The sequence below is a fragment of the Chaetodon auriga genome, chromosome 3, assembly GCF_051107435.1.
Source record: "Chaetodon auriga isolate fChaAug3 chromosome 3, fChaAug3.hap1, whole genome shotgun sequence".
Taxonomy (NCBI): domain Eukaryota; kingdom Metazoa; phylum Chordata; class Actinopteri; order Chaetodontiformes; family Chaetodontidae; genus Chaetodon; species Chaetodon auriga.
In genome coordinates this window covers 21,978,170-22,042,898 of record NC_135076.1, presented here as the reverse complement: position 1 = coordinate 22,042,898, position 64,729 = coordinate 21,978,170, and the positions used below count along the sequence as shown (strand labels likewise).

General features: G+C 43.5%; 4 protein-coding genes across 6 annotated transcripts; 1 reads left to right on the top strand and 3 right to left on the bottom strand.

Moving 5' to 3' along the window:
• Positions 1-4,026: 4,026 nt before the first annotated feature.
• zbtb7a (zinc finger and BTB domain containing 7a) lies at positions 4,027-21,979 on the bottom strand. 2 transcript variants are annotated; one of them, XM_076726146.1, is made up of 4 exons: positions 21,840-21,979; positions 11,049-11,612; positions 9,386-10,287; positions 4,027-6,930 (listed from the first exon to the last, which is right to left on the bottom strand). In XM_076726146.1, the coding sequence occupies exons 2-4, from the start codon at positions 11,532-11,534 to the stop codon at positions 6,495-6,497; spliced, it is 1,824 nt and encodes a 607-aa protein (XP_076582261.1). In that variant the 5' UTR covers positions 11,535-11,612; positions 21,840-21,979; the 3' UTR covers positions 4,027-6,494. The 2 variants fall into 2 exon arrangements, with proteins under 2 accessions (XP_076582261.1, XP_076582262.1); XM_076726147.1 differs by lacking the exon at positions 21,840-21,979 and adding an exon at positions 20,643-20,815.
• A 2,746-nt stretch (positions 21,980-24,725) lies between these two features.
• On the bottom strand, positions 24,726-35,006 carry map2k2a (mitogen-activated protein kinase kinase 2a). The gene is made up of 11 exons (XM_076726126.1): positions 34,106-35,006; positions 33,692-33,902; positions 32,289-32,435; positions 31,178-31,255; positions 30,665-30,716; positions 28,173-28,297; positions 27,326-27,539; positions 27,162-27,226; positions 26,976-27,037; positions 26,612-26,657; positions 24,726-26,496 (listed from the first exon to the last, which is right to left on the bottom strand). Exons 1-11 carry the CDS (start codon positions 34,192-34,194, stop codon positions 26,386-26,388), a joined length of 1,200 nt encoding a protein of 399 aa, XP_076582241.1. The 5' UTR covers positions 34,195-35,006; the 3' UTR covers positions 24,726-26,385.
• A 1,423-nt stretch (positions 35,007-36,429) lies between these two features.
• pias4a (protein inhibitor of activated STAT, 4a) lies at positions 36,430-47,906 on the bottom strand. 2 transcript variants are annotated; one of them, XM_076726125.1, is made up of 11 exons: positions 47,860-47,906; positions 45,405-45,786; positions 45,186-45,270; positions 45,038-45,079; positions 44,660-44,750; positions 43,638-43,766; positions 42,537-42,642; positions 41,779-41,852; positions 41,444-41,604; positions 40,099-40,250; positions 36,430-39,988 (listed from the first exon to the last, which is right to left on the bottom strand). In XM_076726125.1, exons 1-11 carry the CDS (start codon positions 47,884-47,886, stop codon positions 39,714-39,716), a joined length of 1,524 nt encoding a protein of 507 aa, XP_076582240.1. In that variant the 5' UTR covers positions 47,887-47,906; the 3' UTR covers positions 36,430-39,713. The 2 variants fall into 2 exon arrangements, with proteins under 2 accessions (XP_076582240.1, XP_076582239.1); XM_076726124.1 differs by lacking the exon at positions 47,860-47,906 and adding an exon at positions 47,566-47,685.
• A 3,121-nt stretch (positions 47,907-51,027) lies between these two features.
• foxq2 (forkhead box Q2) lies at positions 51,028-52,807 on the top strand. Its single transcript, XM_076727268.1, has 2 exons — positions 51,028-51,554; positions 52,259-52,807. Exons 1-2 carry the CDS (start codon positions 51,054-51,056, stop codon positions 52,631-52,633), a joined length of 876 nt encoding a protein of 291 aa, XP_076583383.1. The 5' UTR covers positions 51,028-51,053; the 3' UTR covers positions 52,634-52,807.
• Positions 52,808-64,729: the final 11,922 nt, after the last annotated feature.

Genomic DNA, 64,729 nt, shown 5'->3' with positions numbered 1-64,729 from the left:
TTCATCATATCGGTTTTTTTTTTGCATTTAAATAATCATCTGCACTGAGAAGACCAAAAAAAAAAAAAAAAAAAAAAAAAAACATCAACAGGAACAACAAAATAATAACAATAGTGATAACCATAAAATAAAAGCACACAAAATTCGGGATGGCCTTTCGCAAAGTGCTTTTGTTACAATCGCAGAAGCTGAAAAAAGGCAGTTGGATAGCGGTACGCCGGGGGCCTTTTGAACTGTCTGTCTGTCACACAGTAGAGGGATCGTGAGGCTAGACGGACTGACTGAAAGAGCCAGCTGAAAAACGTTGACCACTTCCTCCAGCCGTCTCCAGCTCACATCCTTTACACCTGCCAAAAACTTTAAAGTGGGAATCACAGTATGAAGTTATGGAATGTATCCTAAATTGGTTTAGGTGGCTGAAAACTGTCTCTTCCTCCACACCTCAGCCCATCCCCTCTCCCTCCTTTCTCTCCTGTCGATTCCCCTGCTGAGGGTGTGTGATCTTTGATCAAAGGCCAGTCGGCAGCAAAGATGTAGACTCTGAGTCCGGAGAGAGGGAGAGCGATGGGAGAACAAAGTCAGAGAACATACACCCACCCAATGCTTTTCCAACCCCATCTCCTTTCAGAAGTGTTACAGTCTGACTACTGAGACTGAATCTCCAGTGGCTTCCTTCCCTCCAACAAACAATTCACTGGATCAATATTAAATGGAGAAATAAGCTGGTCACAGCCACTTTACAATGGGGGAGCTGTTCCTGCTTTTATCTTTCTGGGAGCTAGTACGTTTAAATCTTGGTATGAACAAGAGCGGCAATGACGGAGAAGTAACTTGGAGGGTGATTAGACATACCATGGACTTAGCAGACACGGAAACCCAATGCATAGCAGTGTATTTTCCACCTGAGTAGTACTTACATAGAGACAAAAGAGATCGGCAACATTCTGCTTGTTGCAGTTCCCCAATGTGAAATCTGTGGTGACCTCCTTTGTATTACAATTCATTTCATATTGTGACCACGCAGTTCCTACCAGCTTCGAGGACCAACACTGAACCATTGCTCAGCAAATAAGTCTGTCACTTTATTTCTAACCTCATCCCTGAAAACAACATCCAGCCTTCCCCTACCACCCATATTTAATCCTCCTCCCCGTATGCCAACCTTTGTATCCCCAGAGACTGAGAAAGACTCCAAGTGCAAACTGTCCCCACTTGGCTGAGAGCAGCCAACAGACAGCAGCCTGCCTCTCTGAAGGACCCAGGGCTGTCTGTGTAAGTGCCAGAGCCACGCTGCGCATAGTGCCGTACTGCATATGCTGCGCTCAGCTTGCTGTGCATCAAGAGCCTGATGGAAAACACAAAAAAAAAAAAAAAAAAAAATCAGGTGTGCAGGAAAATGACGAAGCAAAGCAAACAGCCCCCCTTCGAATCTCCACAATCTCAGTATTAACAGTCACCCCGTCCTGCTTCGTTTCATTATTTACAGTTACAACTGTTATCAGAGTTGTTGGTCGTCTTTGTTTTATGGCCTTCTCAGATAGATTCACCAAAAAAAAAAATCTTTGATAACAGCACAGGAAACAAGAAAACATATCAAGGTCAATTTGGAAAAACACTTGGAAGTGTTCTGAGACGGTCTCAGTGTAGCCTGTGTCAGAGTAACCTTGGTCTGGGGCTGAGGCCGGGACACCAGTGGTGGATCCACAGAGGCTGAGACAGCTCTGAAGAAGTGTCTTATAAATTCATTCAAGTAAAGCTTAAACAACTCAATGATCAATTTCAGGACCACGCCAATCAGCTTTTACAGCTTGGTTTTAAAATGTGGGAAGAAAACTGTTTATGGTAAAAAGAACGAGAGAGAGAAGTAGTGACTTTTGTCAGTCCCAGTCCACATAAGGCACACTGTGGCCCTTTATGTTTGCAACGTCCACTTGGTGGAGGTGAGCCTCAGCCCCACACCGCACAATACGACTGTCTGGAAACATTAAAAAAAAAAAAAAAAACAAGCTTAGTGCTGCTCAGACAAGGCCACAAAGTCCCAGTCTGCTTCAACTAACAACATTTCAATCCAACTCAACCTTTTCACCAAGTAAACTGAAATCATCCAATTTAGCAAATCAGTGACAAACGTTTTTCATTATCATTTGATTATGTCGTCAGCTGACTGAACACGAGACAGATGTTGATAAAATCCCGTCTCTGAAATTTAAGAAGCGGGTTCAGTATCTCTGGCACCTGCAGTACATCTCAGCCATCAGATCGGGACAAACTCATATGTTTCGAATGATTTTGGAGTCTTTGCTGCTTACTGAGTGCCTAAACGTCGTGCATTTGGAATATTTCTTAATGTAAAGAGCAAATCTGATTTGCTGATATCGCACCACTTGTAGTTTCCACCCAGTTACATCCAGAATCTCTTTTCAAGAGCCTTCAGATTCAACCATAAACCTCTATGAATCCAACGTTGGATTGGTAGCTTAAAATGTCCAACAGCCTGAATGCAAGCCATTTTTTCTCCTTTGGTATTTTGTTGTTGTTGGATGTCTGTATATTTCTTAATACACTGTACATGATTATTTCTATGGAGGGGTTGGATGGACTCTTTATGAGACCATTGAGTATTAACCACACTGCTCTGTGCTCATGGAAACTCGCAGGCCTTTCTGAGGTCTCCTGCCCTTCTCCCATAAGCAGGACAAGGACATTTAACATTAGTGCAAACTTTTGCTCTCTCAGCTAAAGCACCATTTCCAGTGCTATCAGGCTTTATATCCATAACCCCACCCAAGCACCTATTTACCCCACCCTCCTGGCACAGCCACCCAAAACCATGACCCCAACCCACATACACACACACACACACACACACACGCACACATACACACACACATGCACAGCCATGTAAAATTGTTAGAAAAAAATAGCTGTAGCACAAAACGTTACTTTAAGAAAAACGAGTGTAGACGGACAGAAAAAAACAAAACATCCTTAAACCTCTGATTCTACTGTCCACGAGGATACAAAGAGCGAGAGAAAGAGAACTCAAGTAAATATCTGTATGATTCCACACACGTTTCTGCATATGTATTAAAGAGGAGGGCGTCTGCGTGTGGCTTAGTCAGGGAGGCCCAGTCTGGATAAATTATAGACACACTTTCAACATCTCTAGTCTACAGCAGACTACGATTGAGGGCAAAAAGCTTTGGTTAATCAACAAACAACATAAGACTTTTGGGGAAATATTAAGGTCCAAAGAAACAAGACGGCTCACTTCTGCCACATGGAGACAAAGAGGGTTTAAGCAGTCCATACCAAGTACCACTGCATAAAGATCACAAACCAGGCAGACATACCAAGCTTCCATTGGTCTGCCGTGGGAGTCAAACTGTGCATTGATAAATCCCATCTTTATCATAACAGAGAAGCAAAAATAGAAACGAAAACTCTCAAGACCTAGCCAACCCCTGACAATGACCAACAAGGGTAAACGAAGAGTTATGCAAATGTGCACCAAGAGAGCCGTGAAGTAAACAAGCAACTGTCCGATGAGTTGTTTTACAATATGGTATTTTTGCTTCTGTGGTACCGTGGACCGATTATGACTGCGGTTCCTCAGAGAACACGTGCAGTGAGAGTAGCTGGTGAGCAGATGGGGTACACGCAAAGTTTATTTATCCGAGCTTGTCCTGAGACCCTTCAGTCTGCCAGCCAGCAAAACATGTTTGTGCACATGCGTGACAAAAATATGCACGCACGCACTCGCACACAAACACACACACACACATACACACACACAGTGCCCTTTCTTCTTCGTCTGCCACCTCCTTTTATCCCCTTGCTCTACATTAAGACATAAAGACAACTCACTAGATTTCTTTTAACAACTAACTTCAAGTGCAATCAGTTTCATGGATTAATTTAGTCTTTTTTTTTAAGGTCACAAAACCCAACACGTTGGTATCCGAACCCACCCGGCATCTCTTTTAGAGATCTGAACTCACATATTTCTTCTATTTTTTTTTTTTTGGCAGCTTGTCGTCAAAACCTGAACAAAACCAGTGAAGGAGCTCAACTTCACCACCGTGGACAGACAAAAAGGAATGATCTCATTTGCAACTGGTTTGTTTCAAAGTACCCGTTTCGTTGACAAAAGTGCCCTCCTCAGTAACAAAGTGCATTCATAAACTGCCTCTTTCCAATTAAGGTGCAAAGGACTGATAGCGAACTACAGCATTACTGCAGAAATTATGGGATGGGGGGTGAGGGGGTGGGGGGGCTCTAAATCAGACGCATGTTCTGTTCTTGACTCAAAGGCTCAATGTGCTAGTTTGGAAAATAACATTGGATTTGCGCTACAATAGCACGACTTGGATATTGTAAGACTAACAAATCCAGAAGTATGGAGTCATTGACAATATTCAAACAGATATGTCAGCTCTGGTGTTTTCCCCTTCAGGATACCTGGACCCAGTGAGTGTGTGAGAGTGTGTGTGTGTGTGTCTCTGTGACAGAGAAAGTGCACTGGAGCTGGCAGCTCAGGGTGCATGTTTGAACAGGCTGTGGCTGACTCACACAGTGATGATGTGGCCACAGCGACCCTGGCTGCCACGCACACACATGTACACAAACACACGTACATGTAAACACACTCACACACTAAACTGCCAGCACCAAGCGTCCTACCCACAGTAACACCAGGCTCTAATATAATAATATCCCCTCCAGGCTGGTTCGGGGGAATTAGAGGACTACAGAGGGAGAGAGAGGGAGAGAAAAGGCCTGATTTGATCCCCTCCTGCCTGGAAACGTGGCTGAGCTGGGGGAGATTATTTTTTGGAATGCAACAGACATTGTGAGATCCCCCTCCCCTTCCCTTGTTCCCCTCCCCCACCAACCAGCTGCAGCTGCACTCCTATTTGGCCTCCCAACTTGGACAGGTATTTATTGCTCTCTTCATCATACAGGTTGCCTCACGGTTGTGTGGTCCCTCGGGCAAAAAGATTGGAATAAGCATGATACATAAACCTTCCCTCGCTCCCCTCCAAACACCAGCCCACTTCCTTTAAATACACCTCTCTCTCACTCTGTTGGATATCTTTAGTAAAGCTGTGCAAACATAGAAAAAAAGGTGCTCATCTATCTCTTCTTCGTACTCTTTGTCACTCTCTCACTCGGGCTCCCTGCCATTCCTTTAACCTGCGGTTGGTTAAATACTACCCGCGCCTTGTCACACAAGGACAGATTCCGAAAAACTGCACAAAGTTAAGCACATTCATTCATTCGATCTCCTCATCCTTTGGGCAGGAACTATACATGTCAAGTGTTAAGTTTAGGACAAATGGGTGACTCAATGTTTTTTTTTTCTTTTTCGTCAAACATTCATACAGTTTGTTTCGTTCACCCACAAGCTTCACTCTGTGAGAAATATGACATCAAGCCTAAGAGGAAAAACCCGATAAGTACACCTCAGCATTAAGAGGGGACCAATGTCATATCACCACCTGCTGTATATACATGTATACAATTATAAAGTGTCAAGTACCCGAAGCAGTCAACAAAAAGGAACGACAAAAAAAAAATTTAAGACAAAATCAAAAGGGAAAACAGAAATGCTGAAATTGCAGGGTTATGAGGGATAAGAGGCAACGTAGTCAAGCCAACAGATACATTGATGATGGTAGTGCTTTAAAAACACAGACCCTCCACCCCTCATTTTCCCTAGTCCTGCAACTGACGAGCCCCCATTAGAGTGGATTTGACTCAACCTCAGTTTGTTTTTCAATAAGACAAACCATAAATTCTTAAAATGCATTTTATAGAGAAAGCAACACTTCAATCAAACCCTTATCTGATTCTTTCTGGAACATTTAGAGAGAAAAAAAACTGTTGCATCAAAATTGTGGTGACTTTTCCTTGCATATGCCATATTGTGGCAATGTTGTTTCTATGGTAACTGTACATTTCAGACCTGCAAAAGAATAGAAAAAGACTTGTTTTTACTGGGAGGATTTGTCCTCGCTTCACCCGTACAGCAGCCAGAAGGTGCTTGACAGACACCTTGCTTAGAGCTTGAAGGCTGTGAGGACAAAACCAATAAAAATCTAAATCAACTGCATAGTTGCTCAGAGTTTCTTTCTATCATACATTTGCCTAAGCACATATGCCAATGTATAAAACCCCTAACATTATAAAGAAAGAAATGGCCCAGAAAGTGGACGTCATGGGTGCGTGATTTGAAGCGTTCTTTGCTCTTTAACAGATAAATTGACTCAAGTGCTTGCAAGTCTACTCCATTTCCTAAAGTAAAAGGAGAAAGAAATATAAAGATTAGACTTTTGTGACACCCTGATTTGGTTTATAGAGGAATAGTTAGTTGTTTTGTTTTTTTAAAGTTTGCCTTTGCATGTTTTTTCTCCTCTCTGTTCACTGGCCTGTCTCACAGGCGGTGCAGAGTGACTATGGTGTCCAGCAGTGTCCTTGTCGCCCCTGCAGTCTCAGGGCCCTGTCTCCCCTGCCAACTCCTGCAGCTGAGGACTGTGTGCATGGGCTCCAACAGCCCCATCCACCTCTGCCGCTGAGGATGCCTCCGAGCGCCGCCGTCCCCTGATGGTACGAGGCCCAGGGCCCGTGTCGGCGCCGGGGCTCAGCAGGCCCAGGGGGGCATCGAGGAGCCCTGGCTCTCGCACCCGGGGCTTTCGGCCTCGACGAGAGGGGATGCCGTTGCAGCCATCCTTCTTGAGGTGGCGGTGCAGGTGATCCGAGCGCACAAAAGTCTTAAAGCAGCTTGAGCACTGATAGGGGCGCAGGCCGGTGTGTACGCGCATGTGGTTCTTCAGGTCGTAGTTGTGAGCAAAGGCAGCTCCACATTGTGTACACAGGTAAGGCTTCTCTCCTGTATGCTTCCGCATATGAACCTTGAGCTTGTCCTGCCTGTGAGGGAGAAGAATGAACAAGATCACATCAGAATACACAGACGAACAATTTGAATGTGCAAGAGGACCTGCTCACAGCCATTTGAAGTGCACACAACCAGCTTAAGGTCTTCTTTTCAGCCTCAGCTACTAATCAGGCTATGCAGTATAATGTACAAAAACATAATGAACATATTATTCATTCTCACATGTACAGTGGTCAGCTTAATATGCTTTGGATGGTTTTATTCCCTATTAAACAGCCATCTTTTGGATGTCTTCCAATGCGATTATTCTGTGAGGGAAGCTGGGTCAGCTGAGGAGAAGCCATAAACCTTACATCTTTATCTGTGCACTTACACACAAGAGCATAACTACGGACTGACGAGAAGGCTCAATGTTCAGCTGTGTCAGTTGGCATTTTTACAATTTCTGTTAACTTTCATTCGAGGATGACACCATAACAATAGACAGATTTGAGACATGAATAGAAAATGAAGATTTCGACGTCCCCTGCAGCTGAACAATTCCAAAATCATTTTTGAAAACTTGACGTTTATCGTTGAATGTAGTGAATTATAGATGAGTCTGTAAAACACCATTATTTTGAAGACTACTTCTATCCCCACGAGCTGTAATTTGATTGAATTTTGTTTTGTTACTTCTAAGCAAATCAAATATCTGATTCTGACTAGGATTGCAGCAGCATACCGGTTTCATCGTAATTTGTGTCATGTAAATGGATGGTTATCATACCATAACATGTACATTTGCTTCTGTACAGAACTGAATTTTATCCTATTAGTTTTACTAAATAAAAAACATTGAATTGTACAACGTTAGTGTTATAAAAAATGTAGAACATAATATGTTGTGAAATTATAATCAAGCTTTTGTCGTACAAAAACCTTGTTTTCATTCCTTTAAGGGTAATAATAATAATAATAATAATAATAATAATAATAACAATAATAATAATAATAATAATAATACCTAGACATTTTCTGAGACACTACTCATCTCTAATCTCATCCCGTTGCGAAAACAATTACACGTTGGTCAAAACAAGACCATTCTATGACTTTACTTCATCTCAATACATCCTGGAACAGTTTTTACTCTGCGATAATGCACCGCCAACTAAACTTTATCAGGCTGCCTTGGCCTTCATCTGACTCTTGTCCCTCCCTCCCTCCCCCCTTTGGCCCTTACTATCTCCCCAGCTCCAGAGCTCTTTAATCGTCTAACCCTTCTGCATCGAGGGCAGAGGGCTCCTAAACAAACAAGCGTAGTTAAGACAACTCTATTTGAACACATACACACACGCACACACATGCCATGTAAGTGGATTAGCTGTCATACGAGCAAACAAATAAACCCACTGCAACTCTTAGAAGTCTGTGCAAACTTTGCCCCAAATAGAAAAAGTGAACGGTAACATGACATAATACAAATAAGTAAAGAAGCATGTACATAGGTGAAGAGAAACACACACATGCGCACACACCCATGCACACAGGCCGAAGCCTTAGAACAAAGTGGCACACTGACAGAGGTGAATTATTTAAAGGACAGAGTGATTTATTACCGTGCGAGGCACACTCTTAACCCTGATCAAACAGGATTAAGATTACAATACCCCCTTCCCACTGCCAGTCGAATTTAGCTAGAAGGCAAATTCAGATTGGTCTTCCCTACCTGCCATGCCAGCAGAGGTTCTGGGTATTTCTAGCCTACTGCATCTATTTCCAGCACAAGTCCACTGATTAATTAATTAAAGGAATGATTTCAAGGAAAAGGCAGGACTCCTAAATACAGGGAAACCATGTGCACTCAAGTCCCTTGCTGTAGACTGGCTACATTTATCTGAGCGGCACATGGCAGATTTCATTAGAGAGGTAAAGGAGTGACAGAGAGAGGAGGGGGGTGGTGTAACTACTCTGCCGTGGGCAATAATCAACATAACCAGAGATCAAAAGTTCAAATTACTGCATTGGAGCACATAGAGCACCATCCAGGGCCTGTAATCCCCCTCTGTATCAGAACACAGCACTTTATAGCAGGCCTCCGCTAGATAACACTACCATGGTGCAGCCTTCTTTTATAGGACCCCTATGTTAAAATTCCAGGACTTTGCTATGAAGGCTGTCACAATAAAACAGACCTTTACAACCCTCTGAACCCCCCTCTCAGAGCTGGAATACTCTACATGCCATTTTGATTACCATTTGGCTACAATGTGACATTGGAAAAAAAAAACCTGGTAAGAGATACTCAGTCAGTCCATGATCAAGGTAAACATTTAGATTCACAAACTGAGCTGCCTCCTTAATGCAAAGCTAAGTTGGTTAGTGCTAATGCTTCTACTCTTGGCTTTGTGGTGTTTCCCACTGCTGGGCAGTTTGTCTACAGTGCCAAGTCCAAGACTATTAGTACATGTGACATGGGGTAGTCACTTCATTAATTGGGCTTACCTGGTAAAGCGCACTTTGCAGATGGCGCATTCATAGGGTTTCTCTCCCGTGTGTGTTCGGATGTGGCGGGGTAGCTTGCCTGCTCCTTGAATGACCTTGGAGCATATGGGGCATTTCTGAAAGGCCTTAGAGCGCATCTTCCTCTCCCCTCCACCTCCTCCGCCTCCACCCCCGCTGCCTCTCTCTCCAAGCCCCCTCTCTCCTCCTCCTCCTACTCTCTCTTGGCCTGTTCTGCCCCGTGATAGCCAGAGCGGCGGCACTCCCTGTGTCACAGCAGCAGAAGCTGTATCCTCAGGCTGCGAGCTGTTAAAATAATTCAAGTAAAATTCCATGTCGGGGTCATCCCCGTCTCCCTGTTCCTCACCGGTTGTTGCACGCTCCTTCTGCCTCTCGATGGAGTCCATCATCTGCTGCAGGAGGGCACTCGCAGAACCCCTCTCCCTCGCCATCACCTCCCTACCTCCATCCTCCACCTCTGTCTCCTGCCCCAGCCTAGACTCAGGGGGGAGGTAGAAGTGGCCATTTTGGGATGGAGGGTAGTAAGATGACCCTAGGCTTGCTCCATTCCCCTGCACCGCCTCCCCATCCTCATCTTCCTCTTCATCATCATCCTCTTCCTCTGGCTCCTGTGTGGGGGCCTGGGCCAAGGCGAGGGCCAGGGGGGAGTAGTACTCACCGGGGCCAGCAGGAGCCCCATTGCTGGGGGCCCCGCCATTACCGTGGTTAAAGTGCAGGTGTGTGGGCAGGTCCCTGAGCTCTGGCGTGCTGCAGCTGCTGCTCCAATGCGCCCCTCTCTGGAAATACTCCAGGTACTCCCGGGCCCGCATCCGGTTCCCCTGCTCCCTGCCTCCTCTGCCCTTCCCCTCCTCGTCTTCGTCTTCATCTCTTCGCTCACTGCCCGCCTAGTAAAACATAACAGGGAACAAAGAGTGAGTGAAAAATAAACATTTTACATGTTTTGGTATATTCTGAATTTCTGAGAAAGCGTCTGTGTTGTGGGTTTTTATGGGTTGTGGAGAGAAAAAAAATTATATTTCATATTTTCCACAAACTGCAATGTTACAGGTTAGGGCCCTTTGAAATGAAACACCTAGGAGCCCATCTTTGACATGCCCCGCATGATGTGATAATCACAGTGGAGTGTAGCTGTGATTATCACATGATGTAGAGCATTATGTATTCAGACACAGCATATCACAGCTACACTTCATTGTATTGAAGTGTAGCTGTGATATGCTGTGTCTGTAGTCTGCGAAAGAGCATGTTGTCCTTCCACACACGCTATTGGCTCAGAGTGAGTAAGTGTTGAACTAACCCCAAGGCTGTGGGTGTGTGTTTGGCATAGTGAGAGAGACTGATAAAGGCCATGATGTAAGCTTGACTATGCTGACTATTTATTGAAGGGGACGGAATGATGACCGGACATCTCATTCCCAAAGAGAACTAGATTTTAAATGAGTTATTTCAGTTCCACAACACATCTACCCAGCATGAGCTGAACTGTGTTTTAGATGGTCTTTACTTTGCTGTAAATTCAGTCAACACTTACAATGGGTTGCTTATGGCGTTACTAACTGATTAAGGCAGAGCAGATCAAACCTCATCTCAAAGTTTAAATTTGACTTCAACACGTGTCACTTCTAGTTCTATAATGGTCTTGTACCGGCGGGGAGAGCACTTTGGTGTCCAGCAGGTGTGTACAGACGTCCTGGACAGGTGGGATTTCCAGGAGGCGTGCAGCGGCAAGGATGTCAGCCACACTGCTGTGACTGACTGTCAACGTGGCTGTGTAAGCAAAGTCCAGCAATGCTCCCAGAGCCTCCGCCGCCACAAAGTCGATGTTGTAGACGTTCTGTTGGTCAGCGGCGGCCCCTGAAGTGAAGAGCTTGTGGAAGTAGGAGCTGCAGGACGCCAGGACGGAGCGGTGAGCTGGGAACTCCCGGTCCTGGGTAACCAGGAGCACGTCACACAGCAGGCCGCTGAGCCGCTGCTTGTTCAGGCTGCCAAGGATGTCTGCGCTGTGCTCAGGGAAAGGGATCCCCACGGGGCCTTCTTCTGCCTCTCCTGCCCCTCCTCTCCCTCCTCCACCACCGCTGCTCACTGTCCCCCTGAGCCGCCTTCCTCCCCTCCCACCGGCTCCTGACGACATCTTCCACCAGCCTGCCGCCGAGCCGCCTAGCACAGCCCCCACCCGTGTATCCGTCCTGCCGTCTGTCCGTCTGCCTGTCTGAGGGTCGAATAGATAGAGGGATGGGATGGAGGGGAATCACAAAGAGAAAAATAATTGATCAGTTCATGACATTCATTATGTGGATAAAGAGAAAGGAATATTGATTAACTGATTCACCACAGTAAGAAATATACACCAGAATGCTTACGAATATAAGCCAGTACACACAAAATGTTCCTGGAGGTCACAGTTTTATCATTTTAAATCTTAAATGCAAGGGAGCAGTACACAGTTCACAACACAAAGGGGTAGTCAAAATACACATATACAGACTCAGAGGCATCTTAGCAAAATCTACAAAGTTGGGTCATATCAGGCTGTGTGCCAATTAGCATTATCCCAATAAAACAGGTTTGGTAACCAGCATTTTGATTTATGAGCTTTGAAAGAAAGAGGTGACAACTCTGACAACTGCAAAATGATTTCATGTTTCAAAAATCATCCAGTAAACGCAGACAAACTGCAACAAGGATGAGAAACTGCTGTGGAACTGTATACAATACATAGGTGGTTGATAATGCTAACTGGGAATTGATAACTGGTCTGCAACCAAATATGAACGAAGAAACAACAGCTGAAGGGTTAATATTATTTTTCTCTGTCCGATCCTCATTAAAGCAAACTGTGTGTTAACTATTTCATCTTTATTCATTAAAATCTTGGCAAAGCAATAATTCTTCACACCAACACACAGATAATTCCATTTAAATGCACGCTTTTATACCCAAGCCATCCATGTAAAAACCCTTCACAATAATGTTCAATATATGCAAAAGTGACTAAAGTTACGAAGTGCTCTGTGAGTGCTGAAAATGAACTTCACCGTGAATGCTTTACGTTTACAGCATATGCTGAATGCTGTACTTAATCTTCTTTCTCAGGTCATATACAGAGCTCCAAAAATACAGCAGCAAGCCAATCCAAATATTTAAGTCCTTTTCACTGAACTCAAGTAACTGGAAAGTGACCATAAAGGAACACCACAGTGATGTGTGGCACTGTGGTATTTTTAAAACAAAGCTACTGGCACAACAGGTGTATTTACAGCTTTACTACAAAACCGCAGTGTGGCAATGTGCAATAAATGAGTTTCTGATGATACTGAATAAAAAGAGGTTCACACCCATTTTGAATGCATTGTGCCTGCGAAAGCACTACCAGTGTAACAATGACTAACTGAAGATGTTTAAATACTATATATGCGTGTGTAGGTGGCTGGGTGTCCGTTTCCTTGTACACATGCCTCCATCTATGGGTGTGTGTACACGTACTTGTACAAGAAACCACACGCAAGAGGTCATGGAGGACAGATAGGCAGAGGGCAGTGGGGATCATAGTGCATGCTGGGAGCTGGGCTGTGCAGCTCATGCACTCTGTGTCAGTTGAGAGCTGGGGAGGAGAGCTAGAGGTGGAGGAGGAAAAGGGGGGAGGGAGGGGGGCTGCCAGAGCAGACCCTGTGGAAAAACTCCACAGGAGGAGGAAGAGGACACGCAACAAGCTGCGAGGGAACAGTATTAAAAAGGGAGGTTGTCAATCCGGTCTGAGCTGGTTACCCCACCCTGTACTGTGTGCCAAGTTTCAGGAAAGGCTGTCCCCTCGCTCACGTGTGGGGGGAGATTAAAATGATCGACTGAAGCCTGCGCAGTGGGAGGGGGGTTTCAGCAGAACAAGCCATCCTCGATTTCTCTATTAACACACTCACACATACACACACAAGCAAATACCGGAACATCACAGAGACATCAATAACGCACAAAACACACACGCACATAAACACACATATAGGGCATCCACCCCCTCCAACCCCCCCCCCCCCCTTCTCCATCTGCCAGGGAGACCCAGCAGGGGGTTAGGCTGGGGGGGGTTTGGAGGATGCGTTGAGTGTGTTGCTCTCTACAGAAGCGAGGCATTCAAATGACATTCCTTCAGATCAACCCTCATGGTATGTTTGTACACTACACCCCACTACCAAACCTGCCTAACCTGGCTGCCTCTCCTCTTTCCTACCTGTGTTTGCCTCTCCTTTTCTCTCCACTGTCACTATATGTGCTGCTCTTCCCTGTAAAAAGTTAGCTCTATCTGTCTCCACACCTTCAGATCTGGCAACATGTTAGTCTGCCCACAGGTCAGAGCTAGGTGAAGCCTTTAAAAAAGACCTCCCTGGAGAGGCAGGGGGAGGAGAGCACATGTTTGTTCAGACTTATCACGATCCTCTAAATGGGTCAATAATTGTTTTCATTTTGGTAAAACATTGTGTTAAAGAGAACGTTCAAATAAAAGTTTGTACATTCATATAACACAGGTCATATATTAGAGTATCAGTTGTTTGATTAATTAAATTGCCTAATCGTTCCATCATTTCTTGCTCCTTACTTAACTCAAATCAGTTTGATAGGCACCTGACCACAAAGCCTCTGCAAACACTGCCAACTTCTTTTGCAAAGTTCTGTTGAAAATGGACCGTCAGATATGGTCTCAGGAAATTTTTAGGACTGTATCGAATGTTTGAAGCTTCGAAGTGCCATTCATAACATTGACATTGAAATTCTAAATCAACAGTCGATAGATCATAAGATTGTGGTGTTTTTGCTACTTCAGCTATATCTGCTGCCCTGCCTTGAAAACACAGCTCAGCTCGCTCCAGCAGCAGCTCCAGTCTGTGCATGCATTCTGTGGCACAGTGGCGTTCAGTGTTGATAGGCTGTTACTCAGAACTTATAACAAATCAGGGATACTGAGCGAGAGTACAGAGTGGACTACAGACGGAGAGACGGCTGTGTCAGAGTTCTAAATACATACATACGTACAAGTATATTTATATGTATTTGTGTTGATGAAACTAATGACAAAAAGTTGTATCCATTAAAAAAAATTTACTAACAAAACAGACTAAATGATTTTTTTTTAGGGTCATGACATTTTAAAATATGACATTCGGGCATTGGAAGCAAAAGAAGCTCTGAAAATATAAAAAAAAATGACATTCGTTACAGCTCTACAAATTTTATTATCTAACCCCTCATCTGAATGTGCTGAGTGAGGGGAGGGCGCTGAGGCCAAAGACAAAGAGACAAGGCACAGGAGGGAGGGAGGAAGAGAGAGTGAGATGGAGATGGAAGAAAGAACAAGAGAAAGGGCAACCACATGGCTACCGGTCACGTCCTTCACAGGTGGAAAAATGATCTCTGTGAGCCCATCCAGACCCCAGACAACCTCCCTTTCTCTCACAGACACACAGCACCTGCACTGGACCTGGCTTTGCTGCAGGCTTGCGTAGCGCGTTATCCCCTGTACATACACAGCTGACCCTGGGTCACGGCTTTGTGGGGTAAAGACGCTGAGCTGAGAGGAGATAAAAAAACACACACACACACAAACACGCATGCACGCACGCACACACACGCTCACTCAATTCAGTACCAAAGGAGGGAGGGACTACTCTGCATGCAGGAGCCACCTGTCCCTGAATAACCTGTAAGGAGCACTACGAAAGAGGAAACACAGTGCAACAAACCTGATCCTGACACCTCCTCATGGCTTGAAACATTCCTTATCACTAATTCATGCCTGTGGGTGACAAGGCCTGCAGCCCAGCACAAAGCAGTGCAGCAATTGTCCGTGTCCCTGGTTTTCCACTTCCAGGGAAGGGCCTTCTCTCAATGCCCAGTTAGTGAGCACCCAGGCCTGCTTTGCAAGTCAAACAACTGCTTTAACAGAGGACCCACCCATCCCGTCCCGCCCTCATCACCTCCATCGCATCTGTAACGTCTCTTCACTGCTTCCCTTCTATCTACTCACAGCAAGGACAGATATCAAAATTACGCTTCAAGGATGAAACAACCAACCAGTGTCTCAGTTTCCGTTTTGCTTTACTTCAGTTGACTGTGCCGTTTGTCTGGGTGTGTGTGTGTGTGTGTGTGTGTGTGTGTAATATCTATGCCAAGGTCACACCCAATTTGCTTGTCATACTCTGACAAACACGTTGACATCAGGCTGTGGTTGCAGTTAGTAAAGTGGCTTTATTTTGCCTGATATGCATCATCTATGGAAGGACTGCAGAATTTCCACTCTCTAAGTATCTCTGTCTTTGCCTGACACATACCAGTCATTCCTAAATACAAAAGAACAAACTGTTAACCCTGTGCAACCTCAGATGTTTCTTAGATGGACAAGGAAATAAATAGCGTACTGGTACTTTCTGAAAACAATACACAATATTTTTAAGGTTTTACTGAACTCGAGAAAAGGATATTGTAAAGACTGTTACTACCAGGCTATCCACATAGTAACACATTAAACACATTACAGTGGGCAATGAAGTTAATATTTCCATTTTAGTGAACCTTTTGGTTTGACTCTGAATATCAAAGCAAATATGTCCCCTTTGGTTTCTTTTTAGTCAAAACTTTCAGTTAGTAGTTTCTTAAACTTGAAAAAAGTGATTGGCTCATAAAAATACTACACAATTGAAAACTACTTAGCAACTCAACTTTAGGAGGGAGCAATCAGAGCAAACACAACTGAATCATTGATCCCTCAAACCATAAATGTTAATGGAGCACAGCTGGGCCACCTTTTAGTACTGAAATACAGAGCAGTTGTTAATTTTGTAACAAACACCTTGTGAAGTGTTATTAGCTTGTTGCTTTTACAAGAAAACAATTCTACCAGGTTACTCCCAGTTTACTCCGGTGAAGACTTCATAGATTCATAGCTCACTTGATACCAGAATAATTCATGTACTTTGCGATAGAAATACAGCAGCCAGGAATGAAAACAACTGTAAAATCTGGACATTAAACAAGTCAAAGAAGTTGGTTGGCCATTTGCCCTTGTCTACGCTTCCCTAACCATATCTTTATCATTTCTCTTTCCTCCCCTGTCCTCATTTCACCGACTATCTCAACTACCCGCTGTAGCAACAACCCTGCCTAGCCAGCCCTGCTGCAGAGGAATCACTTCACTCAGGTCAAGAAGATTCAAGGTTGGAACAAGATAATGCAAGATAAGAGGAATGGGGAGGGGGTTGCAGTTCCTAGGAAAAGGGAATTTAAGCAAATGCCACAGCCAAGTGACTCAATGCTGCCTGTAGTGGAAGGAAACCTGATTGGCCATATTGGGAGCGAAGCAGGAAGAGGGCAAGTGACTGATAAAACTGAAGTTGCGAGGGCTGGTCTAGGCCTGGCAGCGTTTGCTAGAAACTAACCAGGAAGCGCTGCCAAAACACTGACACAAAGCCAGTGAAAAGGTAGTGGGCGAGGCAGGGCGTTAAAACTCACAAGCTCACTCATAACTCCTGAGTGTATGGTGGCCTAGGAATCCGGCTCAGATGTCAATGATAAACTCAGATCTCTTTCAGTCACCCGGTGTAACCTGCTTCATTAAGAGGAAAGGTAACCACCCACAAGTTGGGCAAAGTTTAATGTGAGGAATCTAGCAGGGGATTTTTTGATAACCTTGTAAAGGTCTATGTTTGTGCTACCAGATAGCAAAGGACCTGGAAAAGTGAAATCTGCTTTGTCTTACTACTTGTATAATCTCTCACACTGTTCTAAATTTGTCTATATTTTGTTCTCTTGCTTGTTTGTATCAGACCCACTGTATAGCCACAGGCTAGCAAATACAAAGAATGCCAACAAAAGAATAAAAAACCACATTGTAATTCAACCCTGTATGACAGCTGTGAATTACTACTTTTGCAAAACTTCCATTTTTTAAATTGTTTTGATACAGTAACAGAAGGATGGTGATTAAATTCTAAGGTATTTTTTGAATCTGTAGTTTGTGGTGTTGGATTGCATTACACAGTGAAACTTTCTCATGCTTGCTCCTCCCTATGTAAGTGAAGAAGACAAAATATTACAAACATTAGAAATAGAATAATACAATTCAGTTCAATGCCACTTCACCAAAAAGTACAGCATCAAAAAGTTCAACAGAGTTGAGACAAAAATACGAACAACTGAAGTGGTATTCTCAGCAAAATGAGGTAGTATGTTATGCGTGGTTTTTACAATGCTATGTAAAAAGCACCTCGATTTTTGTGGTGACATTATCAAATGAATACAATCACTCATTTAATAGTTTTTTGTTTTTGTTAAGATTATTCTATCATTATTAACTATAAACTACACCACTCTTTATTTTCATGCCAATTAATATTTCATTTGATATTTTGACATTTCATTCTGAAGCCATGGATCCCACAACACATGTCTTGGGACAGTTGCCTTTCAAAAGCTGCACCGTAATAAAACCACATCCACAGTCTGAGTTCCTTTCAGGCTGAGTAACATGCTCTGACACTGCCATGCTGCCAACCAGGAAGTGTAACAAAATCTAACACATGGCTTCAGAAGCGCACTACACCCCAACACAGCGTTGTCCAGTTGAACTCAGCTGGCCAGTCGGTCAGTCCGCAGGCCCAACGTGCCCTGGCTGCGCCACTTTGTGCATGCGCAGCCCAACAGGCAAAGAGGACTTCCTGTGAGTCTGTGGCAGGCGTGTAACAGAACCCGCTCTGTTATCAGATGACCAGCTCTCTGCTTGCTCGCTCTCTCTGTCCCTACTGTCTGACCCTCTCTCTCTCTTCCTCTCATCTGTCGCCCTCATCTCATCATTGCTCCATCTTCGTCTCAGACTCTGCACTGCACAGTACCCACCGCATCACCCACTTCCCCTTTCCACTGCTGAGGAGGCAAAGCAGTGCGGACCCACCCACCCTCCTGTATCTCACTGTCCTTAAATGCAACCCACCCATCTTCTCTCCTGTTTCATCCCAAACCAATTCACTAAATCGACATGCAGACAGTGTCAGATTGGTCCCATATCCCCTTCCTGATCAGTTGGCCTTTCTGCTTAATTAAAAGGAGGTTCTACTGCATCTGTACTGGTATATCTCTGTACAACAGTGTTGAATATCAATATAACAATACATTATATAGTGTTGACAAAAGCCGAACACCTTCAAATAATTCACTTCTTTTACAGTCTAGTGAAAATGTTAAAACCTGTAATTAACATATCATCAAAGGACATCATCTAACTCCAAAAGTGTGAAAATTGAAGACTTGATTTACCCCCACCCTGAAAAACATCCCAGCCTCTTCCTCTCCCGCTCTAATTTGATCAGGTTGTGTTGGCCTCTCCATAATAAATGTCCCAGAAGAGAACAGAAGAAGCCCCTTTACTCCCCCTAGACTTCAGCACAACAACAGAAAAACAACAGAGAGGGGTCTGTCTATCTGCCTAGCCAGGCTGGAAGCTGTGGTATACTGAGCAGCTGACCAGGGGAACCAAACATTAGGGGGAAGTGAAGCTGTATTCACCAAGGAAGAGGCAGATGAAAGTATTCAAACCGTAGACAAATGTTTCAACTAATGCAAACAAACATATATAGAGACAGAATAGCAGCACAGAAATAAACAAAATGATAATCGGATTTTGATTCCACCACATGGGCCATGATCCATCTTTCGACCACATGTACAAAACTTTTAACAAACATAATGACTGTTACATGTAGTGCACTGTATACAGCCAACATTTCACTCTAAAATAAAGCCTCAAACTGCCACGGCGACATCACGCAACCTGTCTTCTCAGTCTGTCTGAACCTGCTAGTTTCAGGCCATAGTGGTGTAGGCACAAACATACAGGAATATCAAACTGTATTCAGCCTCACCGCCAAATTGATGGGTGGTGTCTTGGACCTGCCCACAGCCACTGAAGTCCCCTGCAATTCCCCTGGAGTCTATTGTTGGTAACACAGACACACGCATGCACACAAGCACACACACAAACACATATGGCGTCCTAGTTTAACCTCTTGCTGGAATTTACTTGAACTAACTATACCTTTCTTCTGTAGTAGCACCCAGGAAGTGGTATAGAGGGTATTGCATCAGTACAATATTTACTTGAACTATTTTTTCTGTGGCATTGAATGAAATAAGAAATGTCGCCAACCTTGCTTGCTGCCGCCTTCTTAGAGGCATTCCAAACACTTTCCCAGCATTTGGGCGTCTTCATTTACTGTGCGTCTCGTACCCTCTCGTGCCCACACGTTTAAAAAACGGGTTCAACAAGTATGCAAAGCCAAAAAATATGCATCTGGGTATCGAGAACGGCAGTCAGGGTTCCTGTGAAGTCTTCAAACCAAGAGCCACAGGCAAGCAGGACATGACAAGCCAGATTAGAATCTGCTTTTAACAAGATGCTGGTAAGGAAGGGTGGGTGAGTGGACTGGGAGAAAAAAATGTCATGACATTGACCATGGTGTGAGTAGCTGAGAAAAACTGAAATCAATCAGACAGTACACAAAGTTTTCCAGCACAGTGCACAAACTTTGCAGGTTTTACTTTAATGCTGCATTAACACAGCTTACCCTGCCACAAAAATCAAGTTGTCACAAGATGTGTCACATATTCTCCCCTTCAGCAAGAATGGATGTCACTTACTGAGGTTTCTCTAACAAACTATTACTCAACACCCCACCTGTGCTCAGTCAGCTATCAACATGGTCGCTCTGCCACAGTCTAGCAAACATTTGATGCAGTGGAAATACTTTAACACCCCTAAAGAAGCAGCAGTGCAGGATGTGCGACTGTCTTCATCTTTTCACTCTACTAAGAATAGCAGCAGTGCCATTTAATCACAGCAGCAGATGAAAACATTAAAAGAATATTATGCCATAATAAGATAAAAACACTGCTGCACAGTGAGCTTGCACGCAGGCAAAAAAGTTAGCCTGATGTGAATGAAAACTTTAGGAAAAAAACGATTTCTCTCAGCAGTGCTCTGTGCAGCACCTTACACTCAGCACTGACCTATTTGCCATTCCTTTCTTTATCTGCAAGTGGGTCAAGAACTCTGAACTCTATCAAGCCCCATCTCTCTCACTCTCCTTCACACACAACACGCTATGGTATTTATTTCCTCTGCGCGCCTCTCTTCTCCTCTCAGTCACAGTCTAAAGACACAGTGTGTGTGTGTGTGAGAGTGTGCGTGTGTCTTTGGAGTGCTTACCAAATAGGCAGAAAATGTTTCCCGGGCCCTATCTGCCTCCCCTGCCTGCTGGCCAGCTCTGCTGCCTCCGTCTCTGGGCAGGGCTAGAGCTTTACCAGACAGGAAACTTGCGAGTGGCCCTAGTCATACAGGCAAGCCCTTGCCTGATCCCACACAAACAGACACCTACCCCCCCAACCACCACCACCACCCCACCCCCCTCTGTTTTCAGCCCACAACTCGGCTCCGCATCCCCTGCTCTCATTGGCTTGACAGCTGCTCACTCACCACACCTCCTTGTCGGGATAGGCTGGCGGCTGTTCCCTTTCCTGGATGGCCAAGGGCAAGGCACTCTGGGATGTAGAGTTCTGAAACCCCATTCGACCTGCTTTACAGCCCCTGCTGTGGACTACGAGGACCAGCTCCCTCTGCCCTCACCACCCCCACTATCTCCAAGCCTGCTCTAACGTAAGCACTCAGGGCTGAATTATACACTACAGTATGTTGCTAGCAGGCTGCCAGGTATTAAAGTACAGACCAGCCATCAAACAGGGCCGAGCTTCGTATGAAAAAAATAAAATCATTTCAGCCCCAACTGTCAGAGCAGTAACCAAACATCAGAGGTGGATTCTTTCATCAGCTCACACTCGAGTGACATTTCAGACACACTTAAAACTCCTGACCTAAATTATGACTTATTCCTATTCCAAACAGTCTACTGCCACTACAACATGCCCTGCGCACACAGCACACAACTTGCCCCACACTGAGCGTTTCAATCGCGACTGTCCCGAAAAGTTGTTGCTATTGCTTATACCTAGTCCAATAGAATTATTTTTGGTTCCTCCTTCCCCTCGTTCAGTACCCCCCACCCTCTCTCGAGAGCCCCCATCCCCCTCCCCCTCCTCCTTCTCTAAGTGCTTCCACCTGCCTGAAAAGTTAATGCCTTGAACACATCCTATAAACTTTATCTCAAGATTCCCCAGAGGTAAATAGCAGTACAGAGGAAGTACTTTAGGAGGATTAAAAAAAGAGGAACCTTGACTAGGGACTACTGCTGCGACCCACCTCTCCTCTCCGGCCAACCCCCCCACCCTGCTCTCCTTTCTGTCCCCCTCCCTCATTCCTCCCTCTCTCCTCTCCTCCTCTGCCCTGCTCCCCTCTGGTCGACAGGCCCAGGGCAGAAAGCGGGGGGATGGCAGGGTGCCTTTAGCTCACCTGCGATGGCCGTGGTGAAGCTTGTTGTGGGTTAGCTCAGCCCTCTCCTCTCCTCCTCTCCCTCTCACTGTTGTGCAGCTTAAAGCCCCGTATGCGCTAACCAAGCAGCAGCAGATCAACTCAATTCCCTTCCTGGTTTCTGGAGGGCAAAGAGGTCCCTCCCTTTCTCTCTCTCTCTCTCTCACTCACTCTCTCTCCCTCTCTCTTAAAGAAACAGCATTCCCCCTCCGTCTCCTCGCCCTCCTCCCTCCGCGAAGCAAAAGTAAAGTGGAAATTTCTTTGCGCTCAAAAGTGGACAGTCGTCAGAGTCATAAACTCAATCAGAGATGACACAAATTATTAACCCATGCCTTCCCACTCCGTGGTTGCACACTGAATGTCAGCCAATGTGTCCCTCTACGGACATTCAAATATTTGGTTTAAGGGTAAATGAATTGTAACTCTTGTCAATTCTCACCCGCCTCATCTCTCAATACTGCTTTCCTTTTCTATGTGAGCTGAGTCGCACCCACCCATCCTATTGCCTGAGGTCATGGTGTCCCACCCCAAAAGCAAGCCTTGGCACATTCCAGCACATACAGTAGGGGCTGCCAGCAACCCCCTTGATACACTTTCTGGCTCTCTACATAATACCTGCCAAGCTCTAACAGGTGAGGCATCAGAGAAGGCATTACTAAGTCAAAAAGTGTCTTATCCACTGCGAGGAATGGCAAGTTCCCATGTGTAAATTTACAGCTATTGCACTTGATGTTGCGCCACTTCCAACCACCCACCCGCACGCCCCCTCAGTGACTGCAAGCCAGCCATTGTGCCACGGAGTGGGATGGAGCACAAGATGTATTCGATGATTCTGTTGCACCATAAACCATCCCAACACACCTCTGAAAGCACTATTAAGTCATAGATTTCATACACACACTTGACAGGACGTACTTTTCACAGAGCTACCGCCTGTAAACAGTTGGCCTTTGGCTCCAGTCTTACAGGAGTCGTGTCCCACAGTGCAGCAGGGCTTGTCACAGGCTTGGCACTGCACAGATAACCATGCAGGGGAATCAAGGGGCTATTTGGGAGGGAGAGGTAGTGACACACCCTCTGTCTAGAGGGCACTGTTCAGCACTGTCTCTTCATAAGCACAGGGGAGTCACAGTTTTCCAACTTCAGAAACACACATGAATTGCAGTATTTGGATGGTTGGTATCATCACTTGCTATAATTTGCAATGCTAAGTGAAGAGGATGCAGGTGGATAAGTTGCAGCCTAAGTGAAATTAAACCAGCAGGATATACACTTTCATATAAATACATAATATTTACACAAGTTGCCTACTATTCAGTTTTGCCCTGATTATCCACAGTTAAAATTAGTTGTTCTCAGCCCATGGCAGTCTGAGATGATGTCAGGCACTTTTATGGCTATGTCGCCTTACAGTCCAATATAAACTGGTCTTCTCCAACTCCAGACACCCCACGTCAGATCTGTCTTTGCCATTACCGTCTGAATGATGGTTTTGATTAAATCTAGCCAAAAAAGGAGGGAGTTCACAAAAATCCCCGGAAACAAATCGCCACTTGGCGGACCAACCGGAGCCGCAACAGTTCAAGTTTGTACATGTACGTGCCTGAAGCTGCTGGCCAGACTTCAGTCCTGGGGTCAGTGGGAAAAAGTTTAGCTAATACTCACTTCATAAGTCGACTTTAAGGCTCAGAGTTACCTGGAAGTTTAACTTATTTTATAGGTGAGGGACAAACTGTGTCACCCCGCTGTGTCTGCAGTGCTCTCACAAGTTGGTTAGATATTTTTTTGAACTTTAAGACTCTTTCCTCATTAACCGATAAGAAGAAAGCTAAAGTTACCAGTATTGCTGCTCAATGCCGAACTGAGATCAAGTAAAAACCGATATTTTTTTTTAAACGTGAGATGAAAATAAATATTAAAAAGACAACTTACCACTTTAAAGTTAGAAATAGTCTGCATTCACGTCGTCATCCATCTCTCAACCTTTGCGCTGTCAGTTCATTGAAAATTAGCGCAAGCTAACGTTAGCTTGACTGGTGGCTAAATTGAAAGCACAGGTTCTGTTACTATGGCGAGGTCCACCTGCACGTTCGCACTGACGCCTGCAGCGGTTAAGAGTTTAACAGCCAATCAGAAACGGGTATCTCCGCGTCTATGCCACAAGGTTGAGAAGGCCAGTTGGAAGAAATCAGTCATCCAGGTTGTTCCGAGTAAAAGGCAGTCTCAAGATTGAAACGTCCGGACAAGACAATAAACACACATTAGTACCGAGGCCGGAGCAAGGATTTGATAAATGCTGAGCAAGCAAAAGCGAAGTCCCGAAAAAGGTCTAATTACTTCGACTGTTCATAATTCATCTGTTCGGTTTCCTCTTCAGTTATAGTTTGTGATTCACGAAATACTACTTTGTAAATTGATTTGCCCACATGGTCTAAATGCTATTAAAGCCTCTCTCTAGAATGAAGTTTTGTTTGGGGAAAAAGCTCTTATTTTTATTACATTTGTCCAAAAGTAACCCAATTTAAATGACTCAAAAATCACTGGAATCACTGTGTAAAATACCCGCCAGGTACTCTCCACTGTGCTGCTAAAAAACCCAAATTCCCTGGAAAAATACCAAGGACATGTACTCAGTGGTAGCTAAGGCCCTGACAACAAACAGATCAATGTATCATAATGAATTTGGTATTAATGGTATTTAAAAAAGAGAAAATGTTATTTGTACAGTTAATATTGTTTTGTTAAAAGGTGATATATAAACTTACTAGTGTGGTACCATTACTGGTAAATGTGCTTTCCCAGATTTGGTAACATGCATTGTACTGACATAGTGGATATCAATGGCTGTCAAAAATGAGTAACTCACAGTACATTCACAAATAAGTTTTATTTTAATCTTTTTATACATTATAACCATATCCAACACATTTTTATATTATAATAAAATGACTCTTCTCCCTTGTCTTTTACATAAATCAAAAATTTGTATATTAAGACTGCAAAATAGTACTCCTGTAATTTTTGTATATAGCTTTGTACACATACAAGTGACAATGCATTCATTTTGCTCTGGACGAATGCACATTCTTGGGGCAAGAAAGGGCAGCCATAAGCAGAGAGAATACAAGAGCTCTAGCAAGACGGCAGGCTAGCAAGTAACACCACCACCACCATGTGACCAACACTGACCTGGGTTAAAATGTTCAGTCAAACCCTTTGTACTAAGTACTTTTACCACAACTAATTGGGTAAAATCAAAGGGAAAATTTTTCAATTGTATTTCAACCCAAATATTTTCCAAAAGCACACCTCTAGGCTGGTTGTGTCCCAAGAGAAAGCTTGGAGCGCCACACTTAACAGTAAAGTGAAAACATAACCAAATACACTTCAGGGGAAAGTACAGACCAACAACAGAGAGAAAAAATAAAGGTCAAATTCGTCAACGTGATTGAGATTTCATAGACATTTCAGAGATTCAGGCTTCTGATAAAAACACCAGCTAATCAACCCCATCATGATCTTGGGAAATAAAATACACATACAGTATTAGAAAGATAATAAACCATGCTATATCATCCCATGAATACATTTAGATCATTGTTTTCTCAATGTCCATAAAGACATTCTGGCATATATCAGGTCTCCACAGCATATGCCTCCTCCCATGTGAGGGAGACCGTGTGGGATGTAAATTGATGTATGATGAGGAAACAACGTCAATACAATCGGAGTGTAGATCACTGAATGAAAGAAATCAAAACATTCAAAGTACACTGATATACTGAATGTGCATACAAAACAAAAAAAAACTGATTAGGCATTGAAAAACCTTAGTCATGAGTACCCTCTTTGGTTTGTGACATTGTTCACAAAGTGATCTTTAGAGTGATCGCTCATTTACCAAAAAGTGAAAATGACTCCATATACACCCATTTGTCCTGCGCTCTCTACTCACAAATCTGAATATCATATTGGAGGTAATTGCAAGGTCTTTGCAGTTAACGTTTGGATAAGTTTGACGTGGGGATTTTAAATCAAAATACCTGCATTCACCTTCAATAAAAGCAATTTAGAATCTGCAAGTGGATAATAGGTTTGGATTTCTCTCAGTGTGGAAATCTAGACAGCAGGTAAATTATTAAAATACAGTACCACAAGCTTTTAACCGTTGCCATAGAAAAGATTAACGGAGAATATTCAACAATACAAAAGAAGTTTGTCAATAAATGCAAATTCAGCTGACACACTGGCAGCCCTTCAGTGCTTTACATCCTCTGTAGACCTGTGGAAATGTGAGCTGTGGCTACTCTTGACACTGGCATGGTGAAGCTGTGGCCTTACAGTACAATGACTCAACGGGCCCTGCTGCTGGTGAAGAAATAAATGACGGGGGAGGCCAAAACGTTTTTACCCAAGAGCAGGATGAAAAAAGTGCCAATGTGTGTGATGGCTTGTGTACGTGTGTGTGCGGTAAATTTATGTGTATGCAAGCAAGACCCACAGGTGTGTCAGGGCAGTGGGGGCCTGTTCACTCGGTGCCGCGGGTGGGGGTACTGGGCTGGTTGAGGCCCATGGTTTTGCACAACCAGCCGGCAAAGTCCACTTCCTCCACTTCTGATCGTTTGATGAACGTGTGACTCTGAAAGGAAACCAAAGGGAAAACCATCGTTTGTGCTGCTGGCATCACTGACGCAAAAATAAATCACCCAGTAATCAAACCATCAGATGAATGAAGATGAGGTTCAGGTTCCTACCATCAGCATCTTCAGGTCTGCTCTCTCAGCTGGGTTTTTGATCAAACTGCACGCACAAATGACACCAGATAGATTACTGACATGAGAATCTGTAGAACTGCTTCTGTCATTGAAGGATTACGTTGGGTTTTTCCAATCTTAGATCTCGCTAGACAAGTTTCTGCAACCACTTCAAACAAAGCTCAACATATGCCTTTCAGTCACCACCAACCGCTGTCTTCACATCACATGACATTAAATGCACAAGAAGTGTAGAAATGTAAGCTCTGTGTTCTACATCATCTACTTCTCGCAATCCGTTTTTGCATAAAAGCAGAAAAAACCGCAAGCGGCTTTGGTAGATCGCTGTGAAAGTGCTGCTCACCATTTTGTCACAAAGTCTTGGAAGTCATTGGTGAAGACCCCGAGTGGCAGTTTAGGGGGCGGCTGAGGAGGAACAAAGAATCAAAGGTCAAAAGGAGAATAATAATAATAATGTATAATAATAAACATACACTGTACGCTTGTGTGTCGAGGGACAGAAATGTGTTTGTGTTGCGCTTTCTCAGACCTCGTTCACAATGTAGTCCAAAAGTTCAAAGATGGCCATGGCAGGTCTACTGTCCATCCCATGTCCTGTGGAGACACGGACACATTTAGAAGTTTATTTCTCCAGACCAAATGAATTTAAATCATAAACATGCATGTGTTTTTAAATGTTTTCGTGTTTCTTACCGCTCACAGGCCTGCCCGGTGGTCTGGGCCTTTGCATGTTGGTGTGAGGCTCTCCCTCAGCCCCGTCCATAACGGCCCGTCCGAAGATGCCTTCCAGCTCTTTGGCATCTGGTGGGGGGATGGGGTAGCGGCCAATCGCCAGCTCCACCAGGGACAGACCCATGCTCCACACGTCAGACTGAACAGAGTAGTGAGTGCCCTGCAGTCTCTCCGGCTGTTGAGAAACACACGATCTACGTCAGAGGGAGCAGGTAGAGCCAAGACGCCAGGCAGGAGAGAGGGTTGGGCAGAGGGCTGGGTGGGGAAGGCACAGGAAGTGGAGAAGAGGATAATGGCAGAGGAAGAGGAGGAGGGGGGTGTTATGGCAAAGAGAGTTGGGGTGTGGTGCAGGCAAGAGGACAGAGGATGGGTGGGAGGGTTTGGCAGGAGGTGAAGAGTAGCTTTGGACTGTTTTAGTTAGAAGGGCGAGCAAGGACAGGTGTGTGTGTGTGTGTGTTGGGAAGTATGATAAAAGGGTAAGTGTCTCTACACCACCAGTGCTTTGTGGGTAAGAGATGGGAATAGGAGGGGACAGACAAGCAGATTTCAGCAGTGCACTCACCAGGTGTCTAAGAGTGAGGGGAAAGAAGGACGAGAAAGAGCGAGCACATTTGCGTCGCTCTTTGCCAAAGAGCCCTTTCCTGGGCACAGCCCTTGGTTCTTGGCAGGGGAGTGAGGGAGGGCCAGGGGAAGGGAAGGCCGAGGGCGGGGCCAATGAACAAGAGCAATGTGAGAAAAGAGGAGAAGGAAAGTGGGGATAGGGCCAGAGGAAAAGGGGTGGGGGCGCAGGCGTGCAGAGCTGACTCACCGACATGTAGGAGCGCGTTCCAACGAAGGAGTTGGCCATGGAATCTATGAGCTGGCCGCTCACACCGAAGTCACACAGCTTGATCTCCCCGCGAGAGTTGACCAAGATGTTGGAGGGCTTGACATCTACGTGTTAGAGGCGACACGGACAAACAAATACATAATGCTCCAATGCAACTCGTCTTCTTACTCAACACCTTACTGTTCATAAATTGAGCTATACAATTTTGTAGACATGAGGATGTGAGGGGGCTGCTTACAAGGGAATCCTGGCTAAACAAACAGCAAATAAGCACAACTATATAAATGTGGGCTTGTGTATGTAAGTATATGTATGACTGTCCACCGTATGTACTGCATGTATCTATGTTTTTCATGTGGGGCAATAACACGTGCAGGCTTTGAAAAAAAAAAAATTCCCTCCCACCAGTATTTTGAAGGGAAAATTTGTCCAGTCATAATGTCTGGTGAAAATAATTCCCTCTAAAAACATTTTGAATTGTACAAAAATAAGCTAAAATGAAATTCCCTCACATCCTTCTATTAAAAAAAGCTTCTTCGTTTGTTCTTATGACTGTGTAGGCTACAGGTTAGCCTCTGCGATGAACGAAACACTACATTTGCCTCACCGTTGTTTCACTCTGATACAGGGCGTGCTCGGATTGAATGCCGAAGTCTGCCTCACCAACCATAACGGCAAACAGCGGCGAGCAAGACAGAGATCAGACGTGGCCAAACAAGCAAATCTTAAGCATTTTCTGAAACCATGATGTCACTTTTAAATTGCCTGCCTATCAACTGTTATTAAGCTGAATAAAACATATAATATTTAACTTCTCCAATTTGTCCAGGACCCGGAGATCCTCCAAGACACATTGCCTGTGAAAATTATTTTCTAACAGACCCCCCCAGGTTTCTCTGTGGTGCTGCATTCATCAAGCAAGGGAGAAAACAGCTACAGCTCAAGCTGAGCCCCGGTTATAAACAATCTCGATCCTCCACATTTCCCGCTCATCACTGAACAACATCCTGCAAAAATAATGGGGTATGGCTGAGCCCTGCAATCTGTCCTCTGTGGTGTGTGACCCCCTCCCACCAACCAAGGACACGCGAGGAGTGACTGAGAAAGAGGCTGCATGAAAGAGCGGGAGAAAGATGGAAGGAGACACAGAGGGAGGGGTCAACAAGGCGCGGCTGCTGTATAATCACATCTGAGAGGCTGTAATTACCGCCTGAGCTCTCAGACAACTGTCCTCGAGTACCACCGACCCTGCAACACTGTGAGACCTAACTGCACTGTACGGGTCTGACTGCTGCCTTCACAGCTTTCAGAACAACGCACCTATGGTTCCTCACTGGTGTGCTGCAGAAAATCTTAGACTCTGCTACAGTGTGACTTGTGATTTTGTCCGAATGCAAAGATAAAGGCTTTTACTGAGCGCTTCTTCCCGCCATGCACCAAACTTTGATGATCAGGAACTCGTGATGTTCCCAAATAACAGCTTGCCTTGTGGTGAGCGTGCTAAAGCACTTAAGATGTTGATGCAGTGCATATGGAGGAAAAAGCATGAAGACAATTGATAAACAATCTGAATTTGTACTGGAGCCGATCTTGTTAATGTGGGCTCATTTAAAGTGGTTTCACTGTCAAAAAAGTTCATAGGCATTTTGAAATAGCAATCATACCTAAATGCTTTTTGTTAGTGTTTCAGAGCAGAAAGGATAATGTCAGTGGAAAATTCAAGGATAATCCTGCTTTTTTTTAATTTTTTTTTTATGTGATGTTTAGACTGTAACATGTGCATGGTCTGAATCTTCACTGCCTCAAAAGCATCAGCAAAATTTAGCCACCGCTAATACTGAAGGGATGGGAATCATTATATTACCCACAACAGACGTCCATTTAAAAACATCTACACTGTATTTCTAAATGAGGATGACTGTCCTGTAATCGCTCTAATGTGTTACTCGTTTGGCATTGGTACACATGCTATACTGCTTAACTTCTGCAGCGAGGTTATAAGAAGTTGATGTGCTTACTTTTTAGCAAGAAAAGTCCCATCTTTGAGAATTGGACTTACTGAAATTACAAACAATTGTGACCCTGTAGTGAAAATCTGTACTTCAAAGTATGGCTATGAAAATTCCTGAACTCATCTTGCTCATCATGCGATACCTGCTGTTCAGGTTTAAGGCAGCACTCTGGTGTTCGTGTTACTCATTCTGAAAGCAATTTACAGGAAATAACCAGAAAGTAACTGTGTAATAAACACTGCATTGGATGATGTGCACATTAATTAGCAGCGCTACTACAACACTACACTCCACCTTTCTGCAAACATACACCCTGATCATCATCATAAGTCCAATAATTCTGTTAGTCAATCACCAACCATTTTGTAAACTACACAGTATCTCTTGTACTGCAGTGATTTGAAAATGTTGCAGAAGGGATTTTGAGAGCAATTTATTGCAACTAGACAACACCCTTACCTCTGTGCATGATCTGGTGTTTCTCCCGCAGGTAGGCTAATCCCCTCAATACCTGTAAACAAGAGAGGAAAACATTTAACAGAACACGCAAATACGCAACGGGCCGAGTCTCTGTAGACACATATAAAAATAAGCTTTCCCTGTGTAGAATCAATCAAAAAATAAGCACATTATTTCGGTGAATCCATTATTAAACTTGGTTATTTGGACTTGATACAAGAGTTTAAGTCAAGTTAAAAAAAAAGAAAAAGAAAAAGAAAAAAGCAGTAGGCCCTATTGTTTGTGACTCATGCATGACACCTTATTAAGCAACACCACAAGAGACACACACCCACCATCAGCAGTGCATATGCAAATACATTTCTGGTTACAAGCTCTAAGAATCTTCACACCACTGCCAAACTCAAACTGCAACCACTTTTAAAACCGGACGAGCTGCTGTCTGTCTTCTCTGGTCTGAAGAAAGGCAGAAAACTACTTTAGTAAATGGAGCAGAAATAGTCAACTACATACAGCTATGCTAACTTTGCCCAGGATTTCTTCTGGGATTCTTCTGGCTTCCTTCAGGACCTGGTCCAAGGATCCACCATCCTGCAGAGACAAGTTGCGCTATTAAAATCTGGTATTTCATTTTTAAAAACACAGCAGGGGAAATAAGAATTCAACACATCAACATTTTTCCCATTAAACGCATTTCCGACGCAGCTGTTCGCGTGGAATTGAGACCAGACATCGGTATTAACTCCATGAAACGACACAGATAAAGAAATTGTAACATTCTCATCCATAAAAAAAGTTATGTGCAATAAAGTGGAAAGGAAAAAAAATATTGAAAAAGCTCATTTAATACTTGGTGGAGAAGCCTTTGTTGTTGCAGTAACAGCTTCAAGACGTTTCCTGTATGAAGAAACTCATGTCACAGTGTTCAGGAGGGATTTTTCGTTAAATCTAGAAGGTTCCAGCGGGGCCTGCTCATCCATCTTGACCTTCAGTTCCTTCCACAAATGTTCTATTGGGTTTAAGTTTGGTGACTGATTGCAGCAACACTTTCATGTCCTTTCTCTGGAACCAGCAGCCAGCCTCCTTTGCAGCACGTTTTGGATCGCTGTCCTGCTGGACGGTCCACTGGTGTCTCATCCTCATCGTCCTGGTGAATCGCAACAGATTTTCTTCCAGAATGAGTTTGCATTGCCTGTTGTTCTTCATGGCGACTGTACCTGCTGCTTCAAGGTCGTCAAGTGGTCTTTGGCTAGGAGCCGTGTTCCTTCCACTTGCAGATAATGCCCCCAGTGGTGCTTATAGGACTGTTGAGAAATCCATTGGTAACCAGTGCCATTGCTAATTTGCTTACCTGAGTTGTTGTGAAGGCCCTGGGAAAGCTCTTTGTCTACATCATGAGGTATTTACTTTTTCATGTATATAAATGATATGATTTCTGTATCTGTGTGGTTTTACTGACTTAATACCAACGTCTCACGTTTCATGTGAATGGCTGCATTGGAAATATGTTTAATGAAAAAAATGCTGATGTGTTAAATACGTATTTCCCCAAAACAAATTACTGAAAAGACATCAATCCTGAGCTCATTGGTAGTAGACCCTGCCAGCAGTCTTTGTCTCTCACCATGTGCTCCATACAGATGCTGATCTCCCCATCGCTGTAAAAGGCCCCATAGAAGCCCACAATGTAGGGGGAGTTGCATTCATGCAGCACCTGCAGCTCTCTGATAATCTGGTTTCTGATGGCAGGCTTGATTTCCAGGTGGATCAACTGAGGGGGGAAAGAATGAGACCATAAACTGCTGTTCTGACAAACAACAGACGTAGTTACAGCATACACTGACCTCCTTACATCTCAAGATAACACATTTCAGAGGTGGTGGTTGGCATAACTATAATACTTGCCAGTTTTGTCTGTCTGTGTTCTGTCAGCAATTTTAACACGTACCATTTAGGATTCACACTTAAAATGGTTTCCATCACCGACACCAACCAGGTGAGTCTACACACACACAGAATGTGTAAGAATTCTCACCTACTTCTTAAAATAGTGATAACAACAATAACAAAGATTTCCAAACTGTTTCTCATCATGAGAGAGAATTTCTAGGGGAAATTCAACTGGCGGGTAAACACACACTTAGTAGCTCGGTGGCCTACAAGCTTGTGCTTGTTTGGGTTGTTGCTGCAGTGTCTGTGTGGAGTCCCGATAACTTTCTGTCTCACAAACTGTACACCCTGCGTTATGGTCAAAACAGTGGTAAAGCAGGCCAACCAGCTTACTATGAGCACACAGCACTAGACAAGAATAGCTGTAAGTGTCAAACCAATATTTCTTTAGGACACACATACTTATATTTGAGATATATTTTTTTAAATATATATGGGTGAATATTTGTTTTTTAAAATAAATGCATACAAAGGGGAGACACTAGAAATAAGGATCCACTTAGGTTTTGTTTAAAACCCTGACCCAGATACGTCTTGACATTTAACAGTATAAACATAAACTTGTCAGTGCTCTCTTTGACCATATCTTTGGCAATACCTCATCACAGTGTATTCTTACTTGATGACAAAGGTTTTTCTTTTTCCATTTAGTGTTAGACTCACCGAACACGATGCAGTTTACATTTGAGGGTCTTAACTCTCCAAACTGTACGCTGCTGCCACCAGTCCATAATGAAGACATACTCTTGTCCAAATATAGATGAGATATATCCCAGCTTAAAGGCTGTGCTTCAAACTTCTTATTTATGTTAAGGATAGCTGCCTTTGTATATTTACAAATACTTCTTCTGAGTAATGATGTGTTTGCTATTGTTGCATGCAAATCATGGTGCATGCCCCGGTGTGCTTATCTACACACAGCGCAGCTCCAAGCAGAAGAGGGTGCAAAAAACCAAACCAACCAAAACAGTGCTGTGGTGCGATGATTAAATCTAAACTGCACTTGAGTTCCTAAAAATCATCAAATTGCACCTGCAACAACAACGACAATAATATTCTTCAAATGTTGATTTTCACCTTCCGAGCCATGACCAAACCCGAGGGTTTGTGGCGGACCTTGTTGACCACTCCTCCGTTTCCAGCGCCCAGCTCACATATGGGGTCAAAATCCTCATCCTTCAGCTCCCCAACCTGAGCTTTCTGGGTAAGAAAGGCTTCCAGTCGTTTCTTCTGTTGTTCGTCCAGGTCCAGCTCACCCAGCTTCTTCTGTAAGGCCTCGAGGTTGGCTCTGCGAGGGGGACACAGGTGGTTCAGCAGGGATTAATACAGACACACAGACAGATGATTAGACAGTAACATTTAACAATTACATGTAAGTGGAAATGACTTTTGTTATACAGTGCTTCCAAATGATGACAACTTATTCAGATCACCTACAGACACTCATTAACACGGGTGCATTCAATGTGAACTCATACTAGGGCTACTCACTCGGATGCAGCATCAATGGTGTTGGAGATGGTCTGTCCTTCCCCAATGGGCGTTATGTTCAAGGGAACGGGTCTTCTTTTGGGAGCCATTTCATTAACTAGCCTAAACGACTCTCTCAAATAATGCACGAACCGACAGTGAGCTGGGAAGCTGCTAATCTAGCCTTTAACTTACTCGAAAGTCACTCTGAAAAAGCAACAGGATCAGCTCTAGATGGCTAGTAACTTGGCTAGCTAGCGTTAGCAAAGTTAGTACACTTTCGGTAGCATGTCAGTCAGCTATTTCGGTAAATAGTTTCATGCCGAGGTGCTCTTTAAAACTCAGGTCGCTTTCCGGTGCATCTATAGCTTTTGGAGTGAACACATTTCTATTTTTCTGCTTCTTCTAGGCTATCTACCTGCTGCTACTAGCCACTAGCCGCCTAGCTGCTCCTAGCTAGCACCAGCGCCTGGAAAAATCGTGCCCTGCGTCTCTCAGTCCGACTGTGCTGCCCCTCGCTTCTCGGCTTTCACAAGATAACGGGCCGCCACACTTTTACCGGCAGCTACAGACCGACTTCTTCCCTCCGCAGGACAGTCGCGTCCGAGGAAGAAATTCCTCCGTGTTTCAGTTCGGGGTGTGGGGCTCTGAAGCGAAAAGGGCTTTGGCTTTGGCTCCGGCTGCTGGTGCCTCAATACAGGAAGCAGCAGCTGCAGCATCAGACCTGTGTGACACCCACAGGGAGAGCCCCTCATAAATAGCGCGAGACTGAAGGCCGCCTGTCAAGTTCATACGAGAGGTGCAGAAATCTCAAGGGAGATGCAGTTTGTGGTAAGAGCCCCGGTATACTGATTTTAATGGGGTAAAAGTCCAGTTTAACCATATCTTATTGCGCCCCTTTCTGCTTTCTTATGTGTTTAATGGCGGTCAGCGAACAAGCTGCGAAGTGCATTACTGCCACCCAGTGGTAAGAAGAAGGAACTGAAGGGTTACTATTGATTATAGTTGATCGTTATTTAACATTATAAAAAAATAATCCCAGTACATTTTCAGTGTAGGAATACAAAAGGACGCTACTTCAGGATTTATTTAACTCTTGTTTGATGTCATAGGTCTGTTTTCCTTCTAAAATAATGAGCTTGTTATGATCAAAGTCTCCAATAATGCTTTTGAACCTCAAGAGATGATTATTTTTTCATAACATACTGTGTACTCCTTGATAATTCTGTCAAGAGTGTGAATGTACAATGTTATGGCTGTGTGTGTGTGTGTGTGAGTTCCCTGTTCTGTGTGTCCCTGTTCCTCTCCCGTCCTCTCTCTCTGTGCCCAGGTGTGCTCCACCTGATGGCTGAAGGAGGTGCACCTGACCTGGGGATGAATGCTTCAAAGCTCCTGTGCCAGCTTCAGAAGAGGCTTCTGGAGTGAGCACTGCAGGTCTGGATGCCTCTCAGCCTGGGCTTTTGTGTTGTGTTTTGACTTTGTGTCTTGTGTTAGCTTTGATATAGCGTCTCATAAAAGCCATGGATTTGGGTGTTTTTTTTTATGTCTTTTTGGAGATGAGTTGGGTCAGCGATGGGAGTGTTGTTCGCCCCATAGAGCCGCAGGGCAGCAAATTAATCAACGCTAATCCATTTCCAAAATTTCTAGCTCCAGGACAGCTGCAAACACCTGTATTTTCAAATTTAAACCACACAGCCTCACAGAACATCCATGGATCTGTGATGCACAGCACCTTAACTGAGCACACGCTCCTCGCTCTCTGGGACATTTCAGACGTTTTGAAAGCAAAAATCTTTGCTGAAGTCACAGTCTCCTGCACCAGTTCAAACTACTTTATGCTTTAGGTCTACAGGCAAAACTCAAAATAAAAATTGGCACCATTCAAGACATTTGAATGAATACTGAGGACCAATTGCATGCAGCTTTGTGCAGTCATCATCCAGACTGACTGGCGTGACAGCACAACTATCTTCGTATTAACCACCCATTAAAAAACAGAATTCACTTTTGGTTCGAGACATTTTTATTTTCAAGGTGCTGATGAAGTAGCAGTCACAGTGTCCCTGGACTGAGTAGTCAGGGATCTTTCTTGCATGTTACTCATCTGTCTCTCCCCTCATTTCCTGTCACCTGTCCACCGTCTCTTCTCTGATAACGGCAAAAATCCCCCAAAACTACTGAAATATAAGTATCCCAAGAAGACTCCTAAGAATGTTTTTAGGAGCACCTGCAGACGTCAATGCTGGAAATAAGATGTGATGCATTCGTCCCCGTGGTTCGTGTCATTGACAGTGTCCGTCCGGCTGAATACATACAGTTTTCAAAATAAAACGATGGCAGACATGTTTTTAAGAACCGATTTTAATTAATTCCACACGTCAATAACAGCTGTTAGAATATGATCATTTTAAATTTTACAGTTTTATCCTCAACAGGCATCAAATGTGTCCCCAGATCTGAATTTGGTACAGGACATAACAATCTCCACCTTAACCAGTCCTCCCAGTCCTCTGTGGCATCAGTTTCCGGTGCTGCTGCCCTCAACAGCTTCTTATTGTCTGTTTGCCTATAGGAACAACTGGAGGCGATTCAAGGCTTAATAAAATATTATTTAAATTTTATTGTCTTTTAATATGAACATATAAAAAACACAACAAACAAAACATTTACATCATGGATTGTAAGCCTCTGCCCATGCTACCTTATGCATGATTATAAGAAGAAGAGATGCCACTACAAAAAGACCAGACCCTCAGCTCTCTCCAGCTCCCAAACAACCTGCAAACTCATCTGGCTCAGTTCCACAGACGCAAACCTGCACCACCTCTCATCTTTAACCATAAGGCAAAGAAAAGTTTCAGACGTCCGTTCAAATGACCTTCTGTACCTATCGACAAATGAACAAAGTCATTTTTATATGTATAGCAGTTACATACAAATACAAATTGCCTATTTCAAGACAGGTATTAGAGTTCTTTACATTATTTTGCTTCAGAACACCTCACACAGAAGATCCGCTTCAGGGACACGCTCTGATGTATTACAGGCAAACTGCCATCAATCAATTTTGTGTGGATTATCAGAGATTTTTCATCAGTATATCGATTTTGTTACGTCAAAGTGTCAAAAGGAGAAAAAAATGGAAGACCAGATTTGACTCGACCTACTTTTTCCAATCATCAACCTTATCAGGATACGCTTGCAACAGCGAGGCCCCGGATCAATGAGTAAATGTCATTTCTCTGTGCACTTGAGCGAACCGGATTCTGTGCTGATCAAACTGCAACAAAGGGATGGTGAGAGAGGGAAACACACAATGCAGAACTAATCTGAGTCACTACTTTTTCTCCCCCTCCAAGCGTTTCACAGTGGAGTAGGACCGCCGCTTACCTAGTTTCACATTTTCTGATTCCCGTACATGTGAAGAAGGAGAAGGGATCACACAACTGTCGGGGATCCTTAATTAATACTCACTACGTGATGGCTTCAAAATAAATAAGCCACAAACTTGGGATGAAGTATCAGATGAAAGTGCAAACAGCTCTAGCCACACAGCAACAACCTTTTCTCAACTTCAAGCAAACGCTGACGGCCTTTCAGCAGTCAAACCTAAAAGCCTGCAAATGCAGCCTGAGGATCCTTATCTGAGGAGCAGCCATCACACACTGACAATACTCGTGCAGGTGCAGAGGAATATTAGTTGTAAGCCTACAGCATGTAGCAATTAAAGTCCAATTCTATTCCAGCAAATAGATGTGACCTTATCTACATTGAAAGGAGGCCGAGGGGGATTGTTGGTTGGAGCAGCTCCACTTGTTCCAGACAGGACCATTTGTAATCCAATCAATGACTCTAAGGCTCGGTGAGGTTGCACTTATTGACACTTCATTAAGTTTCGTTGTGTCAGACATGTTGAACCCACTGCAGCAAAGTACTCTGAATGGTGCTTTGACCCAGGTTGGATTCATTCACAGGGAAAGAAAAGGAGTGTTCATCAACAGCACAGCCACGAGCCCGGACCAATTATAACTCAACGCTCAAACCACAGCAGAGGTGTCCTGCTTTCTGCAACTCCCATCTGTACAAAACTACGGCCAGATATCATGGAGACTCGTTACAAACAACTGTTAAGAGAATGTGAAGCCATTAAATAAATATACTGCCAGAAGAAGACAAAATGTGGGGGGAAAGGACGACAGGACTTCTACTCTGTAACTGTCCTTTACCACAGATTTGTTTCTGCTTCTCATTTCTCCTACTGGGAAAAAAAAAAAAAAAAAAAAAATCCTAAATGAAATAAAACACCTTCTCTCAGACAGGGGTCTCATCTGCTGGTCAGCTCAGCTCGCGTTAAAACAACAGGCTCCAATCTTCACCACTCAAACAAAGAAAAAAAAAGAAAAGAAAAGTAAAAGGCACCAAAATCTTGAAATCTTATCCTGTCAGTGATAAAACACACCTGCTTTGGCACAGCTGCCATACAGTCGTTCTGTTGAGTTATTTCCATATGCAATGCTGCTATAACACCCCGGGAACAAAAATCCGGTTACAGCGAGATAACTGCAGTGATGTTTAGTGGCACAGTTCCACCCACAACTTTTTTTGCATCGCTGACACCTCCAGTTAGCCTGGTCACCCACAAACTGACTCGCCCTTCGACAAAAAAATGAGTCGCTGCAGAGGGAACAGAGCTGCGTGGAACGATGGAATTAAAAAAAAAAGATGCAGGAAAACAAAATCTCCAGTGTAAAATTGGCGTCAGAAAGACTCGATTCTTCTGTCCTCCGCTTCTCGCTAAGCTAGTCTCTGGTCAGTCTGCTAAGTTTTTATGACTGAGGTAGGTTCTCTTTATCTAAGGACAAAATAAAAATGGAACGCATCACACATCGAGGCCAGTACTGTGCTCTGCCCTTTCATAACTAAAAGGATAAAAGGATAAATTCCTGAAAAAACTCTTTCAAGCTTTGAAGTCATTCTCTGAACAAAGAAATTAGAACACAATAAGAGAGGTTTAAATTTGCATCACACTCCAGATATCTCTGCCTTGCCCTCCCCCGAATGATCCACGCTCTTTTTTTGACCTTAAACCTAAAAAAACCACTGAGGATTTTCAACTCGCCTGTTCGTCACAAATGTGACAAAAAAATCTGAGACGCAAACATTGAACGCCCACGGCTAAAAGAGCCTGTAATTCCAAGTCAAATACAAAGAGATGTGGTGGAAGGGAGGGAATAATCTGGAGAGAGAGGAGGAAGGATGGTGGTGGTGGTGGTGGTGGTGGTTGTGGTGGTGGTGGGGTGCTCGATCCATTCAGTCTCTTTAGCAGAGGCAGGACGGTACAGATATTCACTGCAAGGTGACAGTTGGCCAAAAAGAGTTAGAGTTGCTTCCAGTGGTGTACAGTACAAAGAGGAATCCTAATCACCCTAGATTGAAGATTCATTACAGTGCATGTTTGAGTGTGTGTTTGTTTCGTCTGGATATAAACCAGAGCTGCTGAAATGCTCTGACGCTCGGTCATAAGGGAGGGTTGTTGCATCTAGTGGATTACTGTGTTCCTGTCCTCGAGTTTTAGCCCCCTGCCTGTCGGTGTGTGTGTGTCAGTCTATGAGGGGACAGAGCTGTGGGGTCAGTAGGCAGTGACCAGGTCCTTGTCATAATTGTATCGGCCCCTCTTCGGTGCAGGACTGTCAGTGCTGTCCTCAGTGTCCTCACTGTCTCCTCCTGCCCCGCCCCCTTCCTCCTCAGAGGAGGAGTCAAGAGTCAGATCTACCACTGCACCTCCTCCCGGTGCCACAGCAGGTCCTCCCGTGACTCCTGCCATGCCCACGGAACCGCTTCCAGATTTGCCCGTCAGGCTGGTGCTGCTGTGGGCGGGTGAATATCCGTTTGCTTCAGGAATGCCTGCAGACACAAAGGCCATTTTTGAAATTGACTGGTTGATAACATCAGCAAACTAATGCACGGAAAAGAGACTCCACACATGGAGATCAAGCGCCTCAACTGACACTTACATATATCAACAACAGGATACTCTGGTGTGTTGCTGCGTTCCCTTTCTCTGTCCCTCTCCTTATCATCTCTGATGGATCGCCAGGAGCCGTCGGTTAAGTACTCAATCTCCTCGATGTCTTCACTCGTCTCTTTCAGAATCTCAGATAGGAGCCTGAAATACACACTGCTGGTTAGAGTCGCCACACAAAACACAGTTCACACAAGAAAAGGAACAGAATACTCAACTAAAACTCAACTGCAGGAGCCTCGCAGAGGTCTGCATGGGTTGGATTTCTTAAGTTTTGTCCTTTTAATAATAATAAACTTGATTCGTATGGCAGCTCTCACAAAAGAAATGCAGCTCAATGTGTTTTTATGTGTTTTCTTAATGACTTTGCCACCATTTTGACCATATCTCTATAATATTGAGCATTTCCATTAATTCAAGTTACGCTCCATGAAGAACATAAACAAAATAAGATGGAATCCTTGGCTTTTCCTTATTATCAACTGAAAATTGAATTTATTCTGTCAATTCCACTGCCTCAAAACACCACTCCATAAATTTGACAACATTTAGCAAATAGGCTGTTGAAAGCTGAGACCCTGAGTCATCAGTTAAAGACGGGACTTTCACACAAGCTTAATTTAAGGAATGCGAATATACCTCAAAGCCAAACTGTAACACAATGCTTTCAGTCTTTGTGAAAGTAAGGGGAGTACCGGAGAGCGTTTGTTAGGATGTGCAGGAAACAACATGCCCAAATGGTTGAGGATGCAAATATTTTAGCATGAGTTCGTTTGATAAAATGGACTGCAGGCTGGTCTGCGTTTATCCTTCAACATGACAAATTCACTTTTCTGTCGGTGATGAAATACCAGGCAGAAAAGAGATGTCAAACGCAGCCGTCATCATATTTTGCACCTCCAGCCTGACACAGTCTGACTGTAGGTGTCTTGAGAGCTACCTGCAGCAATGAGTACTGTAAAAATTACAGACAATTACATGGTTCTTGAAATTATAGCTGCGTTACATCAAGCAGAACAAAGAGCCAAAAAAATAGGGCAATTTTACTGGGTCAGACATTTTGAAATACAACCTGAGAGCAGGTGTAGAAATACAAAACATACCAGACAAAAACCCTCTTACGCCAACCAAACATTCAAGGCTTTTACAAGGAAAAGGCAGCAGGCTGGTGCATGGTTCAACTTGTATCAAGAGTATCAACAACTGCAGCTTTAATACTTTCCCCAAGCTGGCTTCAACACAGACAGTTACAATTGCACAAAGTGTAAATTTTCTGAATTTATTGAATATGGTGCTGCAGAGGTGGGACGAGTCAGAGCATGCTTCTGTCTCCTTACCCATCAATGGTGAGCAGCTCAAAGGGAGCAGGCTTATCACAGACAGGGCAAGTCCATGTGGGCTTCTTCTCATTCATCTGCAGGAAAAAGACTGCGTCGAAACACTGAAGATGGGCGCAGGTTAAAACTCGACATGGCACACCGAGCCGCATCTTCACCAACTGGGAAGTGGGAGAGGAAGAAGCATGTTAAAGTGATCGAGCTTCGCTGGGGGACAAACATTTAAGAGACCTGCCTTTGATGCTGCAGAACAACGGAAGCAGAAAACATGCAGGTCGGTAAAGAACGACCACTCCACCTCGAAGCGTGTCATTACATCATGAAGGTGTACTCACTGGACAGATGAGAGAAACTCGTAGGCCTGTGGTCGCAATTTCACTCTCTGGATCAAATCGTAGTTTGTCTTGGACTAGATCAAACATGGACAAAGTATTAGGCCTGCAGAGAATGTGTTGTATTTTGTTTTAACATTCGAAGCCTCAAATGAAGTGTTCGAATGAAGCTCCGTCATATTTTATGACGTCACCCTAAAACAAGTCAAATCCTTGAATAAAATCCTCAATTTGAATAAAGTGATTAATCAGATTAAACAAGTTAGCCTTTTTTTTATTGAAATCAACTTTCTTTCTGATCAGTTTCATCAACAAAAATAGTTAAATATACTTGTATGTATGTATATATTTACAGCTCTGATACAGCCTCTCTGCCTGCAGTCACCTCTATGCCTGGCCCACAGCACTATCTGATTGGTTACACGTCACAAGTAATAGCCTATCAACACTCAAGGCTACTGAAGAACACAAGCGCAGACTGGAGCTGCAAAAACACCACAGTTTTATCATCTATTGAGTTAGAATTTGAATGTTAACATTATGAATGGAGCTCTGAACTATTCCCCGCAGCCCTACAAAACATCATGATGTATGCTAACAGTCAATCAGACAATATGTTGGAATATCTGTCATTAAACACACAATCCAGTCCTACTAAAACAGCATTAGCAAAAAGTTTAAGTCAATGACTTCTTGATGCAAAATTGAAGTGATAGTGCATCAAACAAAAAAAATTGCCAGTGTGTATCAGTAACACTTACTGCGTTCGCGACAGCGTTCTGCGCTCTCAACGGAGCAGAGTTTGAGTTGGCTGAAGAGGTCTGCTGCAGTGAAAACCCTCACTAAATACACTGCCACAGAGTACCGCTGAAAAACACAAACATTCACAGGTTGTGAGCACTTATTTCAAAAGGCTACCAATCGAAAACAGGGCATATACACAAAGGGAACCTCAAAGCCACAGAGAAATCAACTTGGACCCACAATTCTCAGCTTATGTATGTTAGAAGAGGAAATAAAGGCCCTCCTGATTGTATAACTCATGTAAGATATCCTGTTAGATTATGTGGGCCGATTACAAAAGTCACTCATCCTAACAAAACTAATTATTTCAATTAAATCTTTGTTATAATTCCCTCAGCACAGACAGTACATTAAAATAGTTTTAGGCTTTAGTGCAAACATGCCTCTAAAATGAACAAAATCTTAAGACTTGGATGGACTGAAAGACCCACAAGCTCGACTTGTGTGCCAACCACGAGGCTCTGGACTTGCCTTGTTTCAGTATGCTGAGCAATCAATTCTTTATTCCCATGTTCCTCATCAATCAGCAACATGTATCGGGTGTATACTTAAGTTAAAACGGCAGTATTACGTTTAATGTAGGCTGTCGCAATCAGGAAATCCCCAGAAATTTTGGGATAAACACTATTTACGCACTTAGAAAACAGCGTACGAAAAGCTGTTTCTTATCATGTTTCCTTTCACCTTTCATGGTGCTCCCACCTAATTGGTTTACACAAGAGCTCTAAAGAAGAGGGTGGCGACAGGACTAAGAGTGTTTTCATCAGCCCTCCAGCTGCTTATCTGGATCACAACTGTGGAGACAACAGTATAGAAGCTAATTAAAGCAGTTCAGCTCTTGGCCCTCGGGAGCTTTCTTTTTTGGTTATACCGCACACTAGTGAGTGGGACCCATGACACACTCAAAGAAATGCATGTCCCAGCTTGCACTGATGCACTTTGGAATCTCCCAGGAGCAGCTGGACAGATTTTGAGTAGAAGACATCTGCGCTGCCACGCTTGCCCTGTTGTCACCACAGCCTTCAGCCAAAATACGAGCTTCAGCATCAGTCTCTGACCTTGCCAAAGTTTCCCCAGGTGACGGTGACTCTGTTGGTGGCGTTTGAGAGATGCAACCAGGGTGTGATGTTTACAGGACGACAAGGACGACGGGGTTCAACACCAGGTTTATTCGAGGGGTAATAACCCTGTAAAACACACAGACAGACACAAATGGCAAAGAATTACAGACATTACCCAGTAGATTACATAATCTGGCTATTTGATGCCACTAAGGTGGTCTTTGTAGTTTCCAATTTTAATACATTTGGCACTGGCCAGTTTTGGTGGTATATTACAAAAACACTTTAGTATCAAAACCACAATTAATCTTGGATCTGTGTATCTTTTACTAAGTAATATGTCTGAACTGTAGAACTTTATAAAAATAAATGAGAAAGATCAGATAGTAAATTATCAGACAATCTCAGGCAGTTTTGTTGTCACTGTTACTACATTTGTTTTGAAGCTCAAACATCCAAGACCTGAGTCAGGTTGTCAACAGAAACCTTCTCAAAAGCAAAAGCTACCAAATCCCATTCTCGGTTTCACAACACAGATTTTTGACTGCTGTCTTTCCAGTTTGACTTTGTGACTATGCACCTCGTGAATGCAACAATGCAGCAGACAGAAGTTTCCCACCAGCACATGAACACATGACACCACATCAGTTTGTGAGCCACTCAGAGACTGCAAGCTGGCTTGTTTCCTACTGAAGTCTTGCCAGTGAGTTGATGCCTTGAGGCTGGCTAACAACACTGTATCTGTACCTGGATATGATTTATTCTTGCCTCATTTAACACCCACCTGCATTAGATTGGATAATCCATCACTACCAAATATTACGACAGTGGTTTGGCTGTGACCAGTCAGTAAGTCTGCCCAAACTCAAACCACCAACCCACTGACTGTATTTGAAAACAAATGGCTTACGATTGATACGACTGAGGAAATTATTTGACCAAAAGGGAAGAGCAGCTCAGCTTTAGGCATGTTTGTATTCTGACGGTGTGGCTTGTCTCAAACAAGGGAAGCAACTCACCGGCACATGACAGTAGGACTGGTTGACTTTAACAGCGATGTTGGGAGGATACTGGTCCTCCTGAACGCCAATGGAGTCTGTGTAACAGATTCTGCAACAGAAAGTGGGGAGTTCAGCATCATAGGAAAGCCTGACAGTTGAATCTGTATGACTCAATGTGTATCTGTCACGTCTCTGAGATGTCATGTCTGCTTCAATCTGACTGTTCAGATAAATGAATCAGATACTCCGTTTTAAAGGCAGATTATGGGGGGGAATTAAAATACTATTTGCAGATGCATGGGAAAACTATTTTCCATTTTTCCTTCAAAATCAACAGCAGTGGAAAAAGACTGTGACATATGTATGAAATTTCAACAAGAATTAGGGGAAACTTACCTGAGAACCACCTGGATTGATCTCATTCCTGGACGAAGCTCACTAAAAAAGCAAAAGGTCACAATTAAAATGTACATTAGTTACAGAGTTTATAAATTAAACTAATGCTAACTGTACAGATCCGGGGAGAAATTTTGGATTTCATTACCTTGCATTCCTGATCTGATCTGCTTGGTTCGGTGTTAACTCAAATATGCATTGACTGTCCTGCAGTTTCTCATTGTTGTGGGCAACTGTAAACATGTGTAGATGAAATCCGTCACAAAAACAACACAGGATGTGGTGGAATTGTTAGATCAGGGCATAAACTTTCGATGAAACAAATGATTTAAATGGGATACAGAAACCTTAAACTATATGCACTCACTTAGCTCTGTTGGTGGCAACAGTGTCTCCAAAGTTTGGTAGAAGGGCAGAGGCACCAGCTTGACCTCTGGTGCAGGTGTGGGGATTGGTTTGGAAATGCCGTTGAGGTAGTCTGCGCCCTGAGAGGTGGCAGTGGGGGAGGAGCTGAGGGATGAGTAGGCAACTGAGATGCCCTCTGGACGCCGTGCCGCAAGCCAGCCAGATGTTTTGGGGAAGCGCGATTCATAGAGCTGTCTGACGTTCTTCAGAAGCTCTGGGCTGTATTCAGTCTGCACTAGCCTCAATGCACGCCCCACCAGGTCCTGTTTCAGCCCACTTTTGCTGCGACCCATTGAGGCCAGCAGCGTCTGCAGGTCTGAGACCCGGAAACTTTTGACCATGTTCTAAAGGGACAACAAGACAAAAAGATTAAAACACAACACAGGGACAATGAAGTCTTCAAACAGGGAAGGTTTGTGTGACAATGCCGTGAATTTACAAGTCGCGACTCATTTTGAGGGACAAGTCCCAATCAAAGGCGTACTGATACTTGATTGAAATGCAAAGTCATTGACTTCCACAGTGCCAATGGCTTTGGATTTCTTCTACTTCTTTTTCAAGCAGTTCAGAGCTTAGAATATTTCATTCATTCCTCAATTGCTTTTTAAAAAAGTTATTCACATTCTGATTTTCTAAGGCATCACCTGCTGTAAGGAAAAATACCTGTGTGACCCAAGGAGGAAAACACATTCAAGTATACTATGTTTAAATCCTAAAAAAGCTGTTTGGAAAGAAAAAACAAAAATTGCCAAAATGAATCTAACAATTCAGTTCCTTGCCAAAATTGTTGCCTAAACACACCTCCTAAGTTTGCCTGTAACAGGATACACTCAATTATCTGCAATTTATATGCAGCATTTAACATGACATTGCAGATTGCAGTGCATTAAACTCTTTGATTCCTGCTAAAATTAGCTTCTGTCCTTAGTCACTTTAATCCCACAGAGGCGTGAACCTTCCTCGTAATTAGCCGGGTATGGTAAGAAGTCAAACTGTTCTTCATTCTGACCGCTTGCATTCTGGTCTAATCATTTTCCTCATTCCATTTTTAAACAAACTGTGGTACCATTAAACTGACTTTACAAACCTAATTTGTTACGTGCACACTACGCGGTCATGTAAGGTACACTAACTAAACACAGTCAAAGCTGTCAGCGTTGTTGTTTGTGATTTAGTGTTTTTTTTTTTTTTTTAAACACAAAACTAAACAAAGATGTGGTAAAAGCTACAGTACAATTTTGGATCTTTATTCAAAAAAGGGTCCAGTATAGTTGCCTTGTGTCGTGTTTACATGTATACCAAAACCGGTTTACAGTCCCATGAGGTTAAAACACCTAAAATGTCCCTTTACCGACAGACAGCACGATCATAAATCAGTTCCCGAGGTTTCACTGTTAAATAAAAGTGACATTCACATTTCGAGCGGAAGACAAACCATAACAACCACATTTGTTTACTCTCTGAATACACTGAATTCAAGTGTGGTCAGTGCAATCGAATGATAAGTTAGCATTTAATGTCCACGGGTCTAACGAACTACATAATAAGTTCACTTTCCGATTGGCTGGACTAATCTTGTACACAACACAAGAAGAATACTGTCAGTGGAATCGGTCCTGGCACGACATAAGACAAAACATGCAGCCTGCATGAGGATGTTTACTTAACATACCGCAGCAACATAGAGAGTAAGGCTATGCGAGCCTGACTGTGGGGAAAAGCACGAAATAATGTTGGAAAAAGCTGAACCGACTAGCATGTTTTAGCTTTGTCTGACATGGTGGAGTTGGACATCAGTCGCACAAATGTTTTGTGTTCAAGATACGTAACGCGGCTGTCCATTAGGCTTCTGGTGGACATGCTGTGCAAAAATGCAGCTGTTAAATCAGAACGATGCAGTTTTTTCAGCCAAACTTGAACATTAGAAATGTAAGTTAGCCTGCGCTAATCGGCTGGCTAGCTTCTCCACAGACTGGGCTGTCGGTATTCAATCATGGCAACTAGATATTTTGACAGGTGCACAGCTCCATAAACTAACGTTAACCGGCCAACTACAAATAAAGGTCGTTATAAGCCAAATAACGTTAAATAGTAACGTGCCGGGAAGCATGCTAAGAGCAAACCTCAAGTGTTTTTATGGTCTCATCATTCATTTTCTGTGTCTTCCTTTAGAGCCAGCGTGATGCTAGCTAAACCAACGCACTTGCCTGGTTAGGTTAACATTACCTAGCAGGCTAGCTACGTTAGCTGCACAGGCTAGTTCGTTTCGTCGTGAATGTAATACGGCACATTTGAAAAAGTACAAACTCTTAACATATTCATACAAAGCCCCCAGTTTCCCCACGACCGGGCTGAGTTTGAAATCATACTCCCGCGGCCATCTCCTATCAAACCAAAGGTAGCCAAGCTCTACTTGCCATCGCTTCCACCAGTTCGGCCGCCATCTTCGTGCAGCAGTACCGCGAGAGTCGGAGACGACGGCTAGTCTCTCACCAATGAAACACAGAGCCTGCTTTGATAGACGTTTAGCCGCAGCCAATCGCAGCGCACTTTTAACCGGAGCCCAAAGCGCTACTTGTGAAATAGGCGAGACCACCTTGATTTAAAGTTACAGTGCAACTTTTTAAAAACACTAAGAGACAGGTCGCATTTCCAAAATAGGCCTCAGTATCCACAAATGATGCCAGGCGTGAAAGTATTTTGATACCCATGATGTTTCGGTTTTATAGTATTGAGATATTGTGAACGTGTGTCTTAGAAATGGTTTAAATTCAACGTGGACGTAAAGCATGGGCTGTCAATTGGACCGGGTCGCATGGTCCGTTCATTTCCCGTCCGAGCAAAATAATCCGTGTCAGGTTCTGCGTCCAACCGTGAGATGTGGAGTTAATGCTTTGTCTGAGGTATGCTCATAATTCAATTAAAATGACTAATTAACGAAATACGCGTACACGTCAAAGTATCAGTCATACACTGTCCAAAACACATATACCACGCCGTGTCCCATTTATCTTAGCAAACTGGAAATAAGTATGCAAAGGACACATTTCCACTCCCTGTGGTGATCCAGCCCTGCTTTTCCAAAAGCTCCTCATATGTGGCAAAGAAGAGAGCCTCATGGAAACACAAAAATCAATGAAGGAATAACAGTATCATGTAATAACATGGTGTATTTTGTTTTGGCTTCACTTGGATGTAAAACGTCAATAAAACAATGCTGTGCATTCAAAGGGGCAGCTGGCTTTGCCACTATGCTGCTCAATCTAAAATAATATCTATGATTCTAATCTAATAATAAAATATATAGGAAATATATGATTCAGATATTTTTCATACATTTGTCTACATATAGATGACAAATGCAGATCCAAAATATAGCATTGTATGTTCTCTACAATGCAGTTTAGCCCACTGTTTTTGCAGTTCGAATATTGTTTTATTTAATTGATAGACCAATAGCCTGCATATAAATTCAACATGGCTAGTTACAATACAAAAGCTTGCTGCTATAAAATGCAGTATAGTGCTCTCTTGTGTATGTATGACATGTTCTATTATTTAGACAGAAGAGGGCAACATGGTCCATGATTTGACTTGACTCTCATGTAATTCATCCCCTCACTAAAACTGACAGAACAAAGCAGATTGCCCCAGATACCATACTGTTACTGGACTAATGTGATGACGGCTGAGGTAAAATGGCGTAGGCCGATATTTATATCATATGGTGGGAGCAGGGCATGTTCATCAGTATAAACTCATGCACACAGACACTGTTTAAACTAGACCTTTATTTGTTTCAGAGGTTTTAAGGTTATAAACATGGAAATGATGGACAGTGATCATTTTCCATTTGCTGTAACACTGCAACCATGTAAATGGCATCTTGGATTTAAATATTTCAGACTCTGAAAGTGTGACAGAGTCACTGAAGCACAGGAAGGAGCAGACACAGAACACATGTGCAATGTGGTGTGCAAATGTTTTATGTGACTTTGATCTTACTAATAGAAAAATGACAGGCGACTGTTTGGCACATGGGAATATAAGTCATTAAATAACCCTTAGCTTTTAAAGATGGATTTAGTGCTTTAGTAAATCTCATGATTGGCAAAAAGAAAAAGAAAAAAAAAAAACACATAACACCCTTAGCTTATTTTTTCAATGTAAAAACTCAGTTCACAGTACAAATCTTAATCATTGAAATTCAAAGATAAAATCCACAATTCATGTCAATATTCAGAAGTGAAATTCACAAGAGTCTGATGTGTAGATATTTGACCTGTGTATCATAACATAAACAAGTCTGTTTTTTAGCGAAAACCATAGAAAAATATCTGCAAAGTCAGATCATTGTTGACATTAAAACACCATCACAATCAAAGCAAGAATTATAAAATTAAGTACAGTTTAATTAAACACACAGACAGACTAGAGTCTTTGAGAGCACTATATGATAACTGTTTGCTCAAATGGAGGGAAATGTGTTAAAATAAAAAAATAAATTAGCCAGCAAAATGTTCATTACACACTTAAAGAAAACTGTATAATGCAGTACAGTGTAGCAGAGCAGAAGTATTTCAGCTTTAATCTCTGAGTTGGATCTTAAACCATATTTAAGATTATGACCGCTGAACTCACAAACAGAAAAACTGCAACCCTTGTATTAGTATAGAGTTTTACATATGAAAATATTTTAGCATTTTCAATGGCTAATAAGTGCTTTCGTTATAATAGTTGTGAATAATTCCACAGATTAAAAGCAGCTCATGTCAACAACAGGCAGTGAATTCCTTTGATTTTTTTCAGTCATGTGCTTCACTGTTCGGCTACCTTGAGACTATCAATGTCTACACAGTGCATTTCTGAAAAAAGAGACTCCACTGAATGTGTTTTGACTTCAAAACACTGAATTTGATCTATTAATTACTGCTCTTTGGTAACTGAAGTAATTCTTAGCATGGACAACAGGATAACAGTGGTTTCTAAAAGGCCTTTGATTCTACAGCATCCATCCTCTGAACACCACGTCCGACTAAATCTTGAGTGTTTAATCTCTCGTAATTACAAAGATTTGCTGAGGTTAATAAAAATAATCCGCCTCAATTGAGACCCCCTACCTGGACCTCCCCTGTGCCTTCTTTGCCCCTTTCTGTGAGGGATAAATTCACGGTCACATAAATAGAGTCACCTTCACAACCCTGAAGCACAACCCTTCGATTCAGGAGCAAAAGGCTGTTGGATATTGAGAAAGTACTTTGTTTTGTCAGGTTTATCAGACAGCCAGAAACATTTAATTACAATTAGCTGTTAAACAAAGGAGCCGTATTTAGTCTTAACGACTGACGTCATTTCCACAGGTTGAGATTGTGTCGCTCGTGAGCGCATCAAGGTTAACGACAGTTGAGAGGCTCATCTTTACCTCTGATCTTGTCAACAGTGAGACTTCGGCGAAAGAAGCAAGGCGTCCAGTTTATGAAGGGTCCTGCAGAAAGTAGCCATGCTGTGAAATTCAGACACACTACTCTGAGAAGACTCTTGGAAGAGACACTTTTTATTTATCACTTTGTACTTATTCAACCGCCAGTTTGGAACCAATTAAACTTCTGTAATGAGTCTGAAATATCTGAATTCAGAGATGACAATGGAGGACAGAAGCAGCCGCACCGGCACCAGAGAAAGGCTTGGACTGAGCTTCACTATTGACTACCTTCTGTTCAATAAAGGAGTCAAAGGTTCCAAAGAAGAAGCGACAGGAAGTCGTACAGCAGAGCAGACAGCGAACAACATGCTAAATCATCAGAATCCTAAACCCAAAGAGGTGGGGATTCGCTCTGAGATACAGGAGACGCGGCTACAGAGGTCAGAGGCAGAGATTGAAGAAAGGAAAGTCAAAGAAGAGGAGGGGGATGAAGAGCAACAAGAGGGGGGGGAGGAGGAAGTGACCACCACCACGTCTACCAGCAGCAGTCCAGAGAAGTCTGCGGAAAAACCCAACCAGTCGTACATCGCGCTCATCTCCAAGGCAATCCTGGCGTCGGAGCAGAAGAAGCTGCTGCTATGTGACATCTACCAGTGGATCATGGACCACTACCCCTACTTCAAGAGCAAGGTATGTTCACGTTGGGTTCCTTGTGTTATTCTATTTGCCTGGCAGCATCACACATGGCACTGTAGGAAGGCAGTAGTTGTAGTTATGGAGGAATTCAGAACGTCATATGAGGTGAAGTAAAAGCTCCGATGCTGAGGATCTCGCTCTGTGGGACTATTTCCGAGTGAATCGTGCTGTGTTACTTTGTGAACTCGTCACAGCTACTGGTGAGACGATCACGAGACGGAGGAAGTCTTCGCCGTGTTTCGCTCAGTCACTGAAAAATAATGTGGTAGCCATTTTCACGAGTGAGGCGACCTACTTGGCTCAGGTAATCTGTCTGAGTGGTTAGGCAATTAGGTGCTCGCGGGGACACTAGATGATCTTCTTGTTGGCGAATTCACAAATAAAGTAATCCTGTTGCTAGGTTGCAAACCGCCTCTGCCTTTACCAGGTGCAACAACAGATTGGACGTAGGCTAGTGGATTAAAGTTGATCACTGGTTTGACGTGCTAGAAAGGTAACTCAGGGTGTTGTGTCTTACAGCGATCATATAAAGTCTTGACACGCTATCGCGCATCCTGCCAACAACAGGACAAGGTGACATCCTGAGGAGGATCAGTGATACTTAGCAGCCACCTATGTTCATTTTCAATCAGGGACCATTGTTTAACTCTTACTGAAGTTTCCAGGTTTTGACCACATTTCTTGACTTGTTCCAACAGGATAAAAACTGGCGGAACAGCGTGCGTCACAACTTGTCCCTGAACGATTGCTTCATCAAAGCAGGCCGCAGCGACAACGGTAAAGGCCACTTCTGGGCGATTCACCCCTCAAACTACCAGGACTTTTCTAACGGGGACTACCACTGCCGCAGGGCGCGCCGCAGGGTACGCAGGGTGGCAGGACAGCTCCCCTTTTCCTCCCTGAGCTCCCCCTACCACCCTGCCTTCGCCCGGCCTCACAGGACGACCTGTTGGTGCTGTCCTCAAGTCCAAACACTCCCTCTGCCTGCCTTGGCACCAAGACTCTACTGGCCCTGGTCCAGTGTGCAGCCTCAGGTGGGGCTCCACCCGAGCCTGCGTGCCTCTGTGCCCTGAGAGCGAATCATTTGTATTTCTGAAGTATTCCGTCGTATTTATTAATGAATATGTCATTAGGTGATTTTAAAATGGAAGTGGACAGTCTTACATTGTACTCTGCAAACTGAAGGCGAAGTGATTTTAGGGTTCTTCAATGATTCAATGAAACCTATGAATCTTATGAAGCTGCACTTCTTTTATCTGTATTCTGAATGTTTTTAGAAAAACAAAAACACAATGTTTTGTTGTAATCTCATTAAATCATTATGAATTCGACACCTTGTGATGTTTGTAATCAGCTGCCTCAGTTGTGTTTTCTGTGTGTGTGTGTGTGTGTGTGTGTGTGTGTGTGCGCACTCTTGCCTGTGCATGCATCGCACTAAAAGTGAGCCCAATGCTAAAATACCACCCGGTGTTAGATGCTAATTAGTCAAAGCTGTCGGGATGCAAAATCTTCTGCCTTAAGAGACTAAAATCGGGCTTTCCAAAGCCGACTCCCAAGGATATGAGGCCGGATAATCTGAGCAATCCCAAATAGTTTCAAGAAATGGGAAGCTTATCACACAGTGTAATCCGTAACCGCTGCTGCAGAAAGAGAGGGACCACGGGAGGTCAGGGATGAAGGGAGCAGAGGAAAGGGAAGGAGGCAGGGAGAGAGGGAGGGGAGGGAGCGCTGATTTATTGGAGAGAGGTGGGTGGGCTTTTTTAGGGACTCTGAAACGTCGGTGAGGGCAGAAACACACAGCAGCTGAAACAATGAAACGTATAGAAGTTTACTTTGAGCACAGTCCATATCTTATTGTTAAGATCAGTGTGTGTGATTGTTTTCCAAATATCAAAAGGCACACCAACATAAAGGGACTGCCTAAAAAATGATGTCTAAAGCAGGAACACTTCAGTGATAAGATGACTCCAAAATATTGCCATAATAAGGATCAAGTCAATTTTCACCTGTCCGGCTCTCGCGTCAATAGTGAAATTCCTCTCTGACTTGCAAAGGTTGGCATTTACATCCACAGTGCTCCAGCCTAAGAGGATTAGGTCATACATTGACTTTTCTGAAGTTTGTTTGTCTCAGCTCATGTGGCCTTCTTATTTGCAAATTATTGAATTTTTGAATAAGGCAATATTTGACATGAAATTAGATTCTGAACAGACTATAATATGTCAGAGGGATAAAGCTTGAGAGAGAGCGCGCATGTTATTCACAGCGGTTATTTTCAGGCGATGCTCATTAGAACAATGACAAATCCATCTAATTAATTTTTGTTCACCAAATCTTCCTATTCAATGTCAGCAGCTAATTGGAGACCTAATTTGCTTAATTCCCATGAATTGCTCTCTGCATCAAATCCTCTTCAATTCACCAGCTTTAAGGCTTTAATTTGGTTGCATATGTTTGCTGTACACACACACACACACACACACACACACACACACACACATGCAGACAAACACACCCACGTGCGAGAGTTTACATTTCACACACATTCAGCTCCTAAAACGGTCGTAGAAACACATTGTTTCCATGCATGTAATTGTTCAAAATAACAAAATTAGTGTGAAGCTTGTTGCTTTTTCCTATACATCTGAAATAAATGCATTGGATCCTGAAATTGAGCCATTTTTTATCATGTTTTTTCCTGTCAAACATATGCAAAAACTGTAATAATATCACTAATGTCCAACAAACAAAATTATAATTAACTACCTTTCTAGGATAATGAGATTGAGGTCATGAGCTGTGTGTGTGTGTGTGTGTGTGTGTGTGTGTGTGTGTGTGTTCATATGTGCATTTTGTTAATCTAATGAGATGGGCGGAGGGGTGCGGGGGGGCCGTAGATTAAAGCACAAAGATTTGTTCCTGATTAGCAGAGAGTGAGGTAAGAAGATCAGTCCCGCCGAGATGGCGATGAAACATTATGGCCGTGCTTTAATACAGCAGCATTCCAAAGCTGGTTCCCCTGAGCTGACATGTATCTCGCTGATTGATTTGACTGGAGACTCAACATACAACAGTTCACACAACGTAGGATGAAGCTTTAACCAGTTTAACCCCACTGTTTTTTTTCTTCTTTAATTGAATTAAGTGAATAGTTTACAGTAATTGTTGTCTTGAAGACTCTTATTAGATTCATAAGACATTCATTCATTCATTCATTCATTCATCCACTCTGGTTACAGTTTGTTACACAAATGTCTTGATGAAGGCCAAATAAAATAAAGTTTAAATTGTAGCCTTTATTCCCTAAAAATAGCCAACCTGAGAAAACATTTAATTGTTAGATTTGACATGTGGGGATTTTTACATGGTCTAAATATTAAAAAGATTTGGAAGACACGTCTCCAAGCACACTTTAAACCTTACAAACCACATCCTTTAAGTTAATTGATTGGCAGTTGGCAGTTTGAGCTGCAGAGCTCTAAACTAACGAATGATCTTTGAATATTGTCAGTTTTTAGGGTCTTACTGCTGTTCGACTGTTTCGAAACTTAGAAACAGTAACAATTCAAGTCTTCAGCTCAAACCCTGATTGATTTTTGGTTTGTGGCGCAGCACGAATTTGTGTGTATTCTGTTCTTTAATTTTTATTTAGTTTGATGCTGCACTATATTTTCGCAATAAGTTGTAAAAAGAGGAAGAAAAGCATTATGTCCTGTCTGTGAGCTATTATTAAAAAATAACAACAAGCTTGATAATTTTAATAAAAAACTCATGGATCCAGATGAATAAAAAAAGAACATCCCAGAATTAGCAGTCAAATGTAATTAATGGCTAAAAATCTTAATATTTCAATAAAACACCTCCTGTTCACTTGACTTCATTCACTGAATTATTTGCCCCTTTTTTCACAGAAATGCTCATCATGGTGCCACAACTGAACGCATGAATAGAATAACTCTCAATAGGCCCAAAGCCTGGAGGAGTCGAAATTGCAAGTCTATTAGAAAGCGTGATTGCATAGAAGTAAGTAGTATTTAAGGCTTAGGAAGCGCTATAGTTGAACCAAAACCAGCTGCTATTTTCTGGTTGTGTCCCACCATGAACAATAGCCTGGCGTTACCTCGGCTTCAAAGGCTCCATAATAGTCAATCGATCAGAATGCGAGGCGCTATTCTGCAGATTACTGTTAACAATAATTTGCCTCCTAGTGCACCGTTGCCATCTTTGAAGCAATGTTTTATTGCCTTTTTTTTTTTTTTTTTTTTTTTTCATCTGCATCTGTCATCCCCGAGGTCCACTGTTTGATCTCTCCCCACCAGTGCCTGCCTCCCCGGGGTCGCGTTGACCTGTTGATTGGCAGCTGCGATCAGACATATGGTGGGACGAGGCATCGACCGCAGCTCCCCGGAGACAAAAGCAGACTAGTGGGGTTTTTTTCCCCCCTCTTTCACCGCGCCGAGGAGCCGAGGAGCCGAGCGGCAGCGCCGAGGAAGAGGTCCGGTCTGACCACTAGATGACGCAAGGTGCAAGCGAATATTTCCAGCACTGTTTCGACCATTTAATGTAAGTGGATGTGGCAAAGGTTTTTTTTCCTCCCTTTTTTTTTATTCAACACATCCTCATTTTCAGCTATTCCTTTTGAAAATAAGACGTGTAGCACATTGCAGCGTGCTAATTAAGCATTGCATTATTTATCCTTAATGTAGGTTAGTCTACATTTGAAATGACAGTATGTTCCCCAGAATTATTATTCATTCACACAAAGGAAGTATTATTCTTGTTCCCTCTCTGGTGACACTTTGACCCCTATAATGGAGCAGAATGGCGGGGTTGTGCAGCCATCTTTGCAGATGAAATATGGCCTCCGTGGCAGGCCAAATAATTCATGTGGATGTGGCAAACCCGTGTTCATGCCAGGCTTCTGCGGACCAGTTGGGGGTAGCCTGAATCCCAGTGGAAAAGAAGACCACAGTTGCGATGCTCAACCTGGTGTGTGCGTGTGTGTTTCTGTGGGCATGATTTCAGCATACAGAATGCAAAACACCCCCATCTCTCCTCCTATAGTGAGCAGAGCGTTGCCATGGCGATGCATCCCTGGCCAGGGTCTTGCAGTGATCCGCACTGACCCTGGTTTGTGACCTCTGACATTTAGGCCACGGCCAGGGTCAAAAGGTCAGCGATGGCCGGAGGGCAACAAGAGCACTTTCATGATTGGCACTCGGACGTGCTCGCTGCCCCCTTCATCTGCGGCGCTCACCTCCCTCCCCGTTTGCACCTCTCATTTGCATCTGAGCGAAGACCATCAGCTGCAGGAGGCTCATCCCGCTGTTTTGCATCGCACCTCAGCAGGTAGCCATGCTCACAGCGACGCAAGGCTCGATATTTCATCATTTGCATTCAATGCTGCTACATGTTGTAAGGTTCTCCACTTCAGTTTGGTGATGATAAAATGCAATCTCCAGCTGACTAACATCCTGTATCATGATGGTTATGATAGCAGTAATGATCATCAGTATTCCCATGGCCCCCTGCAATCCACTGTACGTGAGGATATTTATAGTTCTTCATGTTAAGTGTGTGTGTGTGCATGTTTGTTCGTTTCTTGGGGGGGCAATGCACCACACCGTGGTTCTTCTCATGGGGAATAATTACAGAATCGTGGGTACTAAAAGTCATGTGACCCTAGCCTTCTGCTCCCAAATAATTTATCCCCCCGGCTGATAGCTCGTCAATATCAATTTATTAATTCAACAGTTCTGGACTGATAAAAGGTAGTGCGCACAGTTAGCCTGCTGAAATGGGGAATAAGGATGAATTTTACAGTGCAGTGGTGTGAGGGGAGGAAAGAGGGAGAGACTGGAGGACAAAGCGAGGGGGAAAAACAGCGCAGGAATGATCAATGGCAACACAGAGGAGAGAGATGCATATTCGCCATGCAAAAATGGGCCACCATCGCTCATATTCCAAGGCTATTGAAAGAAAGTTATGAAAATTAATACACTTATTATCACCATATTAAAAATTAAGATTGAAGACAGCACACCCGTTGCATTGATATTCAAATGTCTCCAATATATTGACCAGCACAGCCCAGTTTTTCTTCGGGGTGAGCCTCTGCGACAATCCATGAGGAGAAAACATGTTTTACAAGAGGAGCTTCTGACGATTTTAATTAGCAACACGACAAAAAAAACACTTTTATCTTAGCGCGCCAGCCGAGAATCCTCAGAGGCGTTTTATAAAATGATCATTTCCTGGAAGATGCATCTCCCAAAACAAAAGATACTCCAGAAAAACGCACATATGTGACCTCTTACATGTGACCCCTCTTGACCTCTCAGCACTTCCTTTGCATCCTGATTTTTTAAAAAGGGTAATGAATATACATTGGCATAAAGCACAGCACATATATCATCCGGTCTCCACCACAAAACAGTCAACCTGGAGCCTAACCTATTCCCAGAGCCATTACATAATATCCCTGAAGGAGGCTAAAAGGTATTTTAACAAGACCCACTGCTCTATGACCTTTGACCTCTTCTCAGTTGACCCACAGCTCCTGACCCCACTTACACTAGCCAGTGACAGTGGTGGACACAGATCCCATACACCCCCTGGTGTGAGGAGACAAAGAGGGAGAGATTAATTTACAAACTGATGCATGTGAGGATTCAGGATTTCCTGTCAGGGGCTGACAGATTTATTCGCTTTGTTGATCTTTCATTCTCTCTGTATTTTTTTCTCGCTTTCATCCATCCAGAAACGTCGGGAAAGGAATCCAAACAACGACTAAATCCGCTCAGATCTATCTCGTTCTGTATGTCGGCGCATTATATAATCCTTTCTTCTCTGCAGGCTCCGAGGCTCCCCTCACGCGGACAATCACTGTAGTGGATTCTCCTCGGGTCTTTGGAGAGCTGCGGGGTAGCGAGTGTCAATAGAAGTGGAGTGTGTGAGTGTGAGAGATGATAGACTGAGGTTAAGAGGTGTCAACACAGACAGAGAGAGGGCTCGAGGACTCTTCACCGGAGCCAGCCTGACACTCTGACACTCTCCTCAACCTCTCCTCTGATTAACCACTCTAAAGACGCCACTGAGACACGGATGCTTCACACAGAAACATACATGCAGACACACACACACACACACACACGCCACGCTGATTCGCCTGCACCGTCTTTACGAATCCCGCTCTCTTTCTCTCTCTCTCCCTCCAAGTCACACACTCTTCTGTGTGCGGCTGCATTTCATCTGTGTGTGTCCGTGTGTCAGACACACATCAGCTCTGAGGTGTGGAAACCTGAAGATGTGTTGTTCACAGGCACAGAAACTCTCTGAAAGGTTCTGGCAGCCAGGAATGGATTTGTTACACCTCTGATGTGCTGTATATGTTCAGCCAAGTGTAAGATACAACAGTGTCATCCCACTGGGCTTTGCACCTGTCAGGTGGTGTAGTGCAACATACAAACGGCAGAACACACACTGACGTACAATGTCACTCACATGCACACACACACACACTAAAACACTGCTTGGGTCAGACTTTCTCTGTCTGTGTGACCATCAGCCTGGACACACGGCTAATGTATATATTGTGAGCGGTTCTGCCATTTCTTCTAATTGCTAGTTCTCCGTTAGCGCGGCACACGTCATTATCCAGTTGCTGTTTTCCAAATTGTATACTCTTACATTTTTACTTTTAGCACATACTAAGTGCTGCTTGGTCAGAACATTGAACCCTCTCGCTCATACATCCATCAAGCTTTGTGCAGCAAAGCAGCAAATATTAATGTGTTAATTCTGCACACAAGTTGCAAAAAAATATGTAATACTCACACTTGAATGCGCTGTCATCTGTCACTGCAGCTTCTGTCATCTGTCTGTGTTCTTGATGTGATGAATCCTCCACCGTGCAAAGGATTGTGGGTAAGAATGAGCCAGAGAAGCACGCTGGGTTGCATCCTGGTGTTTTTAGCGATTAACATATGCAATGGGACATACTAAATCTCTTTCTGGCACACTAAATCGTATGGTAGTATGGGTAATGGGACACAGCGAGTGTCTCCCTAACCTGCTGCCCCTGCCTCAGTAGCTCTCTCCCACTCTCCTCCTGTGTGTGTGTGTGTGTGTGTGTGTGTGTGTGTGTGTGTGTGTGTGTGGACACAGGTGTGCTGGAGTCACAGCAGAGCCACACTGGCTGCTCCTCATCTAAATAATCAAGACCTCTACAAATAGATCATAGCTTCTGCACCAGTCAGTTTCTGCTTCGTGCCATTTTTTCCATTCAGTTTTCTTGCTGTTGTCTGTTTTTCTCTTGCCTAACCTTGTCTCCTGTTTCCCTGCAGTCCCGTCTGCTCTGTCCACGGTCGCCGTCTCCAGGCCCTCGTCTCGTCACCCCTGCTTCCCTGCCCTGGACCCCCTTAATATCTTTTTCATTGACTCTGGGCCTGAGAAGACAGGAAGCACACAGTACAATGTATGTAATCGTCAAAGGCAGATCTTTTCTCTGTAGTTCTGCCATTTACCTCCTACAACAACATAACATGGACACTCCGCTGGTTCAAAAAATGTATTTTCTCACTGGCTCTATGACACATGTACAGTTTGGTGTGCTGTACTTTACTTTTCTCTGCAGAAAACTTGATGTAATTCAGGTTAAGTAATGTGAGCTATTGCTGAGTTCGTTTTTTTTGGGCTTTATTTGACTTGGTTTGGTTTTGTAGGTGCGTTCGGTTGGTTTAGGGGAGCTTTAAAGGGTTGCTTCGCCCATATTCAGAAAAGCGATTTCCCACTCAGCTCTACTCGCATGAAGCCGTGTGAGGCAGCTTCAGCTTTATTTGTTTAGGTTTTCAAATATCTGCTTTTGAGATTTCAGCTGTCACCTCGGTACAATGAAGGTGGATGGAATTAAGACTGCGATGCTCACAGCACTGGAAAATTACAATTTAGAAAAATCTAGATGAAAAAATCAATGTTTCATTATATTCATTTGGCAGCCTCTTTTATCCAAAGCGACTTACGTTTAGGGAGAAATCTGTTGCTCATGGACATTTTTAGATGTTTTGAGATGTGCCTCGGAGGAGCCGGGAACTAAACCACCAAACCTTTAATTAATGACAGATAGTTCTTGGTTTTGCATGTGCGGCTCTTTGAACTGCATCTACAGATCATCGAAATCATTCCTTCAGATAGCAAGTGGATATCGCAAAACGTGCAAATAAAACCTAAATCACCTGCCTGGTGACAAACAGTACCGTCAAAGTTTAGTGAGAAAACATGCTGTTTTGTACTTTAATAGCTTGTAACACAATATTCTACTAATAGACAAAATATATGGGATAACACAGCCCATTTCTCACTGTATGTGAAAGCCTTACGGGCCTTTTCGTGTACTACACTGGATGTGCGCCATGTACAGTTTTTAAGTGAATCGCTGTTGAGTTCAGTTGCTTTTGGCTTGACTTTGTTTGGTTTTGTAAGATGAGTTTGGTGGTGTTTAATTATTTAGCCAATTTCAAATCCTGACTACATACTAACTCTATAGACTTCGCACTACACGCTAAGTATCATAGTATACAGTTTTAGCAGTTAGCATACTAAAAAATATCTACATATTTTACTATTTTAAAAAAGGAAATTATGCAATCTGTAAATCCAACTGCAACTTTCCAGGAGAGAGCAGCTTCTCCTTTTCTGTGTGCATTTCATTGTGGGAAAATATCGTCCTTTCTTAAAACAAACTCAAAAATCAACGTACTGTTTAACATGAACACTGCCTGGTTTGAGCTTACTGTACGTTATCATCCACTTTTCCAGTGTTAACGAACGCACCACATACTCAAAACCTGTGTAGAAATAGTGAGAAGTATGGCTTTGGGACACAGAGGTTTGATTTCCTCGCATCACTCCTGCGGTTCTGCATCCTGTCTGTGCTTGTTACAAAGACTGAGGTCACTTCTATTTGGTGGGGGTGGGCTCAGTCCTTTTTTCTGCTTCTCAGTGTTCAACATTAAGCCAAGCAGCTGAAGAGATCCTGGTGACATGGCCTCCCCTCTCCATCATGCTTTAGCATAAAACAAATGGCAGTTCTCAAGTGCCCAGACAAAACTGTACAGAAATAGAGATATAATACACACACTGTGTGGGCTATGGATTGCAGAATGTGAGAACACTGCATGAGTCAATACCTAAATGAAGAAAGATGCTGATGTGAACATAGATATATGACTCATATCTGTAAGAGTTGACATGCAGGCAGGTCGGTTCATGAATCTTAATAATCAGAGATGAGAAGCAAGTAGGTTGAATGGTATTACCAAGATATGTCAGCGTAATGACATGTGAGCATTTAATACAAATATTCACGCTGACAGCGATGGATATAAGACCCCGACCAACTGGTGCCAAACCACCACTTCTCCCTCCCATCCCCTCCCTTTCCTCCTCAAAACCTGTGAGGTAGAAAATGGGCAGATATGAATAGGTGGGGATGCGGGGAGATAAGCTCAGGTGGAGATAGAGGCAGGTGACAGAGGTTAGGGTCATAGCACATGCTCCTCTTGGCCTTCTCTCGCCAATGTTGTTTTATTAGCCCCGTCAGATTGTAATTCGCCCAATGGTAAACATACAGAACGGGCTTAATTAAGAATTTTTGAACGGGGATACGGTCAAGTCCGGAAACATTAGAGAGATGCAACCGGGTGTCGTAAAGATTGATTGAGACGGAGGATGGAAGGACGTGGTTAGAAACAGAGGGTGGAGGGAGGAGGGGCAGGAGTGGTGTGTATGTTACAACGGAGGGGTATTCTTGTGTTGCTCAGGGCAGTAGGGTGAGATAAGTTTGGAAAGATAGGGACAAACGATTTTTAATGCATTAACAACCCGGCAGCGCGGGGCAATAACAAGGACAAGATCAGCGTTAAAATGTTTGACATCCTGCTTCGAGATCAATGCGTCCCGGACAGGACACACAGACGCAGGCCGCACACACACCTCGACTACCGGCACAGATAACACACACGCATGCACACACCAACCTTAACAGGGCACAGAGCATGTGGGTGGGTGCACGAGTTAACAGCCTTCAAACCTCAGGGCAGTGTGCAGAAAATAAAAAACAATACCTATATCCATAACAATATCCGCAGGTAAAAGCATCTGTAAATCAAAACAGAGAGAGGGAGCATCTGGAGTTGACTGGTGAGAGCAGTGCGGACTACGTAAAAGGCCAGCAAACTAAAAGAGTAATGAGCCTATCCATATCTCCCTGTGGACCTGAAGTTTGCATTCAATACATTATTTACAGCTGAATTTTTACTGAGGTATAGGTTCCTCTCAGGGGTGTTTACAGACTAGTGCTCTAACTGCTTTCCATTGCCTGCAGTTGCGTTGAGCAACCTTCAGAAGTAGTCATGCTTCCAGCTTGTTTCCCCCTCTTTACGAGCCCGTATATGTGTGTTTAACATGAAGCTGGGAGTCATTTAAATAGTGCTGTCGGACGTTCTCACGAGAGAAAGGAGCATTTGGAAAATAGGGCAAAAGACAGATGATCCGTGCTTTCTTTTCGTTGTTGCTGTTTGCCAGATGTATTGAGCTTAAAACTGAAGCGACCTGCCACACGATTCTGGTCTCTTATGAAAGAGTTTACCGTCGGTTGTCATTGTGTAACTGGAACATTAAAAAGGTTTAAACTAATAGATTCGAGAGACTTTCCAGCAGAGTCAAGAATCAACCTCATAACATCCCAACAAGCTCCTTTCCCAGGCCGGATTCAGGCTGCTCCTTAACACGTGGAAATGTAAAGGATGGCTGTCTGTATAGAGTTCTGATGTGTCTCCAAACTCTGCATTTTAATATACACGCAGCTTAAATAACACGTGTTTACGAACATACGAGCAGAAAAGGTCCAGTACATTGCATTCTTTTTACCCTCGTGTGTGTCTAAAGAGTGATAAAGTGCTGGAAGTGCCCTGTTGTGGGTTGCATGACCCTGCCACTGTGCAGCTGACCCGCCAGCTTGAGGGTTTATTCGTGTTCCAGGTTCATTATATCTCATTTATGCTCCGACGACGATTTGGCTGCGCCTGCAGGCTAGTTTTACGTCTGAGGTTTATGTGGGTGACTTTGAGTGTAAACTCATTTGGATATGTCTCGCTTTTTAAAATTAGTGTAAAGACCTGGCCAGAGAAATCAGATATTGGCAGGAATTCAGAACTGAAGACCTTCGTTGTAAAATTCAGAATATATGATGTGTCTAAATGTAGCTCGAGCGTAGATTTGATGAGGTTAAATGTAATGTCAGTTGCAGGATTCCATGGTGTAAATTATTTGTCTCTGCGCTGCTTTTTAAAGCACTGTCTTCTAGATCTGAAGGATTTTTTTATAATAAGCCCCCCTCCTCCTCTTCCAGCCAGAATACACACGAGCTACTGTAGCCTGAGAAGTCCCTGCTCCCTTTGTCTTTGTAGTTCAGCAGCTCTCGTCCAAAATACTGTAACTTCTGGGAAACAGGGAGGTCTCAGCTCTCTGCTCAGAGAGCACAACAAGCAGAGACTCTTCCTCCGTCTCTTTATGACGCCCTCTCTCTCTCCCTCTGTCTTTGTCTATCTCTTTTCAAATAGACTATTTGTCATCTCTGAAATAGAGCATTTTAAAAATTCAACCTGGAGCCAACCCCCACCCTAACTCCCCTCTATTCTCACTCTCAATTCCCTAGACTCTGGCCAGCTACGATCAATAGCCTATTGATCAACTCTCTCCATTCCCATTACACACCAGTGCCAAAAGAGCCAACCATTTTCCCTGAAAAGCTGATCTGGAACACATTTGCAATGGTAAGGTTTCTCTAATTTCAGCGGGTTATTATTAAATGAGTGCAGCGTGCGAGTGCTCCGTGAGGCTGAGTGGTGAGAGCGGCTGAGAAAGGGCCTCCGTAAATGCAGTTACCTTTTAATTGAAAGGTATTGCAGTGAAGTGGAGTATGGTTCTCCACTTAAGTAAAATAGGAAAGGTGAGAGCATTACCACATACGTAGAAAGTAATTCTTTTTCCAGTTGTTTCTACTTCATTTCTCTCCCCCGCCCTCTCTCTTTCTCCTCTCTCTCTCTCTCCCTCTCTCTCTCTCTCTCTCCATAGACAATGCTACGGGCAAAATCAATACTGGAAAGAAA

Bases quoted from the DNA above. Each gene is read 5' to 3' on its own strand.
- zbtb7a (XM_076726146.1), bottom strand. From the start codon at position 11,534: ATGTCGTCAGGAGCCGGTGGGAGGGGAGGAAGGCGGCTCAGGGGGACA. The intron at 10,288-11,048 runs GTACAAGACCAT...ATGTTTTACTAG, and splicing joins CCAAAGTGCTCTCCCCGCCG to GCGGGCAGTGAGCGAAGAGA. The intron at 6,931-9,385 runs GTAAGCCCAATT...TCTCCCTCACAG, and splicing joins TGCAAAGTGCGCTTTACCAG to GCAGGACAAGCTCAAGGTTC.
- map2k2a (XM_076726126.1), bottom strand. From the start codon at position 34,194: ATGGCTCCCAAAAGAAGACCCGTTCCCTTGAACATAACGCCCATTGGG. The intron at 27,540-28,172 runs GTGAGTCAGCTC...GTTTCTCAACAG, and splicing joins GAACGCGCTCCTACATGTCG to CCGGAGAGACTGCAGGGCAC. The intron at 27,227-27,325 runs GTAAGAAACACG...GTGTCTCCACAG, and splicing joins ACCGGGCAGGCCTGTGAGCG to GACATGGGATGGACAGTAGA.
- pias4a (XM_076726124.1), bottom strand. From the start codon at position 47,595: ATGAATGATGAGACCATAAAAACACTTGAG. The intron at 45,787-47,565 runs GTTTGCTCTTAG...TTGTCCCTTTAG, and splicing joins AGACCATAAAAACACTTGAG to AACATGGTCAAAAGTTTCCG. The intron at 43,767-44,659 runs GTGAGTTGCTTC...TGTGTTTTACAG, and splicing joins AGTCCTACTGTCATGTGCCG to GGTTATTACCCCTCGAATAA.
- foxq2 (XM_076727268.1), top strand. From the start codon at position 51,054: ATGAGTCTGAAATATCTGAATTCAGAGATGACAATGGAGGACAGAAGC. The intron at 51,555-52,258 runs GTATGTTCACGT...TTGTTCCAACAG, and splicing joins ACCCCTACTTCAAGAGCAAG to GATAAAAACTGGCGGAACAG.